We start from the raw sequence: 72,089 nt of genomic DNA on the forward strand, positions 1-72,089 counted from the left end.
AAGGTGCTTGGTGGTTCTCATCTCGGAAGATCATTGCCCACACAACGTCCGAGGTTAGAAGAGAAATACGGTAGAAGATCAAGAGGTCTTTCTAGAAGGTATAACTAGTAATTTTTCTTTCCGCATCATGCTAGTTATTTATGGAAATAATACCAAATACAAGAGGCATGCGATTCTAGTATTTTGAATATGTTTTTCGATGTTGTGTTCTTTTGTTTTTTTTTCCTTGTGATTTGATTGTTCTTTTCGGTTAACCTAAAGTTATTTTAAGAAATTAAATATTAGCTTTCCATAAAAGGTTTTGTCTAGTCGGTGGTGGTTGCTCCCATATCCAAGAAGGCCATGTGCCTCGCCACGTCAGTACTGGGAACCAATTATGGAAATTAATATTTAATGGAATTAATAACTTAAGGCGATTTGGGTCGAACGTGTTAAGTTCCGCAGGAGACCCAAGTCAAAACCTTAAAGAACGAATAAATTAAGTTTTGGATCAAACGTGTTAAGTTCCGCAGGCGATCCAAAATTTAATTTAAAAGAACACATGGTAGCTAGGAAAAGGTTCAGACCTTTGTACAAAATTTTTGTACAGTGGAACCTCTAGGTTTTTCGAGTAACAACCAACATGCAATGCTTTGACCTTGCTCGGGTTGGCCTCTATCCCCCGTTCGGACACCATATATCCTAGGAATTTTCCTCCCTTCGCGCCGAACAAGCATTTGCTTGGGTTCAACTTGAGCTCATACTGTCTTAATGTCTTGCAAGTCTCCTCTATATCCCTGCACAGATCAGCAGCTTGAAGAGACTTAATTAAGATGTCATCAACATATACTTCCATATTCCTACCAATCTGCTTCTGAAAGACCTTATTCATAAGCCTTTGATAGGTTGGTCCTGCATTCTTTAGTCCAAAGGGCATAACATTATAACAATAAGTGCCTTCAGATGTTATAAAACTAACCTTTTCTTGATCCTCTTTGGCCAAGGGGACTTGATGATAACCTTGATATGCATCCAGTATGGAAATATATTCGCATATGGCAGTAGAATCAACCAGTTGATCAATCCTGGGTAAGGGATAGTAATCCTTCGGGCAAGCTTTGTTGAGATCTTGAAAGTCAATGCACACTCGCCATTTATTCCCAGGTTTAGAGACTAACACCACATTAGCCAACCAGCTTGGGAATTGCACTTCCCTGATGTATCTGGCCTCCATATGCTTGGCTATTTCTTCCTTGATAATCTGATTCTGTTCCGCACTAAAACTCCTCTTTCTTTGCGTGGCTGGGTGGGCATCCGGGAAGACATGCAAGGAATGTTCCATGATGGCAGGAGAAATGCCCGAAACTTCTTTGGGAGTCCAGGTGAACACATCATTATTCTTCTTCAAACATTGCACCAACTCAGCTTTAAGATCAGGATCAAGATCGGCTGCAACGTAGGTGGTAGCTTCTGGCCGCCCAGTTTGGATTTGAACTTCTTCCTTTTCTTCATAAACCAAGACGGGCTGCTTTTCGCGAATGGCATTAACTTCCATTCTTTGAATCTTCCGAGCGGTGTTGGCCTCAGTTCGAATAATTTCTACGTAACATTTTCGGGCTGTCTTTTGATCGCCTCGTACTTCTCCGGCCTGATCCTCCACGGGAAACTTAATCTTTTGACAGAAAGTAGAAACGACCGCCCTGAACTCATTCAGGGCGGGCCGACCCAATATCACATTATAAGAAGATGGAGCGTCTACCACCATAAAATAAGATCTCCTGGTTCTCATCAGGGGTTCCTCCCCCAAAGAAATGGCCAACTTTATTTGCCCCAGAGGTTGCACTTCATTGCCTGTGAATCCATACAGAGGAGTTGCAATCGGTTGAAGTTCCATTGGATCAATTTGCAGCTGATCAAAAGCCTTTTTGAATATAATGTTGACTGAGCTGCCAGTGTCTATGAAGGTACGAGCGATGGCGTAGTTGGCTATCACAGCTTTGATGATCAATGCGTCGTTATGAGGTATTTCTATCCCCTCTAGATCTTTGGGCCCAAAACTTATTTCAGGACCGGCTGCTCGTTCCATGCTGCATCCTACTGCATGAATCTCGAGCATGTGCTTTTCTGGCTCTGTTAGAATCCCCATCAGTGGGTCCGCCCGTAATCATGTTAATATTACCCCGAGCAGCATTGTTTCTATTCTCTTCCTGACGAGTCATTGTGGTTTCGGAAGGTGCTTTATCTGATACTTCGTTGGTACCAGCTGGGACCGGTATTGCTTCTTGTCGGGTTCCATCCGGGTGATATTCTGGTTTGAGCGGACTTTGCTGCCTGGGGTACTGTTGCAGGTAATAGTTCTGCCTCTGATAGCGCTCTTTATTGACTCGTCTATTTCTCAAAACAAAACAGTCATCAGAGTGATGACTGCTAGTTTAATGATAAGTACACCATCTCCTCCGTGCCTCCGACTGCATCTCTACATGTTGTACAGCTTGTGGACGATAATCTGGTTGCCGATGAGGTGGATGAGTGGTTCTAGGTCCTCTTGGTGGGGGCACCGGGGTCGGAGCCTTCTCCTTCGCATGAGTAGGAGAAGAGGGAACACCCACTTTCCTACGAGCAGCTTGGGTTTCTTCTACGTTAATGAACTCAGTGGCACGTTCAATCAGGGAATCAAAGTTAACAGGAGGATTTCTTACCAAATCTTTAAAGAAATCATTATCATTTAGACCCTGAGAGAAAGCACTTACTAATATTTCAGTAGTAGCATTAGGTACATCTATAGCTACCTGATTGAACCTTTTAATATATGCCCGAATGGATTCTTTAGACGTCAGCTTAATTGAAAATAGGCTCCAAGGGGTCTTATGATACCTTTTGTTGCTGGAGAAATGATGTAGAAAGACTTTCTTAAAATCTTTAAATTTTCGAATAGACTTTTCAGGTAATCTCTTGAACCAGCGCTGCGCTGCTCCCCCAAGAGTAGTGAGAAACATCCGACACTTCACCCCATCGGAGAATTGTTGCAACAAGGCTACATTCTCAAATTTTAACAAGTGATCTTCCGGATCTGTGGTTCCGGTATATTCTCCAATTTGCAGATTATGATATCGCTTAGGAAGTGGGTCATCTAATACACTTTGTGAGAATGGGGAGATGACCTTTTCTGGTGAACTATCACTAGTTATCATTTTAATCTTACGCTTTTCTCTGTCAGGCGCCTCACCAGAGGATTCTTGGAACACAGGCCTCTTACCCCCTGGATCCAAGGGAGTGCGAAGGAAGGCTCGTGGACGCCTGGTTGGAGAAACAGTAGCTGGAGGGAAATACAAAGGTTCTTCTCCTTCCATCTCCTTTCCTTTCCGATGCTCAGTAGTTGATATCGCTGGATGATGAGTCGTCGGCAGAGTGGCCCCAGTATGAGCTTGCAGTTGTTGCTGCTGTTGTTGTAGGGCTTTCTGAACATGAGAATTAATGAGGAGATCCAAATCCTCGCGACTGATAGTAAGTAGGTTCGACTTCCAAGCTTCTTCCATCACGTAGCCACAGATTCAGGTGAATTTCCCACAGACGGCGCCAAATTTGATCCTGTCTGAGAAGCTAATCGTGAAGGAGATCCGGAAGAAGGAAACCCACCGTACTAATGAAGAATAATGCCGATAGAACCTCGACCCGAGAAACCCAAAGCGGATCGGAAGAAAACCAGAATCACCGAAGGAAATCTGATAAGTAGGAAGAAATCCCCGTCCAGATAGGAGAAAGTCGGACTTCCAAAGCTCCTGCGGCTCCCTGCGCACAAGAGACCAACCAACGCTATCGTCAGTGACCTAAGACCGGGGTGGGAATCCCTGGCTAGGCCCTCCGACGCTCAAGTCAGTGATCTCCTTTGATGTGAAGGAAAGAAGAAAAGAAGATGAACAGTAGCCAGAAAATTAGGGTTGTCAACTTACCTAGCCAACGGAGAGGATTCCCCCTTTTATACCACTTCATATAACCTCCGTAGTCATGAAGTGGACCCCGGTTTGTTAGAGTTCGTTATGACATCAGCTGCGTACTTCGGAAAGATGATTTTTAAGGAATCTTTTTTGTACCCCAGATGTACCTTCTTTGTCGTTTAGCGCCTGCAAGACAAACTGAAAGCATATTTCCCGCCAAAAAAAATATATATATATTCTCTATCATGAATTATTCTATTCGATATATTCATGTATGATTCTTCTTCACGTGACTTCTATTTGTATCTTTACTGTGTCAGAATAATATTTTATCTAACATGTTTCTGAAGTATTCATTAACCTTTTTGGCCGATATTAGTCTATCTTCGTTCGGCGGGCATGTATCGGTCGTTATTGATTTACCTTTGTTCTGAAGGTATGTCCCGACCAATATTGACTTACCTTCATACGGCAAGCATGTATCGACCGATATTGACTTACCTTCATACGGCAAGCATGTATCGACCGATATTGGCCTACCTTCATTTGGCAGGAATGCATCGGCCGATATTGGTTTATCTTTGCTTTGGAGTGTGCATCGGTCGTTATTAACTTACCTTCATACGGCAAGCATGTATCGACCGATATTGGCCTACCTTCGTTCGGCGGACATGTATCGACCGATATTGGCCTACTTTCGTTCGGCGGGCATGTATCGACCGTTATTGGTTTATCTTTGCTCTGGAGTGTGCATCGGTCGTTATTAACTTACCTTCATACGGTAAGCATGTATCGACCGATATTGGCCTACCTTTGTTCGGCAGACATGTATCGACCGATATTGGCCTACCTTCGTTCGGCGGGCATGTATCGGCCGTTATTGGTTTACCTTTGTTCTGAAGGTATGTCCCGACCAATATTGACTTACCTTCATACGGCAAGCATGTATCGACCGATATTGACTTACCTTCATACGGCAAGCATGTATCGACCGATATTAGCTTACCTTCGTTTGGCAGGAATGTATCGGCCGATATTGGCCTTCCTCCTTTGACTCTTTCTTCCTTTTCTTTCCTCATCTGAATACCCTTAAAACCTAACCCATATCAACATACATCATGATGAGTTAAGGCAGCCAGATCTTCAATTGTCCTTTAGTGACAATTGGCAAGATACATACAATAACAACCTTATAAAGGATGTTACTAACGACTGACATATGAATGACATAAAAAATGTGTTTAAGTGGGTGCATGGGAGCATTAAAATAATGCCTATGGATCAGGTCAACAGACAGATGGGAGAATGAATTATTGAAAGGCTCGATAACATTAGGAAAGCATGTGAATGTACTCTCCAACTCCTTACACCCTAAAAATGAATATAATAATCTAGGGGTGACCCCCCCCCCCCCCCAAAAAAAAAAACAAGGATTCATATGTCTTACCATCAGTCCATCACTACTAATGCAATGGAGGTTGTTATAGAACTATTTATAGAGATCTAAATTGGCATTATGCATGCAAAACACCAATCTATCTAACCCAAAATGAGTGATCATGTCCATGATATCAGGGGTTATATCTGCAAAGTAAGGACGATTGAGGTATTGACAACTCATCATAACAAAGTCAGTACTTTCAAATCATTATTGGGTGATCTCGAAAGGAAATCGGGGTGCCATAGGATCATGAGTAAGCTGGCGGGAGGTCCCCTCTCCGACCCTATGTTTTTGCCTAACCCTAATATGTAAATGCAATGCACATGTACCAAAATGAACCCAATCAAAAGAGACAACAAGGTAAACATGCACAACAATTAAAGTTAGTCACAAATCTTAGAATGAATGAGAGATTGAGTGTAAAAACTGTTACCTTCTTTCCATTTCTATGGATTGGAAGTTGAGGAAGGAGGAGAAGTGATTTTAACTCAAAGAAAACTAGCCCTAATCTCGAAACTTGAAGGGGAGAGAGCTTAAGGAAAGTGAATCCAAGGTTTTGGAGGGATTTGAGGTGGCTGGAGAAGTCGAGGAGGGCTTTGGAGACCAAAAGATAGTATGCGGTGACTGAAACTAGGGTTTTCAATCGGCCACCTACGCGCAAGGTTTCCTATAAAAATGCGAATACTAGTCGGCTGATGGATGCATCAGTCAACTGCTATAGTAAAAAAACATACAGAAACATTCTATTTGCAAAGATCACTGTTACTAGTCGATTGATATCTGATGCAGTTGACTGGTACACAAATTTAGCCTATTTCTGGAGCCAAATTCAAAAATGCACCAGAATTTCTTTAGACATCCAAAAATTCTCAAATTTTGTAGAAGAGTTTGTTTTACTGTTTTTTACTTGAGAAAAATATTCTTAAAAATGAATTCATCATGGATCCCAAGATAGACACAACACTCAAAACTCTTTAAATTGTTCAATTAAACCTTGACCTAAAGTTCTAGTTTTGGCTTCCTTTTGATGTATCCACTTATACTAAACCATAATGCATTTCTTGCATTTGTGTACATGGTATTTATACATCTCAAACCAATTCTCATGTAATATGACATAATTTATATTTTTATGCATGAAGCTTGTTCCACTGATTTAAATTTCTAATCATATTCAAGGAGTTATGTGCATATTAATTTTGCACAAGCCTTCCTAATGATTGGTCCAATAAAGGATTCATGTCTCTAGATGTTATTTTGGCTCAAAGTAATACATCATAACTAACATGATTAACCAAACACATCGACCTAATATCTCACATGATGTCTACGTAAAGAAATACACAAGCAAGACTTGGTCCTTTGTGAGATACATTGAAGTATTATCTTAAATTTTAGTCTATGGGATCATGCAAGACTATACCCATTATTCTACAAATCACATACCAAGTTCTCTCCTAAGGGAGGTGAACTCTGCTTCGGGTAGGGCCTTGGTAATATGTCGGCAAGATTAGACTTACATTCAACATAATTTAGTTCAATGTGCTTTCTCAAATGTTAATTATTTTTAAATATTAATTAATTTTAAAATCTTAATTAATTTTTAAATGTTAATTAATTTTAAAATTCATAATTAATTTTCAAATCATAATTTTTAAATCTTAATTATTTTCAAATGTTAATTAATTTTAAAATCTTAATTAATTTTCAAATGTTAATTAATTTTCAAATTTTAATTAATTTTCAAATGTTAATTAATTTTTAAATTTTAATTAATTTTAAAATCTTAATTATTTTCAATTCATAAATAATTTTTAAATTTTAATTAATTTCAAAATATTACTTATTTTAAATTCATAATTAATTTTTAAATTTTAATTAATTTTCAATTTTTAACTTAATTATATCAAAAAATTAATCTTAAATATTTTCAATTTTCAAACTTAAATATATTCCAAAATCTAAACTTAAATATCTTTTAAAATTTAAATTTAAATATTTTTCAAAGTCAGAGATAATATTCTCAAATTTAAAATCAACTTTAAAAGTAAATTCACTCCATCTCACACAAACGCATAAGTTGAACATGTTTAATAACATAAACTGCGTGAGATGGAAAATCAAGAAAATAGATAATTACTTCTATGCTTTTAAACTTAAGTTTTTCATGCTTGAATTCTAGGGTTATAATCATTAATTAAGGCATTAATTAAATTATTTAAGCTCACTATCCTCTACAAATTACTTGAACTTTTTAAAATGGAGAGAAATAGGGAGTTAAAAATGAAATATTTTCAAAAATTAAGTATTTTCAAAAGTTAAGTTGTTTTTCAAAAGAAGATTTATAAGTTAAGCTCTTTCAAAATCGATTACTTCTTCAAAGTTTTTTTAAAGAAAAACATTTTCAAAACTAAGTATTTTTCAATTCAAAGAAATTCTTTTCAAAACTAAGTATTTAGCTAAGTATTTTTACAAGAAAAATCTTTTTCAAAGCTAAATATTTAGCTAAAATTGTTTTAAAGCTAAACACATTTTTTGAAAAGAAAAGTTAAGTGCTTCTTTCAGAGGGAGCTTAAAGAAAAAAGATAAAAAGTTAATCTTTCAAATTTAAAGTTTTTTTTTAACTTCTCTCTACTTAATAGTTTTTGATATATGTCAAAGGAGAAGAAAGGCGTTAAAAGTAAAGTAAAAAAGCTATATGTTAGAAAAAAAGTAACTTTTCAAGGGGAGTGAGTAACATTTGATTTTTACCTTGAAAAATTTTACATTGAAAAAATGTTACTTAAAAATTTATGTTTACTTGTTCTACATACCTTACTATTTTGAATGTTTTTACTTAACTTTGAACTATATTGTCATAAATCAAAAAAAGAAGATTGTTAGTACTAGAAGCACCAGCTAATCAAACTTGTGTTTTGATATTGGTAAAGGTTCAAAATTAAGTTGTGTTGTTTATCTAATAAGTTGAATTGAGTGTGCAGGAATGTCCTAAGTGATCTTAAGCAAAAGAAAGTCCTAGTTGAGGCTAGGCAAGTGGAAAGTCTTAGCTGCGATTAGACAATGTCCTGGTTCGAGGGACTGGGCAAAGTCTTGGCGGGTCGAGGACTTTGGGCAAAATCCTATGGTCAATGACATTAGGTGAAAATTCTGGAGGTCGCGGACACCAGGTGGAAGACTGAACGGTTCGTGGATCAGACGCCCAGCATGAAGTCCTAAAGTCTTAAATGCTGAGTAAAAGCCCAAACGATCTAGAGGACCAGTCTGGTAAAAGGTAAACTCTCCTGAGAGGAGTAGGTGAGGATGTGTTTCCCAAAGAAGAAACAGTAGGTGTTAGTCCGACCTAGAGTTTCAGTGAAACTCAAAATCAAGATCGGATAGTCCAGAGACTATCAAAACTTATCGTTATTTACATATTATTATCTGGACTAACCTTATTTTGCAGAAAAAAGGGTGTTATCAAAACTAGTCCGACCATCCGGAGTTGGTCCGGGCGCTCAGAGGTGGTCCGGGCGCCCTAGAGGGGTTGGTGAAGAGGGGCCCCAAGTGGGTGTCTGGCCAGGCGCCTTGGCGGTCCGGGCGCTTGGAGTTGCTTCAGGTGCTTAGATAGCCAAAAGTTGATCTGCACGGCGAGCTGGAGCTCGATGACTCATGGACCTACGTCACGATCCAAGTGCCCAGGGGTGGATAACTTTTGTCGGATCGAGTTTTGACAAGAGCATACCACGTCAGCCCTATGGGGGCACCCGAGGGAGATTCCAGACTCCCGGAGTGGACTATAAAAGGAGAATTTGACCAGCACCTCAACAACATCATTCTAAGTATCTTCCGCTTCTTCGCGCTGCTCCAATAAAGCCTCTACGACGCTCGAATGCTGCTTCGACGATGATTGCACTAAAGATTTGATTCTCCAAGTTGTTGGTATTGTTTACATTTCAAATTACATGTACTTAAGTTGAAATTGTACTTGTAATCCTCCTTTTGATTAGTGATTGCCCATCGAAAGTATTCTCACATGCGGGCCTTAGAGTAGGAGTTGCCACAGGCTCTGAACTACGTAAAACTTGGATTTGTTAGCATTATTTCTTTCTGTCTTTATTTCACTGTGTTTGTCTCTTTAAAGTTTTTAAATCAACGTGAAAACTACGAGTACTATTCACTTCCCCCTCTAGCGCAACATCTTATAGTTTAAAACCCATGTGAGTGGCATAACCTAATAAGATCCAGATTGACTTTAATCGAGTTGCTAGAGCATATGTTTCATCATAATCAAGTCTCTCAACTTGATTGAAACTCCTAGCCACTAACCTAGCCTTATTTCTAGTGACTCTACTTTGATCATCTAATTTGTTCCTAAATACTCATTTTATTGTAACAATTGTACTAACATTCGGTCTTGGAACTAACTCTCATACTTCTCTCAAATTGGTTTAACTCTTCTTGTATTGCTAGGATCCAATCCATGTCAATTAATGCTTCATCAATTGATTTTGGTTCAAATTGAGATATTAGAGCAATTTGACTAGTATGATCTCTAAAGTAGGATCTAGTCCTTACTCCATGTGTAATATCTCCAACTACTTGATTAATAGGATGATCTTGATGATGCCTTAAGGTCCTAGAAATCGTGGGTTCATCACATTCATGATTATCATTGTTTACATGCTTCTTTCATCATTCGAATTTTTTCTTCCTCCCTAATGATCATTACCCCTAACTCTAAATTTAGAATCACTTGAGTAATGCCTTGATTTCTTTCATTTATATTCTCTTTAATAGAGAATTTCCTAGGGTAAGTACTAGTGGACTCATCAAATTCAACATTAGATGATTTCTCAATCGTTTGAGTTCTTTTGTTGTATACTCTATATCCTCTACTAGTAGATGAATATCCAACTATGATTCCCTCATCTGACTTAGACTCAAATTTTCCTAAACTATCTTTCGTATTTAGGATATAGACCTTGTAAGTAAAAACTTTGAAATAGTGAATTGTAGAAATTTTGCCACTCCATAGTTCAAAAGATGTTTTTCCTAAAAACGTATGAATTAAGACATGATTTTGGATATAGCAAGCGGTATTAACCGCTTCCGCCCACAAATAACTGTTGGGACCTTGACGTCCACTAGAGGGGGTGTGAATAGCGTCTCACCCAAAACGTCACTTCCTACACTTGTTAGTACGCAGCGGAAAACAAAATACAAACTAACAAGAAGAAAGCTAAACTCTATAAACAATAAGGAAGGAAAATAAACCAAAACAAACCGTAACACAAAGCGTTTACGTGGTTCGAAGATTAGGGTTCCTACTCCATGACTGTCCATAAAGTGGATGATCCTAATCCATCGGTAGATAACTCCTCGGAAACCTCCGGCTAGCGCAAATCTCCTTCTCGGTGGAGAAACCTCATCACAACCTTAATCCAAACACTCTTAGATCGCAAGAAGAGCTCGAAGCTTTGGAAGACTACTAATAAGGGCTAACTACTTATATTTCATCAACCTTAGCCAAGCACCTCGAGCTCTATTAAATAGAGCTCGGGAGGAAAACACCTACTATTTTCCCCGTCACCAGTCGACTAGTAGAACCACTAGTCGACTGCCCCCTGTGGAAATTTGATCATTATATCCCAACGGCTTGATACCAGTCGACTGATACTTCTATCAGTCGACTGCTCCATACTAACCAAACGAACAGAAGCATTCTGTTCGTGCCTAATTAATTGTCCGGTTGACCGCACTAGTCGACTGATGATAATATCAGTCGACTGCTACAGTACTGTTACAGTAACACTACAGTAAACCCCTAAACTTAGGATTTAACCCATGAGTACATGTACTCGACACTCATTCTCATCCGACCAACCTAGACCTAGCTTTCTAGCCTCCTCCATCAACCTTGCATCCCTCGAATGCCTCCCCATCCTTCACATCTTGCCTTCTGGACCTTCCATCGACCTTGTCATTGTTGTCGGGTCTTCCTTTGCCAAGAGGTTGCGCCTCCGGGATTTCATTAATTGCCAAGTCACACTTAGACTTACGTTGCCAAGACTGCATACTTGGACTTACACCGCCAAGACTCATCCTTGGATTTTCCTCCTTTGCCAAGATCACACTTGGACTTTCTTTGTTGTACCTATATCCTGCACACTCACAATGCATATCAAATACATCAATAAACCTAACTTAAACCTTTGCTCAAATATCAAAACCTAGGGTCACTAGATTGCTCCAACAATAACTAGGTAAAGAATAAGTATTAAGCGTAGTCCTAGTCTCTTCTTGTAGAGCTCAATTTTTTCTTTCCACTACCCCATTTTATTGAGGTGTTCTTGGATAGGAAAACTCATGTTTATACTTATTTTCTAAGCAAAACCTAGAAAAGTTAGAATTTTTAAATTCTTCATCGTGATCATTCCGGATCCAATTGATTTTGAGATTCTTTTTATTTTTTACTCTTTTACTAAATCCTATAACTATTCCTAGAGTGTCATCCTTATGTTTCATAAAGTAAACCCAAGCATATCTAGAAAAATCATCAATAATCACTAAACAATATTTGTTACCCATCAATGAAAGAGTATTATGACAATTGAAAAGATCTAAATGTTAACTCTAACGATAATAAAATACTAGTTAGAATTTTACCTTTGTGTAATGACCTAAATTGCTTGCCCTCATGGCATGCATCACACAACTTGTCCTTAACGTACTTGACCTTTGGTAGTCCTTTTACTAACTCCATTTTAGCTACCTTGGCTATGTTCTTCATGTAGATATGTCCAAGTCTTCTATACCATAGCCACCCTTCTTCTCTTTTGATATGAGACACTTAGTAGAAATGTTAGAAGTATAGGAAAAATCAACATAATAAAGGTTTGTTTTCCTATATCCAACTAGAATGAAATTTTCTAGACTATTATGTTTGACCAAACACTTAGTAGAGTGAAACTCCACATTGTACTCGGAATCATATAATTGACTTACACTAAGAAAGTTAAATTCCATATTCCTAATTAATAGGACTTTATGAATAACGATTGTGGGTGATACCTCAATTGTACCTCTATCTATAATCTTGAACTTCCCACTATTTTCAAAAGATACCGTTCCCTTCTTTATGTAGTTGATTGTGCAAAACTTGCTTACATCACCGGTCATATGTCTTGAGCAACCGCTATCCATAATCCACATACCCTAATTCTTCTTTTCTTTTAACTAAACAACATGAAAAATACAACTCTTTGGTACTCATGCACTTGATTGGGTAATATTATGCAAATATTTCTTAGGTACCCAAGCTTGTTTTGCCTTGCCCTTAAGGATTAACCTTTTAGGTGTATCATTTCTTTATATAAGAGAAACATATGCAACCTCTTTAGTCTTGGGTCTATATCGTAATCCGGCCTTGTTATAAACGGTTCTTTAGCTACTAAGAATCATATCAAGATATTTTGATCTATTTGTGAATTTCTCTAAGCATGTTCTTAATTCAATCACTTGATTCTTCAAATTATCATTTTCTTCTTTAAACATGTTTGATTCACTAGATATAAATGCATCATTCAAGTTGACTTAATTTCAACCTTTAAGGCCTTAACCCTAGATTGTAACTGAACTAAAGCATTCTTGAGATAAGCAATAATTTTATAAAGAAGTTCTACTTTGGGAGATTCTTTTACCTGCCAATTCATCACTTGATTCTTCTTCACTTGATGGTTCCTCCTCACTTGAAAATTCCTTGTAATCTTCAAAAGCCATGAATGTCATGTGTCAGGTGACATGGCATAACTCCTCTTTATCCGATGAGTCAATACTTGGTGTGTCCCAAGTAGCTTGCCCCACCATGGCCTCCTCCTTCTTCTTCTCTTATTCTTCTTTCTTATTCAATTTCGAGCAATTTGGTTTGATATGCCCTTTCTGGTTACATTCATAACAAATGACATTAGTGTTAAAACTTAAATTTTGACTATTCTTACCTTTTAAGGGTTGGAATATTTTCTTCATATCCTTCCTTTTGAATCTTCTTGTTCTTCCCATCATTTTCTTAACATAGTGAGCCACTTCACTAGCTAACATTTCTTCATCACTATCTGATGACTCTAGCTCAGATTCGGATGATGAGGATTCCTCCTTTTCTTTCTTTATTTATTTATTTCTTTCTTCTTCTTCTTCTTCTTTTCCTCCTTCTCTACAATAAGAGCTATACTTTTCTCTTTTGAAGAGACATTAGCTTGTTCATGAAGTTTAAATTTGTAAAATAATTCATTAATCTTAACTAAGGAAAGATCTCTAGAAACCTTATATGCATCAACCATTGATGCTCATATGGTATTTCTAGGGAAGGCTTGAAGAACATACCTTACTAGATCCTAGTTGTTAATTTTCTCACCTATTACATGAAGCTCATTTACTATCTCTTTGAATTTACCTGCATTTGACTTATAGTTTCATTGGTTTTCATCGTGAAGGTTTGAAGTTGACCTACCAAGAGATCCTTCTTGGCTCTCCTTGATTCGCTTGATCCTTCATTCAACTCAATAAGCTTTTCCCAAAGCTCTTTGGCGGAGTTGAAAGAACCAACCTTGTTTAATTGTTCCTTGGAGAGTCCACATTGTAAAGTTGTTATGACCTCTACATTTGCTTGAGCCTTCTTTGAAATCTTTTTTGTTCAATCTTTGGTTGGAAGAGGTCCTCTAAGTAGATCCAATGGTTTTTCGAACCCATCTATGATGCTAAACTAATTTTTAATATCATTCATTAAGTAATACTTCATTCTACCTTTCCAATATGAGAAATCGTTGTCGTCAAAGAATGATATTCTAGCGGCCATCTTGATGTCCGGTTGACGACGAGTTCTTTCGAGGCTAACCTTGCTCTGATACCACTTGTTAGGACTTTTGCGTTCGGCTAGAGGGGGGTGAATAGCATTTTTTTCAATTTCTTACATACAACTTGTTAGCGGAAGCAAAAGCAAAGGAAAGGCAAGAATGAAAACAATAATACAATCTAATTCCTTGTGATTTACTTGGTCTCCATCTCCTTAAGATTGTTGGGACCTTGACGTTCGCTAGAGGGGGGTGAATAGCGTCTCACCCAAATCCTTGCTTCTTTCTACAATGTTAGTGCGCAAGCGGAAATACAAACAAACAAGTAGAAAGACTAAAACTAAGAAAGGAAATGCAAGCCGCTAACACGTTCGTTTACGTGGTTCGGAGATAACTTGCTCCTACTCCACGGCGTGTCCGTAAGGTGGACGATCCCTCAATCCGTCAGTGGATTAATCCCCGGAAACTCCGGCTAGCACAATCCTCCTTGTCGGTGGAGAAACCTCGCCACAACTCGATCAAGAGCACTTGGATTACTAGGGCACTAGTTGACTACTAATTAGAGGTTACCCACCACTAATTTTGTCAACTTCAACCAAGCTTCCAATGTTTGGTTATATAGGCCACGGGTTGGAAAACCCCACCTACCAGTCGACTGCCAAAATATGCAGTCGACTGCCCTCTGTGGAAATTCGACCGTTACATCCCAACGGCTCGATTCCACACATTCTGTTCGATGCCAGTCGACTGCCCCAGTCGACTGCTATAGTACTGCTACAGTAACACTACAGTACTGCTACAGTACCGCTACAGTACCCCCTAATTCTAGGATTTTACCCCGAGTACATTCACTCAGCACTCGTTCTCGCCCGGCCAACCTAGACCTAGCCTTCTAGCCTCCTTCATCAGCCTTGCGTCCCTCGGATGCCTCTCCATCCTTCACGTCTTGCCTTCTGGAGCTTCCATCGGCCTTGTCATTGTTGTCGGGTCTTCCTTTGCTAAGAGGTCGCGCCTCCGGGACTTCATCCATTGCCAAGTCACACTTGGACTTACGTTGCCAAGACTACATGCTTGGACTTACACTGCCAAGACTCATCCTTGGACTTTCCTCCTTTGCCAAGATCACACTTGGACTTACACCGCCAAGACTCACCCTTGGACTTTCCTTGTTGTACCTGTATCCTGCACACTCACAATGCATATCAAATACAACAATAAACCTAACTTAAACCTTTGCCCAAACATCAAAACCTAGGGTACCCAGATTGCTCCAACAATCTCCCCCTTTTTGATGTTTGGCAACCCGTTTAAGTCAGGGAAACAATATAGCAATACATATGCAAATAAATATATGTAATCTACACATGCATAAATCATGGAACCTAATCCTAGGCTCCCCCTTCACCTAAGCTCCCCCATGAGCTAGGATTTCTTGCAAAGGTAAACTTCTCCCCTTTTGCTAATAAATGAGCAATCGCTCCCCCTTCACCTAAGCTCCCCCTTGAGCTAGGATTTCTTGCAAAGGTATGTAAGTTTCCCACTTAAACCTAAACTTCTCCCCCTTTGTCATACATCAAAAAGAGCTCCAACAATATCTCAATTATTGGACTCTTTGACCTCTAATGACCATAAACATCATGTATTAATCCCCCATAAGATTACATACATGTTCACCACTCTTTTGGTCATTTTCTAATGCTTGAAAAACATTTTTAGACCGTATCAGTCGACTACAAGAAGTACCAGTCGACTGCCCCCATGAAAACGAGCTTACAGAGACATTCTGTGCTCATGAACAGTGTTACCAGTCGACTGGCATCGTCAAAATGAGCTTACAGAGGTCCTCTGTGCTGAAAATTACTGTTACCAGTCGACTGGTACTCTTTTTGGGAAAAAATCAACCTTTTTTACCCACTTTCAGAAATGCACCAAAAATTTCACAAACCTCCAAAAAATTCTAAATTTTGTGGAGAGGTCTATTTTATCCATGTCTACTTGGGAAAAATATATATAAAAATATATTTATCACAGATCCCAAGATTGACACAAAATTCAAAACTAGCTAAATGGTTCAATTGAACCTTGACCTAAAGTCCTAGTTTTGACTTCCTCTTAATGTATCTGCCCATACTAAACCATAATGCATCCCTAGCATTAGTTTATATGACATATATTCATCAAAAACTAATTTTCATGCAATATAAACCCAATTCATATTTTCATGCACGAAACACATCCCAATTGTGTCAACCCACTAGGTTAGAGGTTTAAGTCTGTCTCCTAACCACTTGGCACATTTGATAACCCATCTATCATGGGTCCCAAAGGCTCTTCCTAACCTTAGGAATCTTAACCTTAGTCACCTCCCTTGGTGACTCATCCACTATGGCTAGGCCACTTCGGTGCACCTCGGTTGACACTTGGCCTACTAAACTCACCTTCTTAACCTTAGACACCTTGTCTTTGGTTAATTTCTTCTTTTCCTTAATCTTGGACACCTCATCCTTGCTATAATTATATGCTACCCTAGCATATTCCTTCTTATTGGCCTTGGATGACTCTCCCTTATCCTTAGTAACACCTCCCATACCAATGTCATGTGCTACCTTAACACTTGACCTCCTTTTGGACTTGGAAAAGATTTTTATGTTTTCAAAGAGTAACTCCCCCTAAAAATATGGTCAAACTTCTATCATTGCACCAACAATGACTTGGGGTTCCTAAATAATTAGGAAAACCAAAACTCGAAGTCTTGAGGTTCAAAATTCAATAATGAAACTAAACCTCAACTGAAACTTCACTTTGGTTTTTCTTAACCAATACATACTTGTTTTCATCATGAAAACTCATGTAGACATTATTTAGGGTATACTTATCAGGGAAAAATAGTTTTCTATGAAAATACTTCCTATTTTCAAAGATTGACACAAATTTGAAAACTCTTGAAAATTTTAATGTTTTCTCCTAGTTTGTGTCTAACTTTCCAATGATGATTACTATCAAAAGATAGTCTTCACCAAGGTTTTTCAAAAGTATTTTGAAATCATTTTTAAAACCAATATCCAATCATGTTCTTTGAGCTCAATGCACATGACTTGTACATTAGCTTTCCCAATGATTGGAAGACACACAACTATGTGTTTTGATGAACCTAAAACTCAACAAGATGCACTAGATCAACATCTTGAGTTTTGTTCACCATCTTAACATCTCACTTGTATCTAACGTGTATTAAAACACATACAAGTCACCTTATAGTTCTTTGTGAGATGTATATTTGGTCTTGCCCTAAACTAAGGGATCATGCATCTCTATCTAGGCATTGTAAAAATCATGATCATCCATCTAGGATGTCACTTGATATGATCCCTCTTGTTGGAACACTTCCATACATAATAAATGTCTTTTGTCCTTAATTACAAGGAATTGACATACTGCATGATGATTAATGACATACATCAAAATAAGCAAAACATGCTATAACTACATGATATATGCATGACATGACATGATATTTTTGTATTTTTCATAATAAAATGTGAATGCTAAATATGATGTCATGGCATATGATGGGCAAACAATCATGACAAGTTAGCATAAATAAAATGTACCTAGATAATCTATCTAAGTATCCTTAATTCTTAGCTATACCTTAAAATTAAATCCTAGATTGCCCAATTTCATCAAGAAAGTGCCAAACCCAATTTTGACATTTCTTTTTCCCTTTCTAAATTTGTGTCATTTTTAAATTAAACAAATTCCTCAAAGTATGACACATTTTATTCTTTCAAAGAGTATATGAAATCAAATTAAGGCTTAGATTCACCTTTAACCTTCTAAGAAAATGCCAAAACCCCCCAACTTGACATTTCTTATCCTTTTCCAAATGTGTCGATTTAAATTAGATTTAACTCCTCAAATTTTGACACATTTTTGCTCTTCAAGGCTTTAAGCACATTTGATTAAAGCATGAGTTTTCTCTTAATTCCTTAAGAAAGTATCAAAATTCTAACTTGATTTTTCTTATACTTTTCTTAAGTGTGCCAAGTTAGATTACGTTCAACTCTTCAAATTTTGGCACATATATTACTCTCTCAAAGAGTAACCCAATAACCTTTTTCTTTTTCAAAGGTTAACAATAACCTTGAAAATGCTCTCAAGTGTCAATTTTACAAAGGTTGGGTTAACTACCTTTCCAATTGGAGTTGACACTCTCTAACCTATCTAGGGTGTAGAGAATATGCTCCTAGGAACCCAAAACCTATTGGTGCTCCTTGGATCCTCTAGGTACTCACTAGGGATGACTTCCATAGCTACCTTCCTAAGGACCTTTCTAGGCTTCTTAGAAGCCTTGGTCACTTCCACTAGGTCACTTCTAGGGCTAACTTCCCTTGTAACCTTATTTGTGACTTTGTTTGGCCTTTTTGGAGCCTTAGTCACCTTTACTAAGTCAACTCTAGGGGTGACCTCCCTTGTGACCTTCTTTGTGACATTATTAGACTTCTTAGAAGTCTTAGTCACATTGGTCTTTGCAAAAGTACTCTTAGGGACAACTTCCCTTGTACTTTTAGCTTGACCACTAAACCTAGGGTTGGTCCCATAACTATATGGAACCCTATGAAAGGAAGTCACATCCTTTTTAGCTTTAGGTTTGTATCCCAAACCTATATAGTCATTGGATGGCTCTTGTCTAGCTTTTCCTAGGTTATGCTCATTTTGACCCCTAAGAATATTTTCCATTCTTGCTAGGGTTCTTTCTAAATTATCAAGTCTTGACCTCAAGACTTGGTTTTCTGTCATTGAATCCATAGACTTGGATTTTTCTTGACCCCTATGAGCATTTCTATATCTAGGCATATATCTATAATCCTTAGAGTTATTGCCTAAATTGTTATTTACCTTCCTAGCCTTAGGTGTGATAAATCTAGCATGAGGAGGGATATATTTATCTTTAGATTTATCATGCATTCTATTTTCATGATAAATAGCATTATAACAATTTAAATTTGGACTAGCATTCAAGTTAGGGTTTACCTCCCTTACCCTTGAAGCTCTCTTCTTCTCCGACTTCTTCAAGTGCACTAATTTCTTGAGCTCTCCTCTCCTTGGGCACTTTGTGTGGTAGTGACCCCACTCACTACATGTAAAGCACCTAATGTGCTTCTTCTCCTCCTTCTTCTTCTTCCTACAACTCACATTAGTTTCTAAATTAACTTTAGTGAGTTTAGGGTTTACCTCCTTTACCTTCTTGAGTGAAGGACACCTACTCTTGTAGTGCCCCATCTTACCACACTCAAAGTATTTGATGTGGTCCTTTGTGCTCTTCTAGGTAGTTGAGGTGGAGGGTTGAGCTTTCAAGATCTCCTCTTCCTTGGATTGCTCTTCTTCCTCTTCACTTGAAGATGTCGATGATTCCACTTCTTCCTCCCTTGAAGATGTGGATGATACCTCCTCATCTTCCTTCTCTTCTTGGACCAATGAGCCCTTCTCCTTGGACTCATCTACTCCTTGGAATTGTGACGGGTCTTCATGATAGACAATGACCTTTTTCCAAAGATCACATGCACTTGTGCATTTACCTACACTCACAATGATATTAGAAGGTAGTAAATTATGCAAAATTCTCGTTACCTCCTTGTCCGCCTCCGATTGCTCTCGTTGCTCTTCGGTCCAATGCCGAGGTCGGAGGCGTTTACCCTTCTTGTCCGTAGGAGCTTCAAATGGGTCACTTAAGACAACCCATTGATTCCAATCCATTTGGAACCATGTCTCCAACCGCTTCCTCCAATAATTGAAGTCTTCTTTGTCATATGGAGGTGGAATTCGGATATCCCATCCGAGCGGTCCTTCGGACTCCATCTTCTTCTTCCTCTAGCTTCTTGCTCTCTTGGCGGTTAGTCCGTAGAAGAGCGACCTCGCTCTGATACCAATTGTTGGGACCTTGACGTTTGCTAGAGGGGGGTGAATAGCGTCTCACCCAAATCCTCGCTTCTTTCTACAATGTTAGTGCGCAAGCGGAAATACAAACAAACAAGTAGAAGACTAAAACTAAGAAAGGAAATGCAAGCCACTAACACGTTCGTTTACGTGGTTCGGAGATAACTTGCTCCTACTCCACGGCGTGTCCGTAAGGTGGACGATCCCTCAATCCGTCGGTGGATTAATCCCCGGAAACTCCGGCTAGCACAATCCTCCTTGTCGGTGGAGAAACCTCGCCACAACTCGATCAAGAGCACTTGGATTACTAGGGCACTAGTTGACTACTAATTAGAGGTTACCCACCACTAATTTCGTCAACTTCAACCAAGCTTCCAATGTTTGGTTATATAGGCCACGGGTTGGAAAACCCCGCCTACCAGTCGACTGCTAAAACATGCAGTCGACTGCCCTCTGTGAAAATTCGACCGTTACATCCCAACGGCTCAATTCCACACATTCTGTTCGCTGCCAGTCGACTGCTACAGTACTGCTACAGTAACTCTACAGTACTGTTACAGTAACTCTACAGTACTGCTACAGTACCCCCCTAATTCTAGGATTTTACCCCGAGTACATTCACTCAGCACTCGTTCTCGCCCGGCCAACCTAGACCTAGCCTTCTAGCCTCCTTCATCAGCCTTGCGTCCCTCGGATGCCTCTCCATCCTTCACGTCTTGCCTTCTGGAGCTTCCATCGGCCTTGTCATTGTTGTCGGGTCTTCCTTTGCTAAGAGGTCGCGCCTCCGGGACTTCATCCATTGCCAAGTCACACTTGGACTTACGTTGCCAAGACTACATGCTTGGACTTACACTGCCAAGACTCATCCTTGGACTTTCCTCCTTTGCCAAGATCACACTTGGACTTACGTTGCCAAGACTACATGCTTGGACTTACACCGCCAAGACTCACCCTTGGACTTTCCTTGTTGTACCTGTATCCTGCACACTCACAATGCATATCAAATACAACAATAAACCTAACTTAAACCTTTGCCCAAACATCAAAACCTAGGGTACCCAGATTGCTCCAACAAAGATGACTAATCTAAGGGTCCACGCACACACAATGAAGCTTCACTATGCTCTTCTCCTTTTCGAATCAAACACGAAGGTGGAGAAACCCTTACAAAGTGATCTCTTCCTCTTACAAGATGAAAGAATGACTTTGGGAGGAAGAGATTGAGAATTTGTAGACTTGGATATCACTTGGAGAGCTTTGAAGGTTAGAATGGCAAGTGTGTTCTCTCCAAGCTCCAAGAATAACTTTTATATTTTTTTCCGACAGCAGTCGACTGATGCCCACATTTATCGACTGATGGGCTTCAACGACACTTAAGATTTTACGAGATTTTCTACCATTAGCATGTAACGTTCCAGTCGATTGGTAGTCGGCCGCAACTCTCTATTTATTTTTGTTGGTTAGTCCTAGGAAAACGTACCGATTCTACTGTACAAAAAATTTTGTACAAGTGTCAAACCTTTCCTTAAATAACCTATTGTGTTATTTAGAAGTTAAATTAGGAATCGCAGACGAAACTTAACATCATTGATTCCAAATTTAACTTACTGTTCTTAATGGTTTAGATTTGAATCGCAAACGGAACTTAACACTATTAATTCAAATCCACCTATGTTATTAATTCCATTAAATATTAATTTCCAAAATTGGCTTCCAGGACTGCATGGCGAGACACATGACCTTCTTGGATATGGGAGCAACCACCACCGCCTAGACAAAGCCTTTTAAAGAAAGCTAATATTTAATTTCCATAAATAACTCTAGGTTAACCAAAAAGAACAATCGAACCACAAATTCGAAAACAAAGAAAACACAAATTCAAAAAATTAATTTGAAATACTAGATCTAATTGCTTCTTGTGTTTGGAATTCTTACAAAAGAAATACAACTAGTATGATGCAAAAATTAATTACTAATTATACTTTCCTTTGTAAATTTTAATGACCTCTTGATCTTCTACCGTATTCCTCTTCTAACCTCGGACGTTGAGTGGGCAACGATTTACCGAGATGAGAACCACCCAAGCCCTCCTTCTTCCTTCCTAGTTTCGGCCACCAAAAGCTCCTCCAAGGATGAAGAGGTTCAGCCACCAAAAGCTCCTCCAAGGATGAAGATATTTGGCCACCACCAAGCTCCAAGGGATGCTAGAAATATCGCCTCCTTTTCTCTTCTTCTTCTCTAAGCAAGATCCGGCCACCACAAGGACTCCAAGGATGAGATGAGGTTCGGCTACATGATGGAGAGAAGAGAAAAGAGAAGGGGATGATGGCCGGCCATACCAAGGAAGAGAGTGGAGGAAATAGAATAGAGTCGTTAGCCATGAAGACACCTCTACATTCTCTTTTATATTCCTTGGTCTTGGCAAATAAGGAAATTTTAATAAAAACTTCCTTAACTCCTTTGCCATGAAAAGGAAAATTTAATTAATTAAAATTAAAAACCTTTTCTTAAATCATATGGTCGGCCACAACCAAATCTCCAAGCTAATAAAATTTTAAATTAAAACTTCCTTATTTGCTTCCGAAAATTTTATAAAAAAATTTCTCCAATAATTTTTCCCTTCATGGTGGATTATAAAAAGGAAATTTTATAAATTAAAATCATTCTTTTAAACATGTGGATAATTTCCAAAAAGGAAAGTTATCTTTAAAAAATTAAAATCTCCTTTTAATCTACAAATAAGGAAAGATATCAAATCTTTTCTTAATCTCTTGTAGAAACTTATAAAAGAGATATTTAATTTTTAAACTCTCTTTTAAATCATGAACATGGTTAAAAAAGGAAAGTTTTCTCAAAATTAAAATCTACCTTTCAATCTACAAATAAGGAAAGATTTCAAATCTTTTTCTTAATCTTTTGTAGAAAGGTATAAAAGGAAAGATTTAAATTTCAAACTCTCTTTTAAAACTATGATATCCACATAAGAAATAATTTTAATAAAAAAACCTTTTTAATATGATGTGGTCGGTCATCTAAGCTTGGGCTCCAAGCAATTGGTCGGCCACCTTAAGGCTCAACCTTTAGGCTTGGCCGGCCCTAAGCTTGAGCTTCAAGCTTGGCTTGGCCGGCCCCTATAGGTTGGGTAAGAAGTGGGTATGTGGTGGGTATAAATCTTTATATACAATAGACTACGATAGGGACCGAGAGGAGAAATTGGTTTTGGTCTCCCGATGAAATTAAGCTTCCCGTGTTCGCCCCGAACACACAACTTAATTTCATCAATAATAATTCATTCCACTAAAGAACTATTATTGAACTACCGCACCAATCCCAAATTACATTTTGGACTCCTTTTTATTATGAGTGTGTTAGTCTCCCTGTGTTTAAGATGTCAAATGACCACTAATTAAATGAGTTACTGACAACTCACTTAATTAATATCTTAGTCCAAGAGTAGTACCACTCAACCTTATCATCATGTCAGACTAAGTCCACTTGCAGGGTTTAACATGACAATCCTTATTGAGCTTCTCTTGGGGTCATTCTCAACCTAGATTACTAGGACACAGTTTCCTTCTATAATCAACAACACACACTATAAGTAACATCATTTCCAACTTATCGGTCTTATTGATTTTGTTGGAGTGTATACTGAAAGCCTAAGCTTTGTAAACATTCATTATGAATAAAGAATCACATTTGGTCAAATTGTCTACATTTAGTTGTAGTTGTTCAATTAATTTATATTGTAGATAACATAGTATGTGGTGTCACATGCAGAAGATGATGTTATCAGTACCTTATAAATTATAAACAGTAGCTCACAACCAAAATGGAAAGGAACAAACCATTAGAAGGTCGTAGTGTAATTAGGTATCAGTTTATCTTGACTGTATAATTACACTAGTACACTTAGAGTGTATTGAGTAGGACCATTTGAAGTCGTTTCTTTTATACTGATTTTATAAAGAAACAAAGACCTCGGTTATTATGGAAGTGTGTGCTCTTAATCCTGATATAATAACAAGCACATATATTTGATATTTATTTCTTTAATTTATCAATGGGTGAGATTTAGTTCGATGAATCAATAAGCCCGATAAGTTGGGAAATGGTATCACTTATAGTGTGTGTTGTTGATTATAGAAGGAAACTCTGTCTTAGAGATACTAGGTTGATAATGTCCCCAAGAGGAGCTTATAAGGATTGTCATGTTAAACCCTGCAGGTGGACTTAGTCCGACATGACGATAAGGTTGAGTGGTACTACTCTTGGACTAAGATATTAATTAAATGAGTTGTCAGTAACTCACTTAATTAGTGGACATTCGATATCTTAAACACAGGGAGACTAACACACTCATAATAAGAAGGAGCCCAAAAATGTAATTTGGGATTGGTGCGGTAGTTCAATAATAGTTCTCTAGTGGAATGAATTATTATTGATAAAATTAAGTTGTGTGTTCAGGACGAACACGGGATGCTTAATTTTATCGGGAGACCAAAACCAATTCCTTCTCTTGGTCCCTATCGTAGCCTCTTATTTATAGAGTACTATACCCACCTATACCCACCTTCTATACCCACCAATAGGGGGCCGGCCAAGCTAGCTTGGGAACCAAACTAGGGCTAGCCTAGGTATAAGATTGGGTGGCCGGCCCTAGCTTGAACCCAAGCTAGTGGGGGCCGGCCAAATTAAATTAAAAAGGAAATTTAATTTTAATTTTTATTATGTAGAAGATATAATTTATTAAAGAGAATTAAAATTAAAATATCTCTCTTGTAAAAGATCTATAATAGATTAAAGAAAGAGATTAGATCTCTTTCCTTATTTGTAGATTGGTAAGATATTTTATTTTCTCTTTAAAAATTATTCACATGTTGTAAAATTAAAATTATGGAAATTTTTTTTATCAACCATGAAGAGATTTTAATTTTAAAATTTCCGGAAACAAATTAGGAAGTTTTAATTGTTGATTGAAACTTGTTCAAGTTGTTCTTCATGATGTGGCCGGCCACTTGAATTTAATTGGAGAAATTTTATTTTATTTTTCTCAATTAAATCATGTCAAGGAAATTAAGGAAATTTTATTGTAATTAAATTTCCTAATTTGCCTAGGCCAAGGAATATAAAAGAAGGGGTGAGGGTGCCTTCATGAGACACAACCTCTATTATTTCTCTCCCTCTTTTGTTCCTTGGTGTGGCCGGCCATCCTTTCCCTCTCTTCCTCTTGTGGTGGCCGAACCCCTCTCTTTCCTTGGAGCTCTTGTGGTGGCCAGATACTACTTGGAGAAGAAGAAGAAGAAGAAGGAGAGGAAGCGAGCATCTCTTGGAGCTTGGTTAGTGTTTTGATTTTCTTCCTTGGTGAAGCTTCTTTCTTTGTGGCCGAACCTAGCTAGGAGGAGAAGAAGGTGGTTGGTGGTTTCTCATCTCGGAAGATCGTTGCCCACACAACGTCCGAGGTTAGAAGAGGAATACGATAGAAGATCAAGAGGTCTTTCTAGAAGGTATAACTAGTAGTTTTTCCTTTTCCGCATCATACTAGTTATTTATGGAAATAATACCAAATACAAGAGGCTTACGTTCTAGTATTTCGAATATGTTTTTCGATGTTGTGTTCTTTTATTTTATTTATCCTTGTGATTTGATTGTTCTTTTCGGTTAACCTAAAGTTATTTTAGGAAATTAAATATTAGCTTTCTATAAAAGGTTTTGTCTAGTCGGTGGTGGTTGCTCTCATATCCAAGAAGGTCATGTGGCTCGCCACGTCAATACTGGGAACCAATTATGGAAATTAATATTTAATGGAATTAATAACTTAAGGCGATTTGGGTCGAACGTGTTAAGTTCCGCAGGAGACCCAAGTCAAAACCTAAAAGAACGAATAGATTAAGTTTTGGATCAAACGTGTTAAGTTTCGCAGGCGATCCAAAATTTAATTTAAAAGAACACATGGTAGCTAGGAAAAGGTTCAGACCTTTGTACAAAATTTTTGTACAGTGGAACTTCTAGGTTTTCCGAGTAGCAACCAACAGATTTATCGAACTAAATCTCACCCATTGATAAATTAAAGAAATAAATATCAAGTATATGTGCTTGTTAGTATATTGGGATTAAGAGCACACACTTCCATAATAACTGAGGTCTTTGTTCCTTTATAAAGTCAGTATAAAAGAAACGACCTCTAATGGTCCTACTCAATACACTCTAAGTGTACTAGTGTAATTATATAGTTAAGATAAACTAATACCTAATTACACTATGACCTTCCAATGGTTTGTTCCTTTCCATCTTGGTCGTAAGCTACTGTTTATAATTTATAAGGTACTGATAACATGATCCTCTGTGTGTGACACCACACACTATGTTATCTACAATATAGATTAATTGAACTACTACATTTATCATAAATGTAGACATTTGGCCAATGTGATTCTTATTTCTAGATAAATGTTTATACCAAAAGCTAGGCTTTTAGTATACATCCTAACAGTTTTAGGATCGGGCATCAGTAGACGGGTACAAGCATCAGTCGACTGATACTTCTTAATATGAGAATATAGCAATTTAAGCATGATTCTTTCATACTTAAACCATACCCTTAGCCTAGATTTATACCTTCAAGCATCTTCCATCAGCCTTATGCCCTTACGGTGCTTTTGAGCCCACGACTCCTTATCCTTGCGCTTGCCTTCAAATGCTTGCTTCAGCTAAGTCTTCTTTTGCCAAGAGGCCACACCTCTGGGATTTTACCGCCAAGAGTCATGCTCCGGGACTTCAGCCGCCAAGACTATCTTCTTGGACTTTCCTTGCAAAGCCTTCATACCTGAGCTTTCCTTTGTACCTGCTTATGCAATATTTATGGTAGATCACTAACATTGCTTAACTTAAACTTATTTAATCAAACATTAAAAATAAATAATGCCTGGAGTAAGATTGCACCAACACTTTTTTTATATTTCACTAAATTTTAAATTTTTATTAAATGGATTTATTTTATTATTTATGAAATTATTAAGTTAATTATCAATATCTATTTTGTAGACGTTAAAATTTGAGGATTATGGCGAAAGACCTAACCACTAATTACATCGGCATTAGAAAGTGTGCCACCAATGATGAGGTAGAGACTGTCCACAAATACAACTCAAGATCGTGCACAAACATCTTGGACAGGATCTCAATCCACAGCTATATGAACGCAGCTTGAACTTAAGCTGCAACCTTGATTGATCAAGAAGAAGTGTCACTCCCCGATTGAACATGCGGGGGGACTAGACGCACAAGTTTGTGGAATCCATGAAGGCTTCCTTTCTGCCCACGGAAAGGCGGCGACCGCTCTAGCCACCCCCATCCTCACCATCAGTACGAGATATATTATAACTCCGCCTAGATGGTAAGAAGAGCTAGCTATGCTTGCAAAAATCATTGTTCAATTAATTACATTTAATATGGAGCATATTCAACATCTGTGAACAACTAATCAGATTTAATATGGAGCAGATTCAACATCTATTTGATTTGAGCAAGTTCAAATAGCTCATGAACGCGATCAGGGAAAGTATAATCGTGATGTTCTTAGACTACAACGGGACTCTCTCTACCATCGCCGACGATCCCAACTCTACGTCTCCGCCTTCATATATGAAACAGTAAGTTTTACCTTGCATCATGCTCTTCATTCGACCAACTACACAAGATAAAAATTTGATCATCGATCAACTGTGAGATCGACAGATGAGAGTCACAGTGAAGGAAGTGGTGAAGTGCTTTCCTATTGCCATTGTTAGTGGGCACTACTGGAGTAAAGTACACTGTGTTCATGTATCCTTTAATTGTTAATGTACAAATAATAAATTGGGATGGGCTATAGCCCAAGACTGCCCATGCCTAAATCCATCTCTGGGCATATCCTCCTCCACTATAACTAGAACTTTGTGATGCAAAAGATGATTATGCTTATTCCAAATACTCCTCCATTGTTTGCCCCAAGGCTTTGTGAAAGGGAGGTAAATAACATTATTGAATTTAAATTTTACTCATGTAATGTAATTTTACCATCTGAATGTCTAATTATGTGGAGGCCATCGTAAATAAAACTTTGGCAACTATAAGTGGAAACCGTCAAACTTTGTCGTTTACAAAAGTTACGATTAAACAGATCCTTTTTTGCGTCTACAAATCCTTCACGTAGAGTAAGAGTAAGCAAGCACAAGTTCTTTGAAGATGAAATTCTCCTTCGATCTCCAATAAATCAAACAACTATTTATCTCGCTCTACCATCGATTAGAGCATCTACATTAACTTTCCTAAACATAGAAATTACCTTAAATTTTATACTTTATGTAAAAAGAATCTTTTTCATCGACTATCCTATCTATTCCCTAAATTTAGATTTCATGAATAATATTTCTTTAAATATAAGGAATGAAATTCACTCCCTAAATATTAAAATATTATTTAATTTAGGAAAGAGAAAAAATAAAAGGTATGAATTGGTAATGAAACCTAGATATTAGAGCATCCACAGTTATGAAACCTCTCCATGAGCTCCTTCGTTGCCACATCCGCATCATGTTAAAAGTAAAAAATCTCATATATCTTTACACTATCAAAAAATCACCCAACAATTCTTTCATGGATTCCACACATTTTGTTAAATATATTTCTCTCACCTCTCCATTCTATATTATATATAATTAAATTTTAATAAAATTTAAATTCACAAATTATTAATCTAAAAATTAACATTTACTAGTTTTTAAAAATATTTTAATATTTTTATTTTTAAAATAAAAAAATAAAAAAAAATTAATAAAAAAATTTAAAAAAATAATGAAGAAGCGGCTCCGTGCCTCGTTATCAACAAAGGAGCTCTCCGTTGGAGCCACGTGAGCTCCTACTGGGGATGCTCTTAGGATTTAGGGATAGAAAAAAATAATAAAAAGGAAAGAGATCAAGATAAAAAATAATTTAAAAATAAAGATAACTAAAATTTCAATATAGCTGATGTAATGTGCATTTAAAAAGTGATGGTATAAATTTAATAATTTAAATAATTTTTTAAATTTTAATAATATTATAGAGAAATTGACAACAACAACAACAACAACAACAACCAAGCTTTTTCCCACTAGGTGGGGTTGGCTGTATGAATCCTTTTACGCCATTGAGCTCTATCTCCTATTATATCATCATATATATTTAAATAAATTTTATCTTGTTTTATTGTTGCTAACCAAGTCCTTTTTGGTCTTCCTCTTCCTCGTTTGATATGCGTGTTTATCATAGTTTCACATCGCCTAACTGGAGCATTTATTGGTCGTCTAAGTGCATGTCTGTACTATCTTAAACGTGTCTCTCGGAGTTTGTCCTCAATAGATGAAACTCCAACTTTCTCTCTAATGCTCTCATTCCTTATTTTGTCCATCTTCGTATGTCCACACATCCACCTTAACATCCTCATCTCTACAACTCTCATCTTATGCTCATGTGCTCGAGTCATAGCCTAACATTCAGCTCCATATAACATAATAGGTCTAACAGCAGTTTTATAGAACTTACCTTTAAGTTTAAGAGGTACTTTACGGTCACATAAAACACCCGACGCTCCTCTCCATTTCACCCATCCTGCTTGTATTCTATGTAAGACATCTCTCTCAATCCCTCCATCATTTTGTAAAAATGATCCTAAATATTTAAATCTCTCGGTTCCGGACAACTCGTCCTCTCCTATCTTAACAATTGTTTCATTACTTCTAATATTGCTAAATTTAAATTCCATATATTCTGTCTTTAATCTACTAAGCTTAAAACCTTTCCCTTCTAGTGTTTCCGTCCAAGATTCTAGCTTAGCATTTATTCCTTCATGTGTCTCATCTACCAAAATAATATCATCTGCAAATAACATGCACCACGGTACTATGTCTTGAATGTGCGCAGTGAGTTCATCCATAATTAGTATAAAAAGATAGGGACTTAGGGATGATCCTTGATGTAACCTTATCTTTATTAGAAATGCTTCAGTTACTCCGCCTGAAGTCTTTACTCTGGTCGTTACATCCTCATACATATCCTTAATTAGTTCAATATATGTTACGCTAACACCTCTCTTTTCTAAAATTCTCCATATAATTTCTCTTGGGACTCTATCATAAGCTTTTTCTAAGTCAATGAATACCATGTGTAGATCTTGTTTTTGCTCCCGATAGTTTTCAATTAATTGTCTAAGGAGATGTATAGCTTCTATTGTCGACCTTCCAGGCATGAACCCAAATTGATTTTCTGTCACTGTGGTCTCATTCCTTAATCTTTTTTCTATTACTTTTTCCCAAAGTTTCATAGTATGACTCATTAGTTTAATACCCCTATAGTTTGCACAATTTTGTATGTCTCCCTTGTTCTTATATAAGGGAACTAGAGTACTTATCCTCCATTGATCAGACATTCTTTTCGTTTTCAATATCATGTTAAATAATTTTGTAAGTCATTCAATACCTTGTTTCCCTAAGCACTTCCATACCTCTATCGAAATATCATCTGGTCCAACGGCTTTTCCATTGTGCATCTCATTTAAAGTTTGTTTTACTTCTGAAGTTTGAATTCTACGATAAAAATTAAAATTTCTATGCTCATTTGACCTAATTAAATTACCTAAGTTAAGTTGGTCGCCTAAACCTTCATTAAAAAGTTGATGAAAATACCTCTTCCACCGCTCTTTTATTTCTCCATCATTTACTAATACCCTATTACATTCATCTTTAATACATTTTATTTGGCTAAGATCTCTTGTTTTCCTTTATCTCACTTTAGCTATTCTATAAATATCTCTTTCCCCTTCTTTTGTATCTAATTTTTGATATAACCGTTCAAAAGTTTCATTTTTTGCTTCACTCACTACTTTCTTAGCTTCTTTCTTGGCTATTGTATATTTTCTTAAGTTTTCCTCGTTCTTACAAATATATAATTCCTTATAAGCTATTCGTTTTTCCTTCACTTTCTCTTGTACTTTCTCATTCCACCACCAAGATTCTTTACTTAGTGGTGCATGTCCCTTTGACTCACCGAGTACACTCTTAGCTACTATTTTCAACTTTGATACCATCTTATCCCATGTTGTATTAGAGTCATCGTATATTTCACCTAATGCTTGTACTTCTACCTTCTCCTTAAATATATTTTGTTTCCCATCCTTTAACTTCCACCACTTAATTATAGGAATTGTATATATTTTCTTTCTATTGATACTATGTTTGAGACGTATATCCAACACTACTACCCTATGTTGGGTAGTTAAGCTTTCTCCAGGGATGACATTGCAATCTTTACAAATCTTTCTATCATTCTTCCTAACCATAAAAAAGTCAATTTGCGATTTATTATTCCCACTTTTGAATGTGACTAAGTGTTCTTCTCTTTTCTTAAAAAACGTATTAGCTAATATAAGATCATATGTTATCGCAAAATCTAATATAGTTTTCCCTTCCTCATTCCTCGTTCCAAACCCATAACTCCCATGTACTCTCTCATATTCCTCATTTTTCACTCCGATATGCCCATTTAGATGACCTCCTATTAAAATCATTTCACTTGGTGGAATATTTTGTAATATTTCATCTAAGTTCTCCCAAAACCTTGATTTGATAGCTTCATCTAATCCTACTTGTGGTGCATATACGCTAATTATGTTCATAGTTTCTTTCACCACTATTATCTTAAGGGTTATAATTCTATCCCATTTTCTAACTACTCATACAACTTCATCCTTTAACAAATTATCTACAATGATACCCACTTCATTTCTTGCTTTACTCTTTCCAGTGTACCATAACTTAAAACCTGAGTTCTCTATCATCTTTGCCTTCTCGCCTATCCATTTTGTCTCTTGTACACACAAAATACTAATTTTTTTCCTAATCATCATATTTACTACCTCCATTGATTTACCAGTGAGAGTTCCTATATTCCATGTTCCAAATCTTAGATTATTAGTTTTCCTATCATATTTGTTCTTATCTAACCTATGGTGTGAGAACTTTTGCCTATTTAACACTACACCCAAGTTCTCATGGAGATGTAGCGGTTCTTGCTGAGGCGTTACAGTCGGACCCTGTAACGCGAACTCTTGCATATTTATCACTACACCCGAGTTCTGGAGATGTAGCGGTCATTGCCGAGACGTTACAGTCGGACCTTACAACACGTTCCTTCCGGAGAACAACCTAGCATTAGCACAATAGTTTAATGAATTCATTAATTGAATATTTGTCATAATTTAACGCTGATTGGCAACCTAACGCAACCCTCCTCCTTTATCCGGGCTTGGGACCGGCCATGACCGATCATCATGGGCGGAGTTATATAGAGAAATTGACATGAATAAAAAAAAATGATAATCTCAGTTAGTCTCATTGACTATCTCTGGGGTGATCAGTCTGGTCCTACGGAAGTTTCCCACTGGCTATCAGAGTAAATCGGGAAACGCACGCAGTGGCCAGCCCAGAAGCCCAGAATTCTTTGATTACGCCCCCCCCTATTTGGAGGAAAAATTTCTACAAATACGTCTTAGCTAGGGTTCGAATCACAGATGCTTGGGAGACAACTTAAATATCCTACCGCGGCACTATGGCCCCGGGGACAAAATTGACATGAATAAGAAAGTTATGCTGGAGGTTGAATTATTTTAGGTCACGGATCCTAACTCATCTGGCTGAATCAGCTTGTTGGAGATGTTCCCATTGTTTTTTTTTTCTTCGATCCAATCGGATTGACCTTCGATTCCAGTCCTGAGGCTTTGCGATGATGGGCGGCGGACCATGCATCATGCTGCTGCTGCTGCGTACCACATGCGCCCAGTCCCAGTCCACGCACAAGAGGCCTACAGCTACATCCCAGTCGAATCCAGAGCTTTGACGGGAAAGAAGATGGAAAGCGAAAACAACTGGATGACACATAAAAGTACTGCTTTTCTTGCCTTTCTTCCCCTCTCTCTCTCTCTCTCTCTCTCTCTCTCTCTGCACTGATAAAAATCTCGCTTTTTCCCCTAATTCTTCTCTGCTTTGCAGCTTGCAGGTTACGTTGATTGATCTTGGGTGAGGGAGCATTTCCGTTTTTCTGTTTTATCTTCGCATCTCGATTTGTTCGCCCAATTTGGGGTTTCTATTTCTTTCCGTCTAAATCTGACGCCGTACACTTGTCTCGTCTCGATCTTGGAGATCGATTTGTGCAGCTGATTCTTCGGGCTCCTATCGTCAGTCGTCAGAGCCAGTTCTTGGTCAAAGAATCGATCTTTGTTTATTCGTCCTCGGCTTCGATTGGCAATGTGCGTTGCTCGGACGAGGGTAAGTGAAAGAGGAGAAAGTGAATGCGTTTTTAACCGGAGCGAAATGTATTAGGGTTCCTTGGGTGACCGCCTCGCCGGCGAACGATGGCAACCGACGTACGGCCACGAGATCCGAGCATTCAGTCTCCCATGGTCCCCCTCGCAACCCTCATCGGCCTGGAGATCCGAGGTGGCAAGTCTGAGAAGCCCTCCATTAAGTACGGCAACGCCGCCTTCGCTAAGAGGGGCGAAGATTACTTCCTTGTGAGGCCCGACTGCTTCCGGGTTCCAGGCGACGCCACCTCCTTGTTCTCGGTCTTCGCGGTATCCTTTCCCCCTTTCGGTTTGAGCTTCCACTATGCATTCTGTTTCTCTGCAGTTTCCTTTCATTTGACAGCCGCTAGTTGGCAGATCTTTGATGGGCACAATGGAGCTTCAGCTGCTGTATTCGCAAAAGAACACCTTTTGGACCACGTCATGAGCGTAATTCCACAGGGAATTAGTAGAGAAGAGTGGCTTGAAGCCCTTCCCCGGGCGCTTGTCGCTGGTTTTGTTAAGGCAGACACCGATTTCCAGCGAAAAGGCAAGATTTTGTTCATCTAGGCTCTTAATTCTGCGCTCTTTGCCAAACTTAAACTGAGCTTTGTATGCTCTTTCAGGGGAGACTTCCGGGACGACAGCAACACTCGTTGTCATTGACGGTTGGACTGTGACAGTTGCATCTGTTGGCGATTCGCGCTGCATACTAGACTCACAGGATGGCGTAGTTTCGTTGCTTACAGTCGACCATAGACTGGAAGAGAATGTTGAGGAGAGAGAGCGTGTCACTGCTAGTGGTGGGGAGGTTGGAAGACTTAACCTTTGCGGAGGGAAAGAGGTTAAGCATCAGCAGAAAATCTTTCTTGCAACGCCACAATACTAGCGAAGACTTGTGCTGCCTATTATCTGATCTATCCTGTACTGCTTCTCAGGTTGGGCCACTTAGATGCTGGCCTGGTGGGCTATGCCTCTCCAGGTCAATTGGAGATACAGATGTAGGCGAGTTCATCGTCCCAATTCCTCACGTGAAGCAAGTGAAGGTGAAAGTTGCTGAGCTTAGTTATTCATAGTGATCCTGTTTTTTGAACTAGTTTGTTGTTGGGTGGTCAGCTTTCTGCTGCTGGAGGACGGTTGATAATTGCTTCTGATGGCATATGGGATGCTCTTCCATCTGAGCTAGCTGCCAAAGCTTGCCGAGGACTTCCTGCAGAACTTGCTGCAAAGCTTGTGGTGAAGGTGATCAAAGTGTTAGCCAATTTGTCTTTATTGATTTGATTACATATTTCTTTCTCAGGACTTCCATTTTGTTCACTTAAAGAATTCTTGTATGATCAACTTGGTCAGGAAGCTTTGCGAAAAAGTGGCCTAAAAGATGATACAACTTGCCTAGTTGTTGATATAATTCCACCAGAACATACATTTGTACAATCTCCAACAATAAAGCAGCAAAACAAATTCAGATCTCTTATTTTCGGGAAAAAGTCAAAGAATGGTGTTGGAAAACCTACCAAATTGTCTTCTGTTGGAGCTGTGGAGGAGTTATTTGAGGAAGGGTCGGCTATGCTGGAAGAAAGGTACTACTGTGACTTTACTATGATCATCTGCCATTGGGGTTTTACTTGACCAGTCAGGCTCTGATGTTTTTTTATAGTTTATTACTTGCTATCCAGTAATCCTAGTGGGATAAGACTTGATTTTTGTCATTGTCCTTGTATTACTTGTTATCCAGTGCTGGGTAATCCAAAACTCATTCATTTCCTTTTGGATATAGACGACGCCCCTTCCAGTTTTTGCCAGATAAGTATGTTGTGCATATAAGTGTTCTAGTAATTTGGTTTGCCTAAGGGGTTGGAATAAAATATTTTGAGGCTTGTCCGCAAGTTTGCTTATTATATGAGCTTGATGTATATGTTTAGGAATAGATCAGATGCGATATTGTTACTTCAAATATAACAGATTTAGAAGAGGAGAAGTTAGTTAAAAATAATATGATGTGTATTGGAATGCGGTTAGCAGCTTAGCACAAAATAGAGGTCAACTTGTATCAGGTTTCATGTAGATTGACTAATAAGGAAAAACTTCACATGTATTTAAAAAATATAGGGATTTTTAAGTTCACCACTTCAAAATTTAATTTTATATGTATTATTCTAAAACTTAAAATTTTGGTGTTTATTTCTCTTAAATAAACTTTAAGCATAGTGAAGTAGGTCCTAATCGTTGAATATTATAAATTAGAACCCCTTGGTATAGAGATGTTGGTAAAATGGTAAAGATAAGTATAGAGATAGTTCTAGTTTAATCTGGAATCAATCTAACAGTCCCTCTCAAGTTAGAAAATAATATCAATTATGCAGCTCAACTCATTACACATTCCAAACAGATCGATGCAAATAAATTAGGAGTGCCTTTTTTTAATTATTACTTTACCTCTTGGAGTTTTAGTGTCAGGTTCTGCACGAGGCAGCAAGACCCACCTAGGGGAAGTGTGGAGGGTATGATCGGTGGAGTGGTTGTTACAACATGTGGATTTGGTTGGATTTGTGGAGAGATGCGCAATGTGAGGATGGTTAGAAGGATGTACACAACTGATTAATGTGAATTGGATGCAATAGCAGGTGGAAATGGAAAGACAGACGTGGTGGAGAGGATGAGTTGTGGCTGAAGGTAAATCACAACACAGCTAAACTAGGAATTCAGCTTTGATATCACTTGATGTAGCCATGAGACGAACAAAAATCATGAAGAGGAAAACCAAAACTCATGAAGAGAATTCAAATTTTATTAACTAAATGATGAAATTAACAAGAGGAAGTGGGGTCTCTTTTAAAAGCTCCAACTAAAACTCGGTAATAAATAACCTAATCTTACAAACTTGGTAAATGAATAATTTTTCCTTAAAATAAGTTAGTCCCTTAAATAATAATTAACCTTTTTCAATTTTGCAATGACAACCAAAATAAAATCTTACATATTCTAAAAAGTTCAATGACCCATAAAAATGTAGAACTTCACTTTCAATTTAGAACTAAGATTTTCAAGTTTATTAAACTTCCTAATTAATACGCATCATGAGTCTTGCATCATAAGTCCTACCAAGATGTTTGCTGCACATATTGATCATGCTCAGTCTATAGCTAGCCAACAAATTAGAGACTTGGTGGTGCCATGCTTCAGGCTAAAAACATCATTTGATCTGTTTTAAGAGCAGTTTCCTTAATAACATCCCCTTCAAACTGAAGACACGGCAAGAACCTAAGATTGCTAGAAGGGCTATTGATGAAAACTTATTAATTATTAGTCAATATCTAATCAATGATATCATAAAATATAATTTATATTTGTGCTAAGATTTGGGTGAATCTTAAAATTATTAAGGAAAAAAAATATTTACTATCTGTTGAATGGTGAAAAGCATGTTCTATTCTTCTAGTTCTTGCTTATTAAAAACAATGTGTTGCATATGCAAAAAGCTCAAAAAGTTGATATGCACTATTGTTAATTGAAAGTAGTTGATAAAAATTTAGCCTTCCCTTCTCATCAACTTTTCAGATGCTAGTATCAACTGGAACAACAACCGAGCATCATATCAATACATATGGAATTAGGTAGCTTACCCTGTTTGTAGGAATCTTGTTACTAACATATCAGTGTAGCTAATGTGAGTAGTGTCTATTACAAAAATAAATGTCTAGATGGAGGCAACATGCAGCAAGCCTTGTATTTGGATCACTCTTATGCCAACATTTTTCTTATAATAAAATAGCCTTAGTTAAATATCCACGTATTGTCTGTGGGCCACAGGATCGCCACCCACATTCACCCACAAAGAGGGGAGGGAGTATTAAGTATAGAGAATCTTGATCTAGTCTTTTCTTAATAGCTTCAACTTTGGTACAAGAAATCATCCATTCAAATTTAATTGTCTAGCATAGCTTAGAGGATTAAGTTGTTGCAGGTTGCAGTTAATATTTAATATTGTGGGATTGTAGCACCAATATCTAGTTGACCCTCGAACATGTAGAATTGTTGACTTCCTTTGCCACATATAACACTGAATTATCTTGAGCTACTTGAACTGACACAAAGGCCACAAGCTAAGGAACAACAAAGCAACAAAAAAGGGGTCAGCATATGAAGAATCATTGCCGGACTTTGATCTCTATTAGATGATTCGGATATGTGCCAATATGAAACATGTTTGGATGCTTATCGGACTCTCGGTGGATACTTTCCTTTGTTGTTAGCTTGTCGGTTTTCCAATGGCATCTTAAAAAACCATTAAACTTCCTGTGACACTTTAGGACATTTTCTCTGTTGGGATATCATTGATAAGATGCTCAACAGTGAAACTCTTAATTTAGTGACGAGGGAAGCTCATCCTTGTGTCATTTAACCTTGTGCATATAGTTGTTGAGCTGCGGTGAACCAAGGAGGGAAAGTACACTAGGCTCATTCAGGGCTTGCATCTCCCTTCACCATGCTTGACCACTAGATCTCCATCAAGGATTGCTTGGTCCAGCAGGCAGCACGTGTACCTACAATCAACGCCCACAACTGCCAACCACTGATTCTGTGGGCTCCTCAACTCCAACAACAACCATACAGGTGATTGGATCTGGTCGCAACAGTAGATTGCATTAGGGTTCACGATCAAGGAAGAGTGTGGTGCTAATCTTGTTTCCCTTGTGAACTTGGTTCTTCGTTATGATGGCCTGGATGAGGAGATGAAGGGAAAGTCTGTTGTGCAAGTTCAAGTCAATGGACTGCGAATAGGACATGTTTTCTTGATCCACGATAAATTAACTTTAATCTGAACACGATTTATTTAATAAACAGGTCGAAAGTTGTGATGCAGACATGATACAATTTTAGATGGATTGATTAATATGCTCTGTTGCATATATGTTAGTTATTTTTTATCAATATTTTTTTTAAAAAAAATACCTACTGCAATATGCCCTTTCCCACACAAATATATGCTATAGAATCTTGGTTTTAAGTGTTTCTATACTATCACACCAAGAGGTTGAATGTGTTTCTAGTACTGTAGTTTAAATGCTAATAATTGTTCATTTTCGAAAAGATCCTATAAGATTTAGTAGTGGGCATCATTTCTATTGCTGTTTGCCTCTCAGACACTTTACTGCCAATCTTATCTGAATGAAGCCATGTATGTGATACGAAAATAGCAAGATTTGTAGTTTATACAATAACTCGATCCTTTTTAATAGCATGTGCTATGCCGTTAGTCGACCACAGACCGCTTGTGTCATTTAAATATCCTGATTTAAGATGTGTCTAGAATATTACCAAGAGCTTAAATATGTTTTTAGTACTGTTTTCCAGTTAGATGTTTATAATTGTTTCATTTTCGAAAAGGATCTTGTAGGATTTAGGAAGGAGCATCATTAGTTGTTCATCTCTTATCGCTCTCATTTACTGTCAGACTTTTGTTCTGAAGGAAGCCAGCTCAGAAATAAAAATAGCAAGAGATGCAATTTAGACATAGCTTGATCTTTGCCAATGACATTCTGTATACAGACTGGGAAAAAATTTCTCGCCGACGGAGGACTCAGGGACTCTTCGATGTGCTATCTGCCAGACAGATCGAGTGTCGGATGATGATCTATTAATCGATTCCAGCGATTCATTTTCTGCAACATCGAAAGCATGGGAGGGTCCCTACCTTTGCCATGATTGCCGGAGAAAGAAAGATGCCATGGAGGGAAAACGGCCTCGCGAATCGACGATGTCCAGGTGAAATACAATGTGCAGCTAAATTAATCTAGTAGTAAATGTAAAATGAGTAATGCGAATAATAAACTGTCAGGCTGATGCTCCAAGTTCATCGTCTAATTGTTGTTTGATGGATGTAAAATGTGTGATATCTTAGATTATGTAGCTTTGAAGACTAACCGATTCCCGCGTTTGTATGAACCAGTATCGATGCAATCCTAGTATTTCCAAGAAAAGTCTTTTTGTACTCCAATAAAATGGGAAGTGTTTGGTCCTCTTCAATAAGAACAAAGCTTGTTCTGACTGTGATCTTTCCCCAAATTACAATGGTGTCTCAAATGACTGCGTCTTGCAGCAGTGAGGTTGCGGCCATTTGTGGCAGTTTTGGCACGAGCAACTTGGCGACCATCTTGTGGAACCTTGCGGCCTTCACGAGGTGGCTGCAAGGTTGCTCAAGGCCGCAACAATTGATCTTGCAGAGTCGTTTTGCGGCAGCTCTGCTGTGAGTCACTCGCGGCCGGCTGCGAGCTTGCGGTGCTACTGTGAGGAGATTCAAGATGTTGAGGACGGGTTGACTGAGCGGGAAAGTAAGTTCGTTCTGCCCAAAATCTTGCAGACAAAGAACATACCACAAAATGATCTATGGACAGATTTTTTTGATCTGTCTGTCTGTTTTTTTTTTGTTTACAATGGGTCCATGTTTTTTCTCATCTACTAAATAATGTTTAAAATTGGGTTAATTCTTAATTTAGTCCCTCGTTATTTAACGTGGTACTGATTTCGTTCCTAATTTTTCAATTGACCAAATTTATTCCTCTAATTTTCAAACGTTTTCCCAAATTGATCCTTCCATCTAAATCCCCGTTAAAATAAACGGGAAGACTTGTTTAACCGGTGGAAGTGACCTGTCTTGCTGGACAATTCCTAATTTAGTCCCTCATTATTTGACGTAGTCCCGATTTCGTTCAAGGATAGTTTTAAAATGGAGGTCGTCTGCTACTCGGCGCAGCTCCAGCTGCTGGACTCCATGTCGACGCCTACGAAGCGGGCAAGGGCGGAGGCGACGATGAGGGAGATGGGATTGGCGGCCGCCATGGACACTAGAATCGGCGGGTGGCACGTCAAAGGCATCAACGGCGGCGCGTCAGCATCTGCGTCAAGCTCCTCACCCGGCCGCCACTCCTCTTCCTCGACCAGCCCACCAGCGACCTCGACAGCGCCGCCGCCTATCAAGTCGTCCACCGGATCGCGCGCCTCACCTGCTGCGAGAGGATGACGGTTGTCGTCGCCATCCACCAGCCCGACAGCAAGGTGTTCGACCTCTTCGATCGCCTCTGCCTCCTCGTCTATGGCAACACCGTCTTCTTCGGCCCTGCTCCGGTGGCTGGCGAGGTACCAACTCAATCTCAAAGCTCAATTAAGACTTGAATTCTCTCTTTCGACCTATGGAAATTCAGCCTTGCTCAAACTTTTCTCCAGTTCTTTGCTTCCAACGGTTTCGCCTGCCCTTCTCTGCGCAATCCTTCCGATCATTTTCTCAGAACAATCAACAAAGACTTCGATACGGTCAGTGCTTCTTCTTTGCAGCTTATAAACCAACAAAGGAAACAAGTTTCTAAATCTCGAACTCAATCAATGTCAGGCTTAGGGAAATAGCGCAAGAATAAAAGCAACTGATCATTTCCACCGGTTAAATAAGTCTTCCCGTCTATTTTAACTGGGATTTGGACGGAAGGATTGATTTGAGAAAACGTTCAAAAATTGAAGGATTAAATTTGATTAATTGAAAAATTAGAGACGAAATCGGTACTACGTCAAATAATGAGGGACTAAATTAGGAATTATCCAGCAAGACATAGGTCACTTCCACCGGTTAAACAAGTCTTCCCGTTTATTTTAACGGGGATTTAGATGGAATGATCAATTTGGGAAAATGTTCAAAAATTGGAGGATTAAATTTGGTCAATTAAAAAATTAGGGACGAAATCAACACCACGTTAAATAACGAGGGACTAAATTGAGAATTAACCCGTTTAAAATTTGTAAAGTTATGTTGTGTGTATATTTACTTAAAATAGTAACTAATTTTCAAGTACCCATATTATATTCTGAGAGCAAAGAAGATGGGTTATAAGGCAAAAATGAAGAGGGCGCTAGTCATTTGCAAAATCCTCATATGAGCCTTTCATTTCTAATTAAAGTCAATGGGCACCCCAGTTAGTAGGAACTGTCTAAAATATTCTGATCATTCGACCGTGTAAAAATTAGTAATTAGTTTTTACAATAGTGACTTATATATTTTGATTTTACTTCTCCAAGTGATAATATGATTAAATATGAACTTTATGACCGAATCATTGACCAGGAAGGAAAATTACAGAGCACACTGATGAGAGAATGAGATGATTTGATGGACTACCGTATTACAAAATTGGATGAAAAAAAATTAAATTGGGTCTTATATTCCAACTGTATATAGAATTTTAGGATAATGTAATTAATATAGAATTAATTGATAGCCTGATGCAATATTATGATGTTTAGCTATTAAAAATTTAATGAAAATATTCATATATTTAAAAAATTTTGTAATAATAATGACTCCAATTTTATTTGAGCCCTAAGCATAGATCTTAATGGCATATGCCTTAAGCCGGACTTGTTATTAGATGTATGTTTATATATCCATCTTAATATTTTTCTCTCTGCAATTTTCATCTTTTACTTATGTGCTTAAAATAACAAAATATTCAACACCATATAATATAACATGTCTAACTGTCATTTTCTAGATATGTGAGTTAATTACTAAGAAAAAATAAAAAAAGATATTGCGATGCATGAAACTCCGTTAATGCAGAGTCTCAGAGAAGAATTTATTGTACGCAATCTTATTTTGTATTACAAGAAATCGTATCTATGACTCGAACTCGTGATTACTAGTCACATGGAGATAACTTTACTATTGATAAAAACAATAAACTTTACTTTAGCGTCTCCACCTTCATGAAAGAAAACAATAAAATTGATAAAAAAAATATTATCATTATTGTTTTACATTATCTAAGTTATGTTGAAATGAAACTTGAATTAGGCTTAGTTTTATTTGGTTGTCATGATATACACTGAACAAAGGTTGAATGGAAAACAGTCTTTGCCAAAAATTAATAGTACTAATTTGTAGATAGGTAAATGATTGTTGATAAGAGAAGACAGATTCTTGTGAGTGATAGGATATGATAGATTTTGTCTTTTTACTGAACTTAGAGAGGGTCTGTGAGACAATTATAGTATATTTTATACTGTAAAAATGGTAAGATTCGATTGGCTATCATAGCTTGAATAAATATTCAGACAGATTTTAACTTTATTGTGCAACTGATGTTTATGTTAACCAATTGTAATAAAAAAAAAAGATTAAGCTCTCCCATGCTCCCCTCACATCCTTAGATTATGTACATGGATCGGTTTATAACCGACTGATTAGTGGATGGAAAGAATTTTTTCTCGAGGATTTAATTCCTGTTCCACGGTAGTAAATATGTGATGTTTATGTTAACCAAGAACTATATGATAGATCCAAAGGACTTATTGAACATCTTGATAGGAAAGATTGGTGGTAATGACTACACCTATTCATTCTTGGTAGCAAAAGACGAATACAACCATCCATTCTTCCAACTAAGAAAGGTGGATGAAATAAGAACCTTCATTCCTGAAGTAATTGGTTCAATTAGTTCGGCGATTAGTGTGAGACTTATACTTTTACTTGTGTTTTACTCTATTCTACTAGTTCTGACATTAATATTCAGGGTTTTGGATGAGGAGTCGATCAATCTTAGGGCAGCAAAGACAATGATGGTTCCAGGGAACTTCCCAATTGGATGTGTGCCTGTGTATTTAGATATCTACTAGAGCGACAATGTTGAAGACTACGAGTCACAAACAGTTTGCGTCGAGTGGTTGAATGAGCTCTCTCAGTACCATAACCGCTTGCTCAAGGAGGAGTTGGATCGGCTTAAGGAGCTTCATCCTCGAGTCAAGATTATTTATGCCAATTACTATGATGCCATGTTGAGCTTCTTCAGTGCTCCACATGTCTTCTAGTCACTCAGCTGAATGATGTTTACGACTTCTAGTCAGTTCAGAGTGGAAGGGATAAAGTAATTCTTCACTGACTGAGGCCGATATTGCCCGACTATTTTCCTGTATCGTCCAGTTGATGGCTCAACTTGTTACAGGTTCAATCTCTGAGTCTGATTTATCTCTCTGTATCTGTAGTTTTCACTCATAGGTTTTACGAAACCACTTATATTTGTGAGTCAGAGTTCAGACAAGTTATAAGATAATTAGCGATCATTTTGATGTATAATCCCTAGAAACAAATGATGGAATATCTCAAAATGACTCAAGGTTGTCTCGTTAATGAACGCTAATAGCTTTTCGGTTATACATGCAGTCATGCGAACATATACGGTTAAATGCAGAATATCTTTATAGTTAACAATTCCCTGATGTTATCCAACACGGATTTAAAACTGTTCTATTCAAACTTGTATCATCCAGTTCAAGGAGCAATCTCAGTATATAATTTTAAATACACTGGTAATCCAGAAACATCAGATTGTGTGACATAGTATTTGTGTAAAATGCAACTGAAGATTTAGCATTTTCGGTTTGAGACTATTAAGTTTGTAAAATCCTATCATTCTTTCGAAACCTCCTACTCCATTCAGATCGACTCCTTAATTTTCTTCTATTTATTTTTTGCCATTTATGTTAACTATTGTTATCATCGTGTTAACACCAATGTAAAAGCATGATGTTAATTAGTACTAATGTTGAAAAATGATTCGTATTATTCCAGCATCAATCCTATAGAATACTATTTCTTAAAGTGGCAACAAGAAACGCATTGAAATATATCATCAAGTAGTATGTAGTCAATCTCACCTCATTTCCAAAGAAATTTTGAGTAAAATTCTCTCCTATAACATGATGCCCTGAATCATTCATCTTCATCAATTCAACATTTCCATTTGAGCAGCAATTGGTATTAGTATTCTCCATTGCGTAATATGGGCATTGGTAGCACCCATCAGCATTTGAAGCCATGGCAAACAGACAGGACAATGATCATGATTAGAGCGATAATGATGGCCAAAACAATCAGTTTAATCTTCATGTTCTGTAGCCACATTTTCCTTCTCAAGTTTGTTCCTTGCTGCCTGAAATCTTGAGCCTGAACACAAATCACAGATTAAATAGAATCAAAATCATGGGGAAAGAAGTGCTGGAATATCAAAACAAATAACAATTGCTGCAAAATGCAAATCATTACCTGAGAGCGAAGATTTTCGGTTTTATCCACAAGTAGCTCAATTTTCTCTCCACGATCAAGCACCTATGATCAGTGGAAGCCATAATAAAAATTTAGAAAATTAAGGCAACTTGGGATATTTAATTTATGCAATCGGTTTGGAGTGTTGAATGGCAAGATTACCTACCTTCTCGATGTTCTCCATCATGACTCCTTTTACTTCAGAAACTTGAGCTTTCACTTTGGCCAGCTTGCTGATTTCCTCAGGGTTGTTGACACAGTACTGCATGTGCTCTTTAAGTTTGGACCTGAGATGTAAATGGAAGTTAATAATTCTAGTTAACTATTATAGAGCAAAATGCTGATAATTAGTTGGATAGTCAAAAATGGCACCCAAACTCTCGGTTTAAACTGTTGGCCGCAGCTGTTGCAGCTTTTCCTCCTCCATATCTTTTGGTGAAGTCCTCCTTCACTCTCTCAAGGAATGCAATGGGGATCTGCCTTCCAGCTGCCTCAACTGCAACTACACAGTATGCTGCAAAATCGATGTACAATATCAGGTCCTACTAGGCTAATGGACAATTCAAAGCAAACACACACCAATGTCAAGTACAATTAGACAGGTCAGTGAATAAAAGAATGACTTGGTAAACCAAGTAGTGTTTGATTCAACATAGTTGGATAAAAGGATTAATGGTTCATCAGAAAGGCACTAGCTAGTATGGCACAGATGAGGGAAAATTGTCATTGTTTGTTCCTAAGATCCACTGAAATGGACATATCCTAGTCCATCAAATACACGTCAACATTGCTAGTACCAGATAGAGAAATTTAACTTAAGAATTAACAACATTTTAAATTAGTTACCGCTAGGAAAGGATCAATGTAAATTTAGCTAACAAAAAGACAGCATCAGTATAATCAGATTATAATAAAAAAGGCTGAATAAAGAAATTTAGCTGATAAGAAATGATGTAATTTTGTCTGGACGGTTCTGGCCATTGATCGATGACCAAATACCTGATATTTACTTGTTTAGGCAACAAAATTTGCTTTCAATAATCCGTCATGAAGTTCTCATCATATTCATATTTATTTGCACTATGTCTCCAACTATTTATATGTATATTTATATTCAAATCCAAGTTTCTCAATAGCAATGAACTATTTATATGTATATTTATATTCAAATCCAAGTTTCTCAATAGCAATGAACTATTTATATGTATATTTATATTCAAATCCAAGTTTCTCAATAGCAATGAACTATATTATCTCTCTATACCCAACACTCCTTGTCCAAAACATAGCTAAGAAAAAACAGTTAGGATGAGTACTGGAAAATGGAATATGATCTGCTTGTTTGAGAAAGTATTTATTGGTTTGGCAACTATACATAGTCAGAACCAAGTTTCTCGTAACAAGTCAATGATTAACTTAAATTATAATTACTTCTAGATTTTCTACATTCGTTGTAATCATCCTTGTAATACTAACATAGTTCATAAAAACAAATCCAGGATGGGTTTGGGAACCTGAAATACAATCTGTAATGTTGCAAAAAGCAGTTTAAAATACAATCTGTAATGTTGCAAAAAGCAGTTTAAAATACAATCTGCAATGTTTCAAAAAGCATTTTAGAATCGGTATTGGAGGGAGGAAGCATGATCTTCATTGTTTCCCACAGGTGGCTTATGGGGACAAATATGTATATGCTGTAGTGCATGGCATTGCATGTACCATAAGTGGATTTATCATGCAGCGGAGCTATAGATCCAATGTATATGCATATAAGAACTGCATTGTACATAATTCACAAAGTTCTGTTCAGCTTTTCAGTTCATCTAGATTATTCAAATTTATTAGATTCAAATAAATATATTATGTTGATGAAAACATTATGCATGAACATGACAAATTATCTACTTTTTATATCTCTTTTTTAATGCATATACAAAGCATCAACAAAGTGACAGGGACAACATCCCTTACATGTGCTAGAACAAATGCCAAACAATCAACTGAGTATTTAAAACAAGAAAGACTGCAATGGGATTGAGCTTGATGTGAAACTTTGTTGTAGAAGAATTAAGAGAGCTTGAGGTATAATTTCTTTCTTTTACATGTGATAGTGACTAACTGATTGAACAACTTGATTTAAATGAAGAGAGTATGAACAGTTCTAACGACTTGAGGAACTAGTAATGACTATGATAATGACATGATTTCATGTAATAAATCTCTTCTTAAGGTCACTAAAATTTCCTTATTAGATCCTAGAAAATTATTCATAATGATCCATAATAAGAATCTTATTGGATGGACAACTAAACACAAAGTTCAACCTTGTTTAAGATGCCTCTCATTAGTTGTCAATCCATGAAGATTTGTAGCTGGATGCACATCAAATTCCAATGAAAGTCTTCTTTTCTTTCCAAAATCCATTCAACAACAGTTGTTCACACATAATATCATTTCCAGCCTAGAGATCTCTTTCTTTATCACTTTGTCAAAATTAACTGAGTCTACAAGCCATTGGTATTAAATTAATGACTGCATATGCATATGCAATGCACCAAAGCACTTCGTACATAGAGTAATCACATAGATTTACTTGTAAAACAAAGGTAGATATAAATTGCACAATTTTACACTAAAATGATACAGTGTACACGCACATCACCAGATCAGATGGGTTGATGATTGTTTCTCTGCTACAGAAAAAGGAAAACAATTAACTTCAATCCAAAGTGAAAAACAAGGCCAAAGCTGAACATCTCATCCAATTTTTTCTTCGAAATGGCTAATAATAAATAACAAAGGCTACTCTTCATTATTTTGACATACATCTTAGGATCAATTGTTTCTCCGTCCACCTAATCCTACCACTCAAAGGACTTCAGTTCAGATCTAAAGGAAGCAACAACGTATCATCCTTCTTCCCCAAATACCAAAAGAATGTAACTAGAAACCTAATTCCTCCATATCCACCACAAATCATCTGAATCTCTCTAGGAAGCCAATCCAAAGACCCACGACAAACACAAAATGGCATAAGCGGTCAAACAAGAACAGATCAGATCACGCTACGAACTTTTAAGTCATAATAACCACAGAATTGAACGCAAGGGCAGGGACTCACTGTAGCCGTCCTCGACGAGGTAGTTGAATGTGTGGCCGTCGCAGTCGTAGGTGAACTTGTTGTTGGCCGCGGGGAGCTTCTGGAGGCACTGGGAGGCAATGGTAGTGAAATTTCCGGTGAATTCCGTGTACTCCGACAGGATCACCGTCCCCCGCGCGACGAAACTGTAGATGAGCGTCTGCTGTCCCATCCCAACTCCTAGCACCCCCAGGAGGAAACCCCAACGCCAGATCTGGGAAGCAAGCTCAAAGGGAGAAAGAAGAAGCAAAGCTGCAAAGAGAAGAGACGTTCCACTTTTGCTTCTCTCTCTTACCGGCGAAGCCTTTTAAAGAGGGAATACAGAAGGAACCCCGCTTCTCAACTGAATTATGTGATTTTTTTAGGCTAAAAAAAATAATCATCTAATTAAGTGGGGTTGTTTATTTTAGCAAAAAAAAAAAACACTCTTAATTCTTCATAATAGTGCTTCTCTTTATTAAAATAACGCTTCACTCTTAATTTAATATATGAAATTTTCATTTATACTCCATTTTAGAGCAATTTTAAAAAAAGTTACATCATTTTAAAATAATTTTAATCAAAATGAAGGTACGTTGTTCCAAGCGTAGAAGGGAACCCCCACGGGTATGCCATAGTGATGAAGGCATAGTAGAGTTAAAAGAAAGTCTCATGATCTTTTAGGACATGTGTTGGCGTTGAATTTAGTAGAAAATTTTAAGTTAGGCGGTTGTGGGTCAAAGTACTCATCGGTAAAAAAATCAACGAGTTTACTTTCACAAATGAAGTATCAATTTAGTGTTGGATAGTCTTATAAGGACAAAAAAGATCACGAGAGTACATTGCCGATGATTTATTATAACACTTTCGTGATTTATCAAGGATCGGGAAAAAGTGTACAAATAATTTTGATCAAAGTTACATCATCTAAGAGCGCTCCACGCATAATCTAAAATTCAAAATACTCTTTTGTACTTCATCTTGGCATAATTTTAATAAAAATTCTACTGTTTTAGAGCAGTTTTGATCGATTATTCTATCTTGGAGAATTTAATATCTAAAATACTCTTTTATGTTCTATCTTAGATAACTTTGATCATCCGTAGACCCCATTCAGGTAGAATAGTTTGATGATTATTTTGCCATTAGATAACTTTGATCAAAATTATACAATGTAGAATAATTTTAATTAAAATTATACCAATTTGAGTAAAATTACTTTAAAGATATGCTATTTTTAAGGGTACAGGGATAAAATATGCATAACCTTAGAACAATTGTTTAAAGTAGGGGAGTTTTGGTCTAATGAAAAAGTTATTGTTATGTGATTTTGAAATCACGGTTCAATTGTAAAAATAATCTCTTGCAAAATATAAAATAAGGCTATAATAGATCAGGCTGTGATAGAATTGTATACACAGCTAAGAAATATTTGTAGAGATTTTTTTTTTCTAAATGGGATACGCAACTATAAGAAACATAGTCCAGACCGGTCATCATCCCAGATTGTTACTTGATTCAATATTTGTTTTAATTGAAAGGCAATTATTATTATTGGGATAAACAGCTCACGAGAGAGGGACTCGCCGGCTGCAGCTGCTGGGAGTTAGCAATTGCACCTACCTGACAGCCAATATACAGATTTCAAATGTTGGATTGACATTGTCCTGCAACTCTAGATCTTACTGAAAAAGAATAACAAAATGGAAAAAAAATTTAAAAAAAACATTACTTTGAATAATAATCTTGTGGATTAAAAACTTTCCAACTTGCACCAAAGATTTTAGAATCTTCAAGTAGAACAAGTTCAATTAGTGAAAGAAACCACCTCTGCTGTATTTGAAAAATGTAAGAACACAGAGTGAAGTGCTAAAGTCTAATGTGAGACTCAAACATGAAGGCTACACCCAAATCCAGTGATATTTGATGCAATCCTAGGCGGACGCTTCTGGATGTGATGTAAACATAGAAACAAACTTCTATACTTTGAGATGGAGCTAACCATTGTGCGTACATTAAATTTTACAACCTACAAATTGGATTGAACGAGGTACACTTTTGGTTAACTAGAAACGACTTCAATGTGATTACTTGCACTGCCTTGGGTGGAACTTCTCGTTCGATAGAAGTGACTGCATAAGTTGCTCCACCCTGGTTGCACCAGGACCGGGTCGAAGAAAGGTTGTATTTCCCACAACCATGCAAGGGTCACTGCCGTTTTCTCCACTGCCTGCACACCAACCTCCTGGAACGATCATGTTGGGCCTACGAAGTAAGAGCTCAGTGTCTATCTTGTCGAGTATAGGATGATCCCTCCGGAACTTGCGTGCAAATGGCGCATTGCTATCTACCGAGCGTGCCATGTCATTAAGGTTGAGGTAGTGTGGATGCTGCTTCGGTGGATTGTCCCATGAAATGAAGTGGAGGTCATGGTTGACAGTGGTATTGCGAAATTCTTGTGCATTGCATATGACAGTATGGAAGTAACCTTCTGGTGAGGAGATGAAGTTGGCATAGTACATGAAGACAGTTCGTGGAAGGTTGTCCCAGCCCCATATGCAATAGTCAATGAAAGAATGGGAGAGAGCCATCCATGCCGAACCTGCAAAAGAACCAATGTGAAAGTTGCATAGTTACACCAACAGAACAATTTTGGGTACCACTACTAACGAGCGGAGGAAGAAAAGAACAATTTTTACGTATGAGACACATGAATAAGAAACCTTTCAATCACAAGCATGTAGAAAGTTCTATTGCAATTAAACTGAATAAATGATATCTTTCAATTTGGTTAGAGTTAAATAAGTATATTTTAGTTAGGCAGTCTCTCCAATTCAAGAGAGAGAGTTTTAGGTTGAAAGGAATTTATTTTCAAAGTTATTTCTTACCCCTTTTGCTTAATTTTATTTTCTAATTTCGGTTAGGTTGGAGCCTCTAAAAAGAGTCCAACCCTCTCCCTCATCTTTTCAGTTAATAAAATTCTCTAATTGATGAAATTCATAGGGAAAGCATTGTGCTTTGTCTCCTTGAAACCTGGTGTTGCATCACTTTCAGTATGTATGATGCATGAGCCAATATCCTATGGCAGATAACAAGGAATATACAGCACAATCAACAAAAGGGAGTAAAGGCAAAGGGTGTCAGCACTAACAATCTCTTATTGGTTCAATGTATTGATTCTCTCTCAACACAAAATAAATAGACAGGCATGAGCCGATATCCTGTGGCGGATACATGGTATACAAAAGAAAAATGAAAATTAAAGATTATATTGAACACAAGCAATAAAAGGTAGCAAAGGCAAAGGGTACCATCACTAGCAATCTACCACTGATTCAATGTATTGGTTATCTCCCTCAACACAATATTAACAGACAAGCATGAGCCGATATCCTATGGCAGATAACATGGTATATACAAAATAAAAGAATTAAAAGATTATACTGAAAACAGCAATAGAAGAGATCAAAGGCAAAAGGTGCATCACTAACAGCCTAACACTGGATCAAAGTGTTGGTTTTCTTTCACAACACAATATTAGTAGACAAGGACCAATAGGCCTTGACAGAAACAAATAGTTTAAACAATATATTAAAAGGAAAAAGACATTATTGTTTGACCAGGTTTCCAATCTGAATCAAATTTTTATATGGTAATATCTAGACAGTAGGATTTGTGAAATGATTGGCAATAGTCTACGATAGCGCATTGTGATTCCATATGCTTAAAGCAAGTAAATATAACCACACGAATGGTTCCAACTCAAATACAAAATCACACAAGCATAGCAAACTATTAAAAGAACTTACTAACCTACTTAACTAACAAACAGCTTTTGGTGGGTCTCAAATCTTTATCCAGACTTACAGTGATGGAACAAAAACTATCAAGTTCAAATTACTTAAAATCCTAACACACTTATATTCATAAGAAATTCAGAGTTTATGTGACTTCAACAGGTTATGGATGGTTATCAAGGAATCTGTCAATGATGACCAATAGAAAGATTGGTTTATCAAGGAATCTGTCAATAATGACCAAGAGAAAGCTTGGTTTGAGTACTTTACTTCAACAAGCTATCCACCATGCTGTGAGCACATGGCTAAAGTATTTATGAAATAAACTCCCATGATTTCCACATACATCTCAGCTTTTTCCTTCTTGCCATATCAAACACAGATAACTTTCCTTGTCAAACTCATATGTTTCCGCAACAATTGCTAGGGCATCATAAATTGTCACAATATGGTTCATAATACAATCATCTATTGATTTAGGTTTATATCTAGTTGATGAAGGTATTTTCTCTATGATACAAATAGCATGGAAACAATATAAGGTCAGTTTAACAAATGTAGTACTCGTACATCTTTGATTCTTTATCTTCTTAGGACACCCTTATGAAACTGTAAATTCAACTTTAATCAGGCTACTCTTGCAAAAATAATCTCCTAAAATATCAACTTCATAAGAAATTCTTTTGCTTAGTGGATATAAATCTGTAAATTGTTTTGATGTGGACGCCAAGGTGGACGCCTTTGTTAGACGCCGCTATAGTTGGAAGCAAATTAGCTACTACCTACTTAGCTACTGTTATAGTAGAAATAAATTAACTATTGCCTAATTAGTAGAAAACAAATAATGACCAAATTTAACTACTGCTATAGTAGAAACAAATAATGACCTAATTAGTTTTTCTATGTTTGATTCCTTGTTTCCTTTATGGGTTGGTCTTTCCTGTGTCATATTTGACTCCTTATATAAGGAGTGTTATTATTAATAAAAGGGAGAAGAAAATTTGAGTAATTGGACTCTATTTAGGGCGAGTCTTTCCCCCTCCCTAACCCCTTACGTGTTGTATGACCAAGTACGGATTCGGATCTCAACCTATGACTCGATCTTGCATTCGGGACCATAACAACTTAGTATCAGAGCTGATCATGGGTGACACGGATCCTATCGCATCCAAACTCGATGCCTTCATGGCCTCGCAACAGCAAATTGTCATGGAGCAGATCACCTCCCGCCAGCAAGGACTAGAGGAGCAAATGGCCGAGCTATCCCATATTGTTCAAGAGACGAGACGATAGTCGGTGCCCGCCGCAAACAACCCTACTAGCGTGGAGTGTAACCCTTCCAAAGCCTCAGAGGTTAGACTTAAACCGCTAATCAACGACACCCTAATTCCACAGTACTCGAAGATGAAGTTCCCCACCTATTCAGGAGAAGGGTTTCCACTGGGTTGGATTAAAAGGTGCAAAAAAATCTTTTCCAACCAAAGGACCACAAAAACCAACAAGGTTGGCCTTGCTACCTTCCACTTGGTAAAGGAAGCCCAACATTGATTTGATTAGATGGAACAAGAAGAGTCAGATATGATTTGGAAGCAATTCATAAACTATTGCCATATCCGCTTTGGGCTGCTTATGAGCAACAACTCTTTGGGAGAGCTAGCAAATCTGAAGCGTACATGCTCGGTAGAAGACTATCAGCGACAGTTCCAGTCCCACCTCGCCTGGACCTCAGACCTCGGACCTCGGACCTCCGACCACAACAATAGGTTGACTTGTTCACTGCAGGGCTAGTCGAAGATATTCGTATCGACATCAAACTACAGAAGCCTGCATTGCAATGAATATGGCCAAGACATTAGAATGGAAGCAGTGCTTCCATCAAGGCGGGGGGATGTTGCGCATGAATTAGGGTGGGACCACAATCAAGCTCAACACGTGGAGGTCGTCCTTTGGCGAAGATCAAGACAACGGGAGACATCAACAAGGAGACTCCACCTGCTTCATTCTTTAAGCGTTTAGCCCGCGCCGAGATGGCAGAACGGAAAACCAAGGGCCTCTATTTTAACTGTGATTAGTCCTACTCCACAGGTCACAAGTGTAAGCGCCTATTTTAGATTGAAATGTCTGATGATGACAGGGAAGGTGAGGAAGAGGGGGAAGTGGATTCGGAAATTTCCCTCCATAGTGGCATTATACCCCACTTTCGAGCTTGAGGACAAGCTCAGCATCGAGGGGGGAGTGATGATGTGGACACCGAGGTGGATGTTGGACGTCGCTATAGTTGGAAGCAAATTAGCTACTGCTATGGTAGAAATAAATTAGCTATTGCTTAATTAGTAGAAAACAAATAATGACCTAATTTAACTACTGCTATAGTAGAAACAAATAATGACCTAATTAGTTTTTTTATTTTTTATTCCTTGTTTCCTTTATGGTTGATCTTTCCTGAATCGTGTCATATTTGACTCCTTATATAAGGAGTGTTATTATTAATAAAGGGAAGAAGAAAAATTGAGTAATTGGACTATGCCTAGGACGAGTCTTTCTCCCTCCCTTCCCCCTTATGTGTTGCATGACCAAGTACGGATCCAGATTTCGACCTCTAATTCGATCTTGCACTCAGGACCATAACATGTTCATGTTGCTCCCATTGCCGCATGTACAGTAAAATTACATCATTAGATTTATTCTATTTTCAAGCTAAGTTATTCTATTTTCAAGCTAAGTTTATTTAGTTCCTAATAGGAAACTTGCTGGATTGTTTTCAACCAAATGACCTTTATATCTTCTATTAACCAAGGCAATGAGCACTTCCGCATGTAAAGCAAGGGGCTTAGCTCTCCTTAAATTTTTTCCTTAAAGAATACATACATCTATTAATAAACACTAATAAGATTATTTAACGCATAAATTGATATAGACTAATATCAAAAAAAAAAAAATTCATAGCGATTATTTAACCTAATCTTCTTGTAATCACCAAGTATCGCTTGCTACTTACCTCTTCTATTTCAGTAGTGAAGGTAGAGTGAAGACGCCGCAACATCAAGTAGTAGTAGCACACCTTTCTCTCCTTGCAACTATGGGATGCTTCGCTCTGTTGTCTCTATTGGTAGAGATGATGAGAATAATCAAATTGCAGTGGAAACAATGCCAGTCTGTGGTATTCAATGTTATCTTACCCTTTAGGTAGATCTTCCAAGCTACAGCAGGAAACAATGAACATTTTTTTTTTTTGTGGCTTTCTTAGCTGGCACCAACTGGGTTATGAACTTATAGCCTCTCTTTCCCCTTTTTCTTGATTTTTCGCTTTCATTATTCCATTAACAATTAAACTCCGCCCATGATGGCCAGTCATGGCCGGTCCCAAGCCCGGATAAAGGAGGAGGGTTGCGTTAGGTTGCCAGCCAGCGTCAAACTATGGCAAATATTTCATGAATGAATCCATTAAACTATTGTGTTAATGCTAGGTTGTTCCCGGGAAGGAATGCGTTGCAGGGTCCGACTGTAACGTCTCGGCAAGGACCGCTACATCTCCAGAACTCGGGTGTAGTGATAAATATGCAAGAGTTCGCGTTACAGGGTCCGACTGTAACGTCTCAGGAAGGACCGCTACATCTCCATGAGAACTTGGGTGTAGTGTTAAATAGGCAAGAGTTCTCACACTATAGGTTAGATAAGAACAAATATGATAGGAAAACTAATAATCTAAGATTTGGAACATGGAACATAGGAACTCTCACTTGTAAATCAATGGAGGTAGTAGATATGATGATTAGGAGAAAAATTAATATTTTATGTGTACAAGACACAAAATGGACAGGTGAGAAGGCAAAGATGATAGAGAACTCGGGTTTTAAGTTATGGTACACGGGAAAGAGTAAAACAAGAAATGGAGTCGGTATTATTGTAGATAGTTTGTTAAAGGATGAAGTTGTAGGAGTAGTTAGAAAAGGGGATAGAATTATAACCCTTAAGATAATAGTGGCGAAAGAAACTATGAACATAATTAGCGTATATGCACCACAAGTAGGATTAGATGAAGCTACCAAATTAAGGTTTTGGGAGGACTTAGATGAAATATTACAAAATATTCCACCAAATGAAAGGATTTTAATAGGAGGTGATCTAAATGGGCATGTCGAAGTGAAAAATGAGAAATATGAGAGAGTACATGGGAGTTATGGGTTTGGAACGAGGAATGAGGAAGGGAAAACTATATTAGATTTTGCGATAGCATATGACCTTATATTAGCTAATACGTTTTTTAAGAAAAGAGAAGAACACTTAGTCACATTCAGGAATAATAGATCGCAAATTGACTTTCTTATGGTTAGGAAGAAGGATAGAAAGATTTGTAAAGATTGCAAAGTCATCCCTGGAGAAAGCTTAACTACCCAACATAGGGTAGTAGTGTTGGATATACACCTCAAACATAGTATCAATAGAAAGAAAATATATACAATTCCTAGAATTAAGTGGTGGAAGTTAAAGGATGGGAAACAACATATATTTAAAGAGAAGGTAGAAGTACAAGCATTAGGTGAAATATACGATGACTCTAATACAATATGGGATAAGATGGTATCAAAGTTGAAAATAGTAGCTAAGAGTGTCCTCGGTGAGTCAAAGCACCGCTAAGTAAAGAATCTTGGTGGTGGAATGAGAAAGTACAAGAGAAAGTGAAGGAAAAACGAATAGCTTATAAGGAATTATATATTTGTAAGAACGAGGAAAATTTAAAAAAATATACAATAGCCAAGAAAGAAGCTAAGAAAGTAGTGAGTGAAGCAAAAAATGAAACTTTTGAACGGTTATATCAAAAATTGGATACAAAAGAAGGGGAACAAGACATCTATAGAATAGCTAAAGTGAGAGAAAGAAAAACAAGAGATCTTAGCCAAATAAAATGTATTAAAGATGAATGTAATAGGGTATTAGTAAGCGATGGAGAAATAAAAGAGCGGTGGAAGAGGTATTTTTATCAACTTTTTAATGAAGGTTTAGAGACCAACTTAACTTAGGTAATTTAATTAAGTCAAACAATTCCTAATTTTTATCGGAATTCAAACTTCAGAAGTAAAACAAGCTTTAAATGAGATGCATAATGGAAAAGTCATTGGACCGGATGATATTCCGATAGATGTATGGAAGTGCTTAGGGAAACAAGGTATTGAATAACTTATAAAATTATTTAACATGATATTAAAAATGAAAAAAAAAATACCTGATGGAGAATAAATACTCTAGTTCTCTTATATAAGAACAAGGGAGACATACAAAATTGTGTAAACTATAGGGTATTAAACTAATGAGTCATACTATGAAACTTTGGGAAAAAGATTAAGGAAGGAGACCATAGTGATCGAAAATCAATTTGGGTTCATGCCTGGAAGGTCGACAATAGAAGCTATACATCTTCTTAGACAATTAATTGAAAAATATCGGGATTCAAAACAAGATCTCACATGGTATTCATTGACTTAGAAAAGGCGTATGATAGAGTCCCAAGAGAAATTATATGGAGAATTTTAAGAAAGAGAGGTGTTAGTATAACATATATTGAACTAATTAAGGATATGTACAAGTAGAGTAACTGAAGCATTTCCAATAAAGATAGGGTTACATCAAGGATCAGCTCTAAGTCCCTATCTTTTTACATTAATTATGGATGAACTCACTGCACACATTCAAGACATAGTACCGTGGTGCATGTTGTTTGCAGATGATATTATTTTGGTAGATGAGACACGTGAAGGAGTAAATGCTAAGCTAGAATCTTGGAGGGAAACACTAGAAGAGAAAGGTTTTAAGCTTAGTAGATTAAAGACGGAATATATGGAATTTAAGTTTAGCAATATTAGAAGTAATGAAACAATTGTTAAGATAGGAGAGGACGAGTTGCCTGGAACCGAGAGATTTAAATATTTAGGATCATTTTTACAAAATGATGGAGGGATTGAGAGAGATGTCTTACATAGAATACAAGCAAGATGGGTGAAATGGAGGGGAGCGTCGAGTGTTTTATGTGACCGTAAAGTACCTCTTAAACTTAAAGGTAAGTTCTATAAAACCGCAGTTAGACCTGCTATGTTATATGGAGCTGAATGTTGGGCTATGACTCGAGCACATGAGCAGAAGATGAGAGTTGCAGAGATGAGAATGTTAAGGTGGATGTGTGGACATACGAGGATGGACAAAATAAGAAATGAGAGCATTAGAGAGAAAGTAGGAGTTGCATCTATTTGGAAAAACTCAGAGAGACACGTTTAAGATGGTACGGACATGTACTTAGACGACCAATAAATGCTCCAGTTAGGCGATGTGAAACTATGATTAACATGCATATAAAACGAGGAAGAGGAAGACCAAAAAAGACTTGGTTAGCAACAATAAAACAAGATAAAATTTATTTAAATATAGATGATGATATAATAGGAGATAGAGTTCAATGGCGTAAAAGGATTCATACAGCCGACCCCACCTAGTGGGAAAAGGTTTGGTTGTTGTTGTTGTTGTATTCCATTAACAATTAATTCCTACTAAGCGAAAGCCTAGTTACCTATTGCCTAAGTTGAGGCAAAGACCTAGATGGATTTGAACATAAATTCCCACCTGAAGGATTTTGGCACCTACTAATCAGACGATTAAAATTGAATCACCATGGTGAATGATAATTCTGTCATCCTTGGTTCCAAATCAACATGAATATCCCATCATGTACACAAACGCCACCATCAGTAAAACTCAGTATTTAAAAATCCGTAGCAAGTTCTCCAGCAAATGACAACTGAAGTAACCGAAAGGATTTAATCATCAGCGTTTAACAAGCCATAGCAAATTATACTAACCAACCTACCTAAAACGTGCAAATCTAACATATGTCAAGAATAACTGTTTGGCTATAACAAAAACTGAAGGTATAATAAGAACATTTGAGTTCTTATAGACAAGATGGTGTCCATTACAATAAATATTTACCTCTCGGAACAAGGCACAGCAGAGGTCATAATAGAAATTCAAGTGGTTCAATGGATCCCTAGTTAATCAACTACAGAAAATTATTGAACCATGTATTTTTCACATCTAGTTTGTTCATGATGTCTATAAATGGTCTGAAACTCTACATGTGGCGAGGAGCTGAAGATGTATAGTTAGTCTAGAAGGTCATTTTCTAGATTCACATCTGGCTCAAAATTTTAAGCTTGGAGTCGATTCCCTCTGAATCTGAATAGTCCTTGTAGAATACAATCAGAAATAATAAAAAATGGTTTGAGACATTTACCTGTGAATAGTTTGAAGGCAGTGGGCACACTCCTCCTCTGTGGAATCCAAAAGACATCAGCTTTCTTAGTCAAATACAACCCTGGATCTATAATTACCGGTTTCGCCCTCTGGAACCTATAAAAAATGAACAAAATTGCTCTGAACATCTTGCGATCCTAACAAGTTAGAAGACATGCAATAGAAAATAGCGTACTCCTTCCACCCAATGTTACTTGTATGATCGATGAAGTTGAGATCCCTCGGCAAATATGAAAATGTATGCAACAGATCTAATCAAACACAAAAATATCAGCCTTCACTTTATAGTCCATGAAAAGAGAGAAAATTATTCAATAAAATAAAATGAGAAAGAAACTCGATTACCATCCTGGGTGACAAGGGGGTAATCTGAAGCACTGAGATTGATGAACCAATCCCAATCCCCACCCTCCTTTAGCAATATAGCCGCGGCATGGAGAGTATTCGCCACCATGGTCGGCCCCCGGTACGTGACAAGATTGGCCTTTGTGATCATCCTGACGTTCCCCACGGATGCAAAGAGCGGATGGCTAGCAACGTAATCCCTTAATTTATCGCGTTCCTCGGCGGAAGCCTCCAGATCGAGGTGGACCACGTAGCGATTGGCGGGGTGGTAGAGGGCGAGGAGGACGCGTCTGATCATGTTTCCGTCGCCGACGGTGCCTGAGATAAGGTACGCGAGGCGGGGCGGTGGCTGGTCGTTGCCAAGGAGGGACGCGGGAGGGGCGGGACGGAGCTTGGACTCGACAAACACGGGGGCGTAGAGGGAGGCGAAAGGGTTAGATGGGTGGGAGAGTAGAGCGGAGGGGAGGAGCGAGAGGGGGAGGAGGGCGAGAGGGAAGTCCGGGGAGGAGAGTGTGGTGAGGAAGAGGAGAAGCACCAGGGAGACGGTGGCGCCAATGGCCAGCGGGGCGATCCACTTCCGGTCCGCCGCCACCGCCGCCTGCCGCCCGTGCACGGAGTTGAAGGCCGCCTTCATCGCCGGATCTGGAAACTAAGCCACCACTCTCTCTCTCTCTCTCTCTGTCTCTCTCTCTACGAAATTCAGTAGTTTGAAAAATTAAATTGGATTTAATTGGGGAGGTTGCTTTGTTAATGATGACTTAAACATGAGGGTTAGAATAAAAGGATCTAAATTATAACATTTGTGTATAATTTTAGTAGATATAATTTAGGAAATAAAAAATAAAATAATCCTAATTAGTGAACAGGAGGCCTGTCTTTTTTAAATAGTTAAAATAACACGTCTTTTATTAAAAAAAATATATTGAAATTTAAATAAACCAATTAAACTTAATCAAAAATATTTATATAAAAAAGATTATATATATGTATATATTAATTTGATCGATATTATTAAATTTAATTAAAATTACTTAAAATTTTATCGTCGATCATTTAATATCGAAAATGATCATACCAATTAGAAATCTTATATTTTTTAAAAAAAATATTAAAAATGGTAGTATATTGAGCTATTGATCATGATCAAAGGCTCACCTAAATCATGTAAATCATTAAAAATATATATATATATATATATATATATATATATATATATATATATATATATATATATATATATATATATATATATATATATATATATATTTTAAATCAAATTTTACCTCATGTGAATTTATTTAGAGAATATTTTTAATTTATAAATAAAATTTTTGAATTTATTAGAAGACACAGACTACTTTATTATTTATCAAATAATATATTTTTTATATGATCATTTTTCTCTCTCATCTCTTTCCTCTAATGCATGCAACATTTTTCTCTTTTCTCTCCTTTTTTTTCTTTCTTTTACACATCGATTATTCTAAAAATATTTTAACATATCTGAGAAACTAAAATAAACAATGGATAACATATTTGAACTCCTTACAACCTCAGAAATCCAAAGGAATTGAAATAAGTGCAATCAGAATTTTTTAGGTCCATCAATGAGTTTTGACCAAAACTTACTTATGGACCTAAAGAGCTCCGATTGTACCAATTTCAGTTCCTGTGGATTTCTGGGGTTGCAAGGAGTTCAAACATGATATCCATTGTTTATTTCGACTTCTTAGAAGTGTTAAAATGTAATAAGTAAGAACCACCAAAATTCTCCATATTAGGCTTGGTAGGGAATCATATCAAACCTAACATGGCTCTGATATAGAATGATATCAGGCCAAACGTGGAGAATTTTAGCGATTATTCCTTATTGCATTTTAACACCCCTGAGAAGCTGAAATAAACAATGGATAATATATTTGAACTCCTTGCAATCTTAAAAATCCATAAAAACTGAAATAGGCGCAATCGGAGCTTTTTAGGTCCATCAGTGGATTTTAGTCGAAATCTACTGATAGACCTAAAGAACTCCAATTATATTCATTTCAGTTTTTGTGGATTTTTGGGGTTACAAGGAGTTTAAATATGTTGTTGCAATATCCCCTGGGTCAAGGTTGACCAGGTTGACTAAGCTTGAATTGGCTCAAGTCCGAGTCTTGATGTTGTTTGAGTTTCGATGTTTGACAATACATGGAGATAGTGGATGCAACCATCCGATTGGGGAGATTGTATTAGATCAAATGAGTGTGATAGAGGAGGGGGGGGGGGGGGGAATATCGCACTCTTAAAAAACTTTTCTTTTAAGAGATTAAAACAAAGTCGTGCAACGGAAAGTAAAAAGAGACTCGTTTGGTTACTTGGTTCGAAGTCTAGATCGACTCCTACTCCAAGATCCGCGATCCTTGACCGCACCGATGGGTAATCCACTATAACTCTTCTTTCCGAAAATCTCGGAAAGAAGCAGTGCATACAGATGAGCAAAATAGTAACAACCTACTATCTTACTGATAAATGAATACAATGCAAGCTAAAATAATATATCGACAAATATGGAAGTTGAAGCTTGGCCGGTACTTCCGGATGGAGTAACTTGAAGAATTGTAGAAGACTTGTAGCACAAGTAGCTTGCGCAGAGGAGAACTTTGAGTCAATCAAAAAGTGTTACACGGCCTCAGATCTCAAGCTTCTTTTTATAAGAATCGTCGATGTTCTGTCAACCGATCCCTGGGTTCGGTCGACCGAACCAGTTGCTTTCCTTGCTTGCTGAGATTTGATGTTGATTCGATCTTCGATATTTAATGTTTATTAAGGGTTCAGTCGACCGATCCCCTTATTCGGTCGACCGAACAGGCACCTTCCTTGTTCGTCGAGATTTGCCGAGATCCATACTTATTGCTGCATTAATGGTTGATTGTTCGGTCGACCAATCCATGGGTTTGGTTGAGCGATCAGCTCAATTTCCTTTTACTTCTAATCGGTGTTGATTGAACTGGTCTGTGCTGAGTCATAAGAGTTCGGTCGACTGATTTTACTATTCGGTCGATCGATTAAGCTTTGACCGGACTCTGGTCTGTTCTGAAAACTGCTTTGATTTTGCTTTGTTCGATTGACCGATCCTCTGGTTCGGTCGATCTATCCAGCCGAACCTACAAAGCAGTGTGAGACAATAATTCTGCAAAACAGATATTAACACAGTAAAATAATAATGCATAAGTAATATAAGACAGTAGAACTATCTTAATCTCTACTTGGAAACCTTCTCGATTTCTTCAGTTGGATCAGCGACCTTAGGTTGTTCCTTTCAGGAACACGACCTCACTGTCACTCCTCCAGTTACTTATCTTAACTTACCTGTCAAACATTGGTCCTCCAAGCTTGTTTGGACTTTCTCTACTCAGTATCTGATCACCTGATCTACTAAGGCCTTTCCTGCAATACTACATTAGCCAGTAGCAATAATAGTAATACAGAATGCTATGGTAAAACCAAACTTAGAATTACCAAGATCCACTGGTCCGGTTGACCGCGCGCGGTCGACCGAAAATCATCCGATCAACCTTGCTTGGAGTTCACTCCTCCAAGACTTCTCGTTACCTAAGGTTATCTTCCCCTAGGATTTTCTCCACCTTGCTTCACTCACCAAGACTCAGTATTCGGCTACCGAGGGATCAGGTCTTTTAGACCTATAGAATCCACCTGGCTTTCACAATCTACCGAGATTTTCCTTACTTCAGTATTCGGCTACCCAGGGATCAGGTCCTCCAAACCTATCCACCTAGCTTCCACAATCTACCTGTTGGTTGCTACTCGGAAAACCTAATGGTTCCACTGTACAAAAATTTTGTACAAAGGTCTGAACCTTTTCCTAGCTACCATGTGTTCTTTTAAATTAAACTTGGATCACCTGCGGAACTTAACACGTTTGATCTTAAGTTTAATTTATTTGTTCTTTTAGGTTTAGACTTGGATCTCCTGCGGAACTTAACACATTTGATCCAAATCACCTAGGTCACGAAGACAATTAAATATCTATTTCCAAAATCGGCTTCCAGTACTGCATAGCGAGACACTTGGCCTTCTTGGATATGAGAGCAACCACCACCGACTAAACAAAGTCTTTTAAGGAAATTAAATATTTAACCTTCCCATAGTAACCCTAGGTTAACCGCTAAGAACAATCAAATCACAAGGAAAAGAAAAAAAAAAAAGAACACAACTTCGAAAACTAATTCGAAAAACTAGAATCGTATGCCTCTTGTATTTGATATTTTTACAAAGAAACAAAACTAACATGATGCGGAAAATAATTATTAGTTATACCTTTCTTTGTGAATAATGACCTCTTGATCTTCTACCGTATTCCTCTTCTAATCTCGGACGTTGTGTGGGCAACGATCTTCCGAGACGAGAACCACCTAGCACCTTCTTCTTCTTCCTTCAAGTTTCGGCCAAGCACAAAACCTCCTAAGGATGAAGAACTTTTTCCACCAACCAAGCTCCAAGGATGCAAACTTTCTCTTCTTCTTCTCCAAGCTAGAATCCGACCACCAATTAAAACTCCAAGAGCATGAAGAGGTTCGGCCACAAAGAGAAGAAGAAGAGAAGAAGGAAGGGCCGGCCACACCACCAAGGAAAAGAGGGAGAAAAAGAATAGAGGTTATTGTGTATTTTTGAAGGTACCTCTACCCCCTCTTTTATAATCCTTGGCATTGGCAAATAAGAAAATTTAAATAAAAACTTCCTTAATTCCTTTGCCATGAAAAAGAAAAATTAAAAATCAATTTTCTTTTTCCAACTTATTTGGCCGGCCACTTTCTCCCCAAAACAAGGAAAGTTTTAATTAAAACAAGAATTAAAACTTCCTTTTCCAGAAATTTATAAAAATTTCTCCAATAATTTTATCCCTTCATGATTGGTTAATAAAAAAGAAATTTTATAAATTAAAATCTTTCTTTTAAACATGTGGATAATTTCCAAAAAGGAGAGTTATCTCTAAAAATTAAAATCTCCTTTCAATCTACAAATAAGAAAAGATATTAAATCTTTTCTTAATCTTTTGTAGAAACTAATAAAAGAGAATTTTTAAATTTTAAACTTTCTTTTAAATCATGAACATGATTAAAAGGAAGGAGAGTTTTTACCAAAATTAAAATCAACCTTTTAATCTACAAATAAGGAAAGAGATTTAGCTCTTCTCTTAATCTTTTGTAGAATCTTATAAAAGGAAATATTTAAATTTTTAAACTCTCTTTTAAATCATGTTATCCACATAAGAAAAAAATTTTAAATTAAAATTCCTTTTTATTTTAATAGGGCGGGCCACCTAAGCTTGAGTTCAAGCTAGGGCCGCCCACATGAATTCACCCATGAACCAAGCCATGGCCGGCCCTAGCTTGGTCTCCAAGCTTGATTGGTCGGCCCCTATAGGATGGGTAAGAAGGTAGGTATAGGTGGATATAATACTCTATAATTAAGAGGCTACGATAGGGACCGAGAGGAGGAATTAGTTTTGGTCTCCCGATAAAATTAAGCATCCCGTGTTCGCCCCGAACACACAACTTAATTTTATCAATAATAATTCATTCCACTAGAGAACTATTATTGAACTACCGCACCAATCCCAAATTATATTTTTGGGCTCCTTCTTATTATGAGTGTGTTAGTCTCCCTGTGTTTAAGATAATGAATGTCCACTAATTAAATGAGTTATTGACAACTCACTTAATTAATATCTTAGTCCAAGAGTAGTACCACTTAACCTTATCATCATGTCGGACTAAGTCCACCTGCAGGGTTTAACATGATAATCCTTATGAGCTCCTCTTGGAGGCATTCTCAACCTAGATTTCTAGGACACAGTTTCCTTTTATAATCAACAACACACACTATAAGTGATATCATTTCCCAACTTATGGGGCTTATTGATTTATCAAACTAAATCTCACCCATTGATAAATTAAAGAAATAAATATTAAATATATGTGTTTGTTATTATATTAAGATTAAGAACACACACTTCCATAATAACTGAGGTCTTTGTTCCTTTATAAAGTCAGTATAAAAAGAAACGACCTCTAATGGTCCTACTCAATATACTCTAAGTGTAATAGTGTATTATATAGTTAAGATAAACTAATACCTAATTACACTACGACCTTCCAATGGTTTGTTCCTTTCCATCTTGGTCGTGAGCTACTGTTTATAATTTATAAGGTACTAATAACATGATCCTCTGTGTGTGACACCATACACCATGTTATCTACAATATAAATTAATTGAACAACTACATTTATCATAAATGTAGACATTTGACCAATGTGATTCTTATTTCTAGATAAATGTTTATACCAAAAGCTAGGCTTTTAGTATACATCCTAACACTGCCGAGATTTCTCTTGCCTAGCCTGCAACTAAGATTTCCCTTGATCAAGCTCCATACTTAAACATATTTAAACATATTTGTCTGACATTAAAACATTGGAAATCGATTGCACCAACAGATTGTTGATACAATTCCCCTCTGGTCAAGGTTGATAAGTTAGATGCAGTGTTGAGAAAACTAGACCAGACCGGACGGTCCGACCGGTTGAACCGTGAACCGGTCCTTGATCCGGTCTGATCCACCATTAAAGCGGAAAAATACAAAAAAAAAAAAATGGTCAAAATTGGTCAAAATCGTTGAAAACCGATCAAAACCGCTTAAAACCGGTCAAACCCGCTCGAAATAGGTTAAAAGCGCAGGTTTAATTAGGATTGAAGCATGATTTTTAATTATTGAAGCATGATTTATATATATATATATATATATATATATATATAACGGTTGAACCACCGATTCGACCGGTCAAACCTTAAAAACCTCGACCCGGTCATCGCACTGGTTTAGTGACCGGTCCAGTTTTCAAAACATTAGTTAGATGTGAAGAAGAGTTAAGTAGGTCAAAGGGTTGACCGGATACTTGACTAGGAAAGCCCTAACTGGAGGTTAGGCAGTTGAAAGACCTGGTGAGTGAAGTTAGGTAGTTGGGAAATCCTAGTGAGTGAAGTCAGGTGAAAGACCTAGTGAGTGAAGCTAGACAGTTGTGAAAATCCTAGTGAGTAAAGCTAGGTGAAAGTCCCGGTGAGTGAAGCCGGGCAGTGGGAAAATCCTGGTGAGTGAAGACAGGTGAAAGTCCTGGTGAGTGAAGCCATGCACGAGGAGAAAAGTCCAAGTAGGTCAAAGGATTGATCGGATACTTGTCATGAGGAAATCCAGATGGGTCAAGGTTGACCGGACATCTGGTGAAAGTTCAAGTAGGTCAAAGGATTGACCGGATACTTGTCATGAGGAAATCTATATAGGTCAAGGGTGACCGGATATCTGGTGGAAGTCCAAGTGGGTCAAGGTTGACCGAACACTTGGCTCGAGGAGAAAAGTCCAAATGGGTCAAAGGGATTGATCAGACACTTGGTGAAGGAGTCCTAGCAGGTCAAGGTTGACTGTATGCAAGGCATGAGGTTCCAACAAGTCACTGTTGACCGGATGTTGGATTTGGGGACCTTAGACTTGGTTTAAGCAAGTCAAGAGGAGACCAATCGATCAACCGATCAATTGACACTGTGCTACGACAAGCAGTGGCCCAATCGATCAGTCGATCGATTGGGAGCCTTTGTCACAGGCACAGAACGCTTCCCAATCGATCAACCAATCGATTGGAGGCTGAGTTTTCTCACGCGATCGCGAGGAAGTCTGAATCGATCGGTCGATTGATTCAGGCGCTTTCCAAAAAGCACAAAAGAAGCCTGAATCGATCAACCAATTGATTCAGCCTCCCCAATCGATCAGCCGATCGATTGGGAGGCGACTGTTGCGCAGAATAAAGCCATTGGCGAGCATCCTTCTTCGCAGATCTTTCTCTCCACTTCTCACGATCACTCTCATGTGTCCACGCCAGTCCTTGAAGCTTTCTTAGAGCAAAGTGTTGCTGCACTTCCAAGGTCAAGAGGCGTTCCACAAGGAGAAGAAGCAAGCTAGGGTTTTATAAATCTCGTAAGATTTGTATTGTATAAGCTTGTTTTTCTTTTTTGGTTGTATTGAGAGTTTGTGTAAGGCTTCTCCGCCTTTGGTAGTTACCGTAAAGGAGTGTTTTCATTAGTGGAGTGTATGTCGCGTGTAGATCCTTAGATTAGTCACCTCTTCTTGAGGTGGATACCAAGTTAAATCCTATTGTTAGCATTGTTAACTTGTTGTGAAGACTATCTGCTGCAAATCATCATCAATGAAGCAAGCAACGAGCACACGACGAGCTATTCACCCCCCCTCTAGCACCAAAACGACCCTAACAAAATATACTATCTATTATTTGTTTCGAGTTCTCAGAGGTGTTAAAATGAAATAAGAAACAATCGCTAAAATTTTCCATGCTGGGCCTGATATGGAATCATATCAGGCCCACCGTGGAAATTTTTAACGATTCTTTCTTATTTCATTTTAACACCTCTGAGAGCTCGAAATAAACAATATATAACATATTTGAACTCATTGTAACATTAAAAATCCACATGAACTGAAATAAATGCAATCGAAGTTCTTTAGGTCTATAAATGAATTTCGACCAACATCCACTAATTGACCTAAAGAGCTCTGATTGCACCCATTTCAGTTCTTGTAGATATCTGAGGTTGCAAGGAGTTTAAATATGCTATCCATTGTTTATTTCGACTTCTCAGATGTGTTAAAATATTTTTAGAAGAATCGACGTGCAAAAGAGAGGAAAAAAAGGAGAGGAAAGAGAAGAAACGTTGTATGCATAGGAGGAAAGAGAAAAGAGAGAGAAATGATAGAGAAAATAAAAATAAAAGTAATCAGGAGGGTAGAATAGGAAAAGTACTGTAAAAAGGTACATCCTTTGGTAAATAACAAAGTAGCATGTATTTTTTCGTAAATTTAAAAACTTAGATACGCCTTTTGGTAAATTACCGTACTTATTTTACTTTTAATGCGATTATAGTGGCAAAAGGTGACTACGTTCGTCTCAACATCTTCGTCAATTTGTCCCAGGGCTAAGATTCAAACCCCAAACTTTATGATGGTAATACCTTATATGCTAATCACTAGATCGTCCCGATGAGACTACTTTCAATGCTATTCTAGTAGTTATAGTAGTTGTAAAGTAGTTGTACATTATTAGTAGTTAGTCATAATTATGACAACGTTGCTCCATAATATATTTTTAGTGTTATGGTAGCCTCTACAATTAATACAATACTATTATAATATTATAACAATAATTAAGTACTTTTATATTATAATTAATTTAAAATAATTTTGATAAATTTAAAATAATTTAATAAATTTAAATAATTTTAGTTTAGAAGGTAGTATTTAAGGGTTTTAAAGTTTTGAGTTTAATTATAATTATATATCAACTATCTTGCCTAAATAATTTCTTCAATCATATAACAGCTACTTACCCTCTGTTTGGATGGAGTAAGGGAAGGTTCATTAACGGAAGGGGAAGGGAGGAGAAAGAAAGGAAAGTGAGGGAAAGTAAAGTATTTAACTTTTCCTTATTTGGGATGGAGGGAAGGTTCATTAACGTAATATGTGCTACTTTGTTTGGGAGGAAAGGAAGGAAAATGAAGGTTAAATAGATAAAATTACAAAAATACCCTTACTTTTTAAATTAGAAATTTTACATAATATTAATATTTATTTTATAAATATAAATTAAATATTTTTAATAATAAAATTAATTTTTATATTATCATTTAAATTAGTTATTTTTTAATAAAAAATTAATCTTTTTATACTATTCATGACGAAACAATGAATTACCGATAATCAAGTAATTAAATGATAAATAATGATTTTAAAAACCTTAAATAAAAAAATTTGAAAGATAACATTAATAACGAGAATTTTTATTCTTTAAAACCTTATTAAATTTTGATGGCAAAATTAAAAAATAGTAGATATCCTCTTAAATTTTGACAGCAAAAATGGTTTCTCCCTTCAATTCAGTTAGGAGACGTGTCGGATCCCCTCCTCTGATGATTTGGCAGCAAGCGAGCTGTGAAGAATGCGAGGAAATTGGACTATGGAGATATAGCAAAATTAAAATTGAAAATTTTCTTAAACTATTAAGAACAGGGATAAAATTGGAATAAAAAATCTTTTATTTTCCCTTCCCTTTCTTTACACCCTAATTCAGGGTGTAAGAAAATCTCTCTTTTCATGGGTAACGAAGGTTAAAGCTTACCCTTCCTTACCTTTCCTTCTCTTCCCTCACTCTTTCCCAAACCAGGTTCAAAGTTTCCCTTTCCCTTATTTCCCCTTCCTTCCCCTTCCCTCACCTCCTCCCAAACATACCGTTAGTAGTGTTGATAATTATACAATAGTCCTTAAGTGTAGCACAAATAGTGAGTTTATAGTAGTAGGGGTGCAAATGAATCGAGCCGGCTCACAAGATTTTCAAGCTGGCTAAAAAAATATTTGATTCGTGTTCGAATTTATCGAATTCGAGCTGAACTCGAACATGTTTAAACTTTTTTTGAGCCGAAGTCGAACCCAAATTATATTATTTGATAGGTCACGAGCCACTCGCGAGTCTTAACATTTTATTAATATAAGTTAAATATATATTAAATAAATAAATTTTGAGTTTTTCATATAGCTATTTTTAGTAATAATTTGAATAGTTCGTGAACATGTTCGAATCTTTCGAGTTGAATTCGAACCCGAGTCCTAATTTGAACCAAATCGAACTAAAAATTTTAAATTTTTCTAGTTGTGAATCGAGTTCGAATTCGAACATATCTATTTCGAGCCGAATTCGAGCTTTAGATTTTTCTGTATATTCGGCTTGATTCAGTTCGTTTGCACCTCTATATAGTAGTATGTCCAAATTGAGTAGGGGTCGATCTTGTCACTGTCTATGGTAGTCTTTGTTATGTACCTTCCACGTGTGTATCTAAATTTATCTCTCTTTATATTTATGAGATCGATTTTAATTTATCTCTCTCTATATTTGTGAGATCCATTCTAAGGGCACATATAACTATGAGATGTGCTTTTCGCACTTCCCCACACACATTCCCCTCCATTGCTTTTACATTTATACCCTTTTCAGTTTTGTTTCTTTTTTGTTTTTGTTTTGTTTTTTTGAACCAGTTTTTTTTTTATTTAACAATGATATTACATGTTTAATTGTAGACTTTCCTAATGCAAGATTCAGCATCTCAAATATTTGGTGGAGCTTCCAAGAATAAATATACTTCTCTCTTAAGATTGGTTGCTGTAAATATTGGCTTCAGATTTTTTTTTTTGTTCAGTTTAATTCTAATTTATTTCAATAGATGATGGTTCATCTGTAATCATATGTCGTGTTGACTTTCCTTAGTTTTACGTTAAGTATTTGATCAAAGTTTCATATTTGCTATATATATTTCATCTATTTTCGAATTGTTTTATTATGAAAAAGATCATCTGTTAGTTCATCTTCAGATCAAATGAAAAATGTTATCTTGTATATCAGCTCTTGTATACTAACAGAAGTGCAATATGTCTTCTGTCAGGGTGTGCAATGCTTGCTGTTGAACTGCAAAGAGGAGACTCGATCTTTAATCAGTGGAAGATAAACAAGAGCAGACTTATTGGATAAAAATTCGAGTTTTTTTTATAAGATCGTCTAATTGAACACAAACTGAGAAAGAACAGTTGAATAATTACAAGTTGGCAATGGAAATTGCCAAAATACTAGAAACATGGTCGTAGTCGCGAGCAAAACAGAGCGCTGAAGCAGGGAAAAGAACAACTTTTTGGTGGAGCATCAATCGCAGAGTACGAATCAGAAGGCGGGGAAGAAGATTCCGGTGACGGAAAGGAGGCAAATGGGGACAAGGTTGTGCGAGCACTAAGCGAGCGGCCTCCACGCTCGAACTTTTCATCCACTTCGAGTTCTTTTGTGGCTCCTTGGAGAGGTCGAAGTCTGCACCCTTGAAGGGCCGGACCTTCCATGAGGCCAAAGAGGCGACCGCCTCAGGGCCCAGCTTAGGAAAGGGCCCAGTTTTTTTTTTAATTATATAAAAAAAGGGCATGATGCTAAACCCTATTCTCACGGAGGAAAACACCGACGATTCTCAATTTCTCATGGAGGCGGCACGCACCGATGCTGTGACTCACGAGCACGCGATTTCTTTAATTCTTCTCAAGCGTTCTTTCCACTAAGGCATAAAAAGAAAAGATTGGGTGGGGGATTTGGTTAGGCTTTATTTTTTGCATCATTTTCTAAACATTAGTTGAATCTTCTTACCTCTGCTTTACTTTTGTGTTAGATGGTATTTCTCATGATCCTTCTTTACTTTATGGGATTTTGATTTTGTTTTTTCTTATCTCGGCCTTGTTTATTGTTCTCTAATTATTTAATTTCGGTAGTCATGTGAAGTTTGATATTGATACTATCATACTAGACACTTTATTTTATTTGTGGAATACTAAATTTAATAAACTCTGTCGCTTCAGGCCCCGTCGAACATAGGTACGACTCTGACTGACCCTTCATCCGCATCTCCCTCACGCACCATGCGAGAGCCCGCTCGTCCTCGCGCTCCCTCTGCAGCCGCCGCAATATTCGCCAGTAGGTGCGCACGACGACCTGCACCGCGACGGTCACCACCAGAGAGGTGGTCAGGGAGAGGCTACAAGGGAACCACCAGCCGCGGCAGGAGGTGTCGGCGACGGAGGCGATGAAGAGGAGTGTGAAGGAGAGGCCGTGGAAGGAGAGGAGGAGGCAAGAGAGGTGGAAGACGGTGCGCTTGGCGGCGTCCATGCGAGCCTCGAGGACTACGGCGCGACGACCGTGGCGGTCCTCCTCTGGCTGCCAAAGCTTGAAGAGGTGGAGATGGTCGGAGCTCTTTGCGATCTCATTTAAAGGATGATATTGCAGCACTAATTACTAGAGAAATCATAAAATACAAGTAGAGGCATAT

General features: G+C 37.4%; 4 protein-coding genes across 7 annotated transcripts in view; 1 reads left to right on the plus strand and 3 right to left on the minus strand.

The window, feature by feature from the left end:
- Positions 1-32,860: 32,860 nt before the first annotated feature.
- Positions 32,861-39,452, plus strand: LOC122010194 (probable protein phosphatase 2C 33). Of its 4 annotated transcripts, none has more exons than XM_042566640.1 (9): positions 32,861-33,074; positions 33,182-33,208; positions 33,332-33,762; positions 33,850-34,021; positions 34,098-34,315; positions 34,410-34,517; positions 34,588-34,713; positions 34,822-35,051; positions 39,022-39,452. In XM_042566640.1, exons 3-9 carry the CDS (start codon positions 33,544-33,546, stop codon positions 39,239-39,241), a joined length of 1,293 nt encoding a protein of 430 aa, XP_042422574.1. In that variant the 5' UTR covers positions 32,861-33,074; positions 33,182-33,208; positions 33,332-33,543; the 3' UTR covers positions 39,242-39,452. The 4 variants fall into 4 exon arrangements, with proteins under 4 accessions (XP_042422574.1, XP_042422576.1, XP_042422577.1 ...); XM_042566642.1 differs by having other exon boundaries at positions 33,346-33,762; XM_042566643.1 differs by lacking the exon at positions 32,861-33,074 and having other exon boundaries at positions 33,141-33,208; positions 33,346-33,762.
- Positions 39,453-44,074: 4,622 nt separating this feature from the next.
- LOC122010195 (vesicle-associated membrane protein 721-like) lies at positions 44,075-48,021 on the minus strand. The gene is made up of 5 exons (XM_042566644.1): positions 47,679-48,021; positions 44,930-45,071; positions 44,724-44,844; positions 44,558-44,620; positions 44,075-44,458 (listed from the first exon to the last, which is right to left on the minus strand). Exons 1-5 carry the CDS (start codon positions 47,866-47,868, stop codon positions 44,315-44,317), a joined length of 660 nt encoding a protein of 219 aa, XP_042422578.1. The 5' UTR covers positions 47,869-48,021; the 3' UTR covers positions 44,075-44,314.
- Positions 48,022-49,486: 1,465 nt separating this feature from the next.
- Positions 49,487-59,839, minus strand: LOC122010196 (beta-glucuronosyltransferase GlcAT14B-like). Its single transcript, XM_042566645.1, has 4 exons — positions 59,120-59,839; positions 58,950-59,025; positions 58,755-58,870; positions 49,487-50,277 (listed from the first exon to the last, which is right to left on the minus strand). Exons 1-4 carry the CDS (start codon positions 59,751-59,753, stop codon positions 49,763-49,765), a joined length of 1,341 nt encoding a protein of 446 aa, XP_042422579.1. The 5' UTR covers positions 59,754-59,839; the 3' UTR covers positions 49,487-49,762.
- Positions 59,840-71,575: 11,736 nt separating this feature from the next.
- Positions 71,576-72,089, minus strand: part of LOC122011238 — a 1,021-nt gene continuing 507 nt past the window's right edge. Inside the window, exon 2 of the mRNA XM_042567635.1 lies at positions 71,576-72,048. Within this exon, the coding sequence (XP_042423569.1) occupies positions 71,576-72,048 (473 nt within the window). The remainder of the gene's footprint in view (positions 72,049-72,089) is intronic.

Source organism: Zingiber officinale, chromosome 8A, assembly GCF_018446385.1.
Source record: "Zingiber officinale cultivar Zhangliang chromosome 8A, Zo_v1.1, whole genome shotgun sequence".
NCBI lineage: Eukaryota > Viridiplantae > Streptophyta > Magnoliopsida > Zingiberales > Zingiberaceae > Zingiber > Zingiber officinale.

What these genes read in the sequence shown, in the direction of transcription:
- LOC122010194 (XM_042566640.1), top strand. Translation starts at nt 33,544, where the DNA reads ATGGCAACCGACGTACGGCCACGAGATCCGAGCATTCAGTCTCCCATG. An exon ending in CACCGATTTCCAGCGAAAAG is followed by an intron (nt 34,022 to 34,097) that starts GCAAGATTTTGT and finishes ATGCTCTTTCAG; the next exon opens with GGGAGACTTCCGGGACGACA. An exon ending in CTCACGTGAAGCAAGTGAAG is followed by an intron (nt 34,518 to 34,587) that starts GTGAAAGTTGCT and finishes TTGGGTGGTCAG; the next exon opens with CTTTCTGCTGCTGGAGGACG.
- LOC122010195 (XM_042566644.1), bottom strand. Translation starts at nt 47,868, where the DNA reads ATGGGACAGCAGACGCTCATCTACAGTTTCGTCGCGCGGGGGACGGTG. An exon ending in AGTTTAAACCGAGAGTTTGG is followed by an intron (nt 44,845 to 44,929) that starts GTGCCATTTTTG and finishes TTTACATCTCAG; the next exon opens with GTCCAAACTTAAAGAGCACA. An exon ending in CCGAAAATCTTCGCTCTCAG is followed by an intron (nt 44,459 to 44,557) that starts GTAATGATTTGC and finishes ATTTGTGTTCAG; the next exon opens with GCTCAAGATTTCAGGCAGCA.
- LOC122010196 (XM_042566645.1), bottom strand. Translation starts at nt 59,753, where the DNA reads ATGAAGGCGGCCTTCAACTCCGTGCACGGGCGGCAGGCGGCGGTGGCG. An exon ending in CCCCCTTGTCACCCAGGATG is followed by an intron (nt 59,026 to 59,119) that starts GTAATCGAGTTT and finishes GTGTTTGATTAG; the next exon opens with ATCTGTTGCATACATTTTCA. An exon ending in TGCCTTCAAACTATTCACAG is followed by an intron (nt 50,278 to 58,754) that starts GTAAATGTCTCA and finishes GTTCTTTTGCAG; the next exon opens with GTTCGGCATGGATGGCTCTC.